At 40.0% G+C, this 72,089-nt stretch overlaps 2 protein-coding genes across 4 annotated transcripts; one reads left to right on the top strand and one right to left on the bottom strand.

Moving 5' to 3' along the window:
* The first annotated feature begins 22,967 nt into the window (after positions 1-22,967).
* ripply3 (ripply transcriptional repressor 3) lies at positions 22,968-28,245 on the top strand. Of its 2 annotated transcripts, XM_043701229.1 has the most exons (5): positions 23,414-23,451; positions 23,828-23,894; positions 26,680-26,844; positions 27,284-27,342; positions 27,550-28,245. In XM_043701229.1, the coding sequence occupies exons 3-5, from the start codon at positions 26,752-26,754 to the stop codon at positions 27,755-27,757; spliced, it is 360 nt and encodes a 119-aa protein (XP_043557164.1). In that variant the 5' UTR covers positions 23,414-23,451; positions 23,828-23,894; positions 26,680-26,751; the 3' UTR covers positions 27,758-28,245. The 2 variants fall into 2 exon arrangements, with proteins under 2 accessions (XP_043557163.1, XP_043557164.1); XM_043701228.1 differs by lacking the exon at positions 26,680-26,844 and having other exon boundaries at positions 22,968-23,451.
* Positions 28,246-52,572: 24,327 nt separating this feature from the next.
* On the bottom strand, positions 52,573-62,201 carry LOC122555336 (phosphatidylinositol glycan anchor biosynthesis, class P). Of its 2 annotated transcripts, none has more exons than XM_043701227.1 (5): positions 61,879-62,201; positions 60,044-60,170; positions 56,371-56,443; positions 55,234-55,352; positions 52,573-52,895 (listed from the first exon to the last, which is right to left on the bottom strand). In XM_043701227.1, exons 2-5 carry the CDS (start codon positions 60,123-60,125, stop codon positions 52,687-52,689), a joined length of 483 nt encoding a protein of 160 aa, XP_043557162.1. In that variant the 5' UTR covers positions 60,126-60,170; positions 61,879-62,201; the 3' UTR covers positions 52,573-52,686. The 2 variants fall into 2 exon arrangements, with proteins under 2 accessions (XP_043557162.1, XP_043557161.1); XM_043701226.1 differs by having other exon boundaries at positions 60,044-60,134; positions 61,879-62,199.
* Positions 62,202-72,089: the final 9,888 nt, after the last annotated feature.

Raw genomic sequence — 72,089 nt, 5'->3', positions numbered from 1 at the left:
AATATCGGATCATTTCATTGGTTTGATCTCATCCAAAATACTAAGATTCAAATTCGATTGGACTTTTGTATCTGGGGCATCACTTAAACTAATTGGCTGAATTTAGAATTAGTTTTTGTATCCTGGCAACACAGACCAAATATGTGTTTCAACCCACATAGATATATATTTTTATATAATGCATATATATCATATATATAAAACATTGGATAACTACAAAACTCATCATAACTTTTATCCGCAATAACACACCTTCGATTACATTCTTACAACCCGCAACATATAAGATTTTTAAATTAAAAGTCTGTAACATAAGACTCCAATGAAATAGTCTCATATTCTTGTCTTTAAAGCATTCTAAGAATGTAAGAGGATTGTGATCCATATACATAATCATCTCTGACACATTGTTCGCCAAAAAATTATTAAAATGCTGCAAGGCCAGTACCAAACTCAATAGCTCTTTTTCGATCTTGGGGTATTTCCCCTAGTGGATGTTGAGTTTCTTCGAAAAGTAACCAACTGGCAGTTCATTCCCATCATCATCTTCCTGTAGCAGTACAGCTCCAATCCTATGTCACTATTATCGATGGCAACTTTAAATGGTTTTGAAAATGTTGATGCAGCTAAAACTGATGCAGTGGTTAGTAATGCTTTCAAATGGTCGAATACCTCCTGGCATTCTTCTGTCCATCGAAACTTTGTGTTCTTCTTCTACACTGCTGAAGTTTGGTAAAATCTTCTGATAGAATTGCTTAGTCCTAAGAATCGAAGCAGTTCTTTCTTCGAGGTTGGTCTTGGAAATTCCTCAGTGACATTTGTCTCTGCGTTCCACGGGGTCACCCTTCCATGACCGATGTTATGTCCCAAAAACATCATCTCTGCTTTTGCGAATTCAGTTTTATTTAAGTTTATTACCGGTTTTGCTTTTCTAAGTCGTTCTAAGAGCTCTATCAACTGTGCCATGTGATCTTTCCTGGACTTACTAAAGATCACTACATCATCCAAGTACACTGCACAGTTTGTTAACCCCATTACAACTCTGTTCCTGAATCTTTGAAATGTGGCAGGTGCATTCTTCATTCCAAAGAACAGCACTTTAAACTGATATAGCTCATTTGGGGTTACAAACGGAGAAATCTCTTTCACTGACTCTGATAAAGGTACCATGCAGTAAGTCCAACTTGGTGATGTAACTGGCATGTCCAACTTTCTCAATACAGTTCTCCAATCTCGAAATTGGATATCAATCCAATTTTCTAATGGCGTTGACCTTCTAATAATCCACACAGAATTGTTGAGTCTCATCCGGTTTGGGAACTAAGACAATCAGCGAACTCCACTCGCTCTGGCTCAGTTCGATGACATCCTAATTGAGCATAGCCTCCACTTCTTTCTGAACCTGTCTGGTTTTGAAAGGATTAAGACGAGAGGGGTATTGTCTTATTGGAGCAGTACTCCATACATCTACTTCATGTATAGTACTATTAGTCCTCCCTATCTGATTCTTACACATGTCCTTATGCTGCAGTAACAAACCTTTCAACTGTGTTCTATGCACGTAAGACAGATAGTTTACTAACCTATCCCACTCCTCAAGGTTTTCATTTTTTAATGTACTTTGAGGCACATCAAAATCCACATCATCTGAATTTGATTCCTCACTGTGGGGTAATAACTGTTTTTTCCAGTTCTTTCTCTCTAGTATAAACTATTCCAACATGTTCACATGACATACCCGATGCAGGTTTTTCCTATCTGGCATCTTTACTAGAGCGTTCACCTTACTCAACTTTCTCTCAATTTGATAGGGACTATTATCAAATTTAAAGGGATCTCCTATCACTAGTAACAGTACTAACATGTCATTCCCTTGGGAAAATGTCCAAGTCTCAAAGCTTTTATCGGCCACCTGCTTCATTCTACACCATGCCCTCTTTAGGTGCAGTTTAGCTAACTTACCTAATTGATTTAATCTCTCCCTCAGCTCTGATACATAATTTAAGTGTGAGATCTCCGACTTTGGTCCTGTCAATTTTTCTTTAATTAATTATAAAGGGCCTCTCACTTCATGCCCGAATATTAACTCGAAGGAAGTGAACTGAATAGATTCATTTGGGGCTCCTCTAATGGCAAACAATACGAATTGGATATCTTTATCCCAATCAGTTGGGTAATCCTGACAGTATGGTCTCAACATGGTCTTCAAGGTCTGATGCCACCTTTCTAAAGCTCCCTGGGACTCAGGATGATATGCACTGGAATTAAAGTGCTGTATACCTAAGCTATCCATAACCTCCTTAAAAAGCCTAGCAGTAAAATTTGACCCTTGGTCTGACTGAATCTCTCTGGGTAGCCCATACCGTGTGAAGAAAGCTACTAACTCCTCTACTAGCCTTTTTGCCTTGATATTCCGTAACGGAATTGTTTCTGGAAATCTGGTAGACACATCCATTATGGGTAACAAGAACTGCATCCCACTTTTAGTTCTCGGGAGGGGATCTACACAATCAATTATAACCCATGAGAAAGGTTCTTCAAATGCAGGAATTGGTAACAAAGGTGTTGGTTTTATTACCACCAGTGGCTTACCTACCATTTGGCATGTACGCCACATATGGCAAACGGTAACCACAACCTTGTGCATTCCAGGCCAATAAAATGTTTTATACCTTAGCCTGAGTCTTTTGCCTTAGTTGACCTCCTACAGGTGCTACCTGTACCAATTCCTGTCTATACATTATGAGCAACACATTCTGGTGCACTTCGGCCCATTTCTCCACTGCACTAACCTGCCTTGGTCTCCATTTCCAAGTAAGGATTCTCTTTCAGATAATAACCCTCAGGAATATTGTCTGCCTCCTTTTTGGAGTACGCATCCACATTTACATCTTTCATTGTCTTGCTGTTGCAAGTCCCTTAGCCTTTCAGGACTAAAGTCTTCTGTCAGACCATCTACCTATTCAGGTTTTTCTTGCACCATTATGTCAAACAGGGTGTCCGCTAACTGAAACTCAACTCCTTCATCTCTCTGTTTAGTTTTTGCTTCATGCTGTGACTGATGATAGTGGGATCTGGTTACTACACAGTCTGGGAAAACACCAGGATATTTCTGTTTTAACTCTTCAGTTACTTAGTCTTCCTCGGGTTTCTCCATAATAAGGGGTGTCACTCCCACCTTGGACCCTACTAAATCATTCCCAAGAACAATCTGAATTTCTGGAATTGACACTCTGTCAATCACTCCCACTATAACTTGCCCAGTCTTGAGCTGGCACTCCAACCTGATCTTACATAGGGGAACGCTAAATTTCTGTCCATCTATCCCACAAATGACCACACTCTTAGGTAACAGATCAGAAAGAAAGAGTGTAAATTTGCTCATGTCTTACTATCAGCAACTGGTTAGATCCTGTATTTTTCAAAATTATAACTTCTTGTCCTTCTCCCCCTGTTCTTTCTGCGTAAACTTTACCCACAGAGGCAAATTCTTTATTGAGATCAAGTACTAACTCCATACCCAGACCCTGCCTAGGCTGTGCCCTCTCCTGCAGCTCCTTGGTTCTTCTTGAGTATTCCTTTACTACCTTCATTAATGCCACTGGCTTAGCTCCTTTTACCACATCTTTTCCAACAGTGCCTTTCTTTAGCAACCAGCACCGTGACTTTATGTGTCCCACTTTACCACAGTGGAAACACTTGAGGCTTTTCACCCTCTTGGGCTTCTTTTTATCCTGTGGTAAATTGTTACCAGTGCTCTCTACTCTTGGTTTCATTCTGTAGGATCTCCATCTCCCAACTTCTATCCCTCACACGATGAAATTCTGGCCGGAAGCTTGTCTTCTGCACCAAAATGTATTCATCCACTAATTTTGCTGCTCTTCTCACTTCCTGAACTTTCTATTCCTCCATGTGAATTCTTACCATTTCTGGAATTGAGTATTCTTCTCCAGTAGAATAATCTCTCTTAGAGCCTCAAAGAACCAATCTATCTTTAAAGCATGCACCCATCTATCAAAATGATAATGATTAATTCTTTCAAACTCAAAATAAATCTAACTTGGTTCCTTCTTTATGTTTCTGAACTGCTGTCAATACGCTTTTAGTACAAATACATTCACACTTAAGATAGCCTTTTGACCTCTTTATAACTTATTGACTCCTCACCTGACAGCGTGGCAAATATCTCAGTAGCTCTGCCTACCAGTTTAGTCTGAACTAGCATTACCCATAAATCTCGGGACCACTTCATCTGCCTCACCAATTTTTCAAATCAATTAAAGAAGGCTTCAGCATTTTTCTAGTGAAAACGTGGTAGAGTTTTGACATTTTATATTATATATACATATATATCTATCACTACCTTCTCTTTTAATCTCCATCCTGTTAACTTGACTTTGCAACTTCAAGTTCAGATTCTCTTTCTTTTTGTTCAGCTAAGAGCCTTCTTTCTCTTTCTTTTTCCTCTTTCTCTCTTTGCTCAGCTAAGAACTTTTTCTCTCTCTCTCTCTCTCTTTTTTCCTCTCTCTCGCTTCCTCTTTCTCTCTCCCTTTGTTTATCTTCTAAATCCATTTTCCTCAACTGCACCTCGACTGCACTTGTCTGTTTCTCTGACACACCTAAGTGTTTGAGTAATTCCTTAAAATTTCAGCTTCACTTTTGTCCTTGGTTAAACACAAATACTTCTAAACTTTCTTGGCAAATTTTAGAATCATCTTCAAATCCCAGAATCTCTTTAGCAATTTTAGAGCTATTTCTCTCACTTTTAATTTAACCAACCACAAGTCACCAAAATCAAAGAAACTATCTCACCTAAATGTATTTAAAGATCTAAGACACTAACCTGCAAGTGTTTAAATCTACTGGGCTTTCTCAGACCCCAAATCTATTCAAATCTGTCTAAATCTGTTCAAATCATGAATCCGAGACCCAAACTGTTCAAATCCTGGTGAGGAGCCCCCAAACTTTATGACATGGGGTAAATCCCTTTGCTAATTTAAACCAGCACTACAGAAAAGATTCACCCTGTGCTGTAATCTGTTAAAATTCAAGAGGCAAAGAACTATCCCAAAAATCACTATTTAAAATAAAAATTAACAACTTTATTCTTTAAATCTAATAGAGAATATTAACTAACAACTACTTACAACTCCTTTCTCTTAAACCTATCTTTTACCTCCCCCTCTACAATACTAGTCTGATAAAAAGTCCCAATTAAGATTTTTTAAAAACTTATTTCAAAACTAGGCAGCATTCGGTTCTTCTGTATTCCTGTCTTCTTTTCTTCTTCTTGGGGAATTCTGCTTCACGGGTCTTTCATAGATAAAGATAGCTTTCAGACAGCAGATCTTTCTGCAAGCAGTCTTGTTGATGCTGGCTACTCTTTGCTGCTCTGGCTAACTGTTCAAAATGTGTGATATTTATATACCAAATATCGGATTATTTCATTAGTTTGATGTCATCCAAAATAATAACATTCAAATTCAACTGGACCTTTGTATCTGGGGCATCATTTAAACTGATTGGCTGAATTTAGAATTTGTTTTTGTGTCCTGGCAACGCAGAACCAGATATGTGTTTCAACCCAAATGTTACATTTTTAAATGTTCAGCACACTTTGTGCTAGCCAGAAATTTCTGTCCCTTCAAGGTACAGTACCCACAACTTCATAACACCAGCACTTAGCTCATATCCCTCTGAACCCTTCCTATTCATAAACCCATTCAGATGCCTTTTAAATGTTGTAATTCTACCAGCCTCCAGCACTTTCTCTGGCAGCTCATTCCATGCAAGCATTATCCTTTGTGTGAAGAAGTTGCCCCATACGTCCATTGTAAATCTTTTCCCTCTCACCCTAAACCTATACCTTCTAGTTCTGGACTCCCCACCCGAGGGAAAAGACCTTGACTATTCACCCTATCTATGCTTCTCATTATTTTATAAACATTTATAAGGTCACCCCTCAGCCTCCAATACTCCAGGGACAACAGCCCCAGCCTATGCAGCCTGTCCAAATGGCTCAAATCCTCCAACACTGGCAACATCCTTGTAAATCTTTTCTGAATCCTTTCAAGTTTCACAACATCTTTCCTATAGGAAGGACTCCAGAACTGTACATAATATGCCAATGTCCTGTACAGCTGCAACATGATCTCCCAACTCCTAAACTCAATGCTCTGACCAATAAAGGAAATTATACTAAACGCCTTCTTCACTATCGTATCTACCTGAGACTCCACTTTCAAAGAACTATGAACCTGCACTCCAATGGTTGATGAACATTAAGAAAACAAGTGATGAACCATAAGTTGCACCTTGTGTGGATATATGAGATCCATGCATTTCTCTGCTTGCAAAAGGAACCATGCAAATTGCATTTGTTCCTGAGCTCCAAAGTAATGTGTTGAAAGGTCTAAAGTGATGCCTGATTGGATCAAGAACAGGCATTTGTGGTAATGCTGGTAGTTTGTCGATGCCAACTTGGAAGAAGTGTCAAGGAGGATGGCACTCATGGCGCATGGAGGGATATTCTTGCAAAGAACCAATTGGATGGTGCGCAGGTCAAACATTCAATGAGTTGCAGCCACCAGTTACCCACCCTGATTTACATACTGGGAATTGTGCCATATAGTTGGCGTATAAATGAAGTGAGTTAGAGCTTTAATGAGGTGCAAACAGGTGGAAATAAGGTAGTCACCACTCACTGGGGAGATTCTGAAGTTGCCATGTAATGCTTGAAGGGAAAAATTTTTTAAAAATTGTCGAGATTTTGTTTTTTTCATTTTCCTTGTAATTTCCTACCTTTCTCACTATTCTTTGCTAAAGCAGGGGAGGGAAAATTCTTCCCCAAATATCAGAAAAAGTATAATGGGATGCAATGGTGCAACAGAAATTATGAAATGGAAATTACAATAGAGCGAATAAAAATTAATAGCAACCTACAGGTATTATCCCAGCCAGCATTTTTGCCTTGTGCACACATTTTAATACAAAACATTTCATATTCACATACAGAAGGCAGGCAAATGTACTTCTCATTTTTTCTGAACAATCACTCAGCAAACAAGGAATTCAATCAATCACAAAGATCAAATGCACACTTATACTTTGTTTTTCATCTTACTATTTGACCAATAATTCCACAAAAGTGTACTGTTAGTCAACTGAGTAAATATCTGTTGAGATCACATGCTTGAAAGTAATTATATACAGCTTTATTCACAAATCAGACCTGAAATTAGCTTCATCTGAATTCCCAATTTTCTACAAATTAAGGGCAGGAGTAGGCAGCTCAGTGTCTTGAATTTGTTCTGCCATTCACCCAGATTATGGCTCATCTGATGGTGGCCTCAACTCTTTTTTTTGCCTCCGCTTCTACATTAGTGTTCCCTTGTCAATCAAGAAACCATCTAACTCAATGTTAAAAATATTCAGTGACCCTATATGTCCCACACTCTTTGTGGAATACTCTTCCATCGGCCAACAATCCAATAACAGAATAAAATTCTCCTCATCTCCAACTTAATTGGAAGCTCCTTACTTTTAAACTGACCCAGTTCCAGTCAATTGCAAAAGGGAAAAATTCTCAGAATATATCTTGGCAGATACCCTTGGAATCTTATACATGCCAATAAAATCTCCTCTCATTCTTGTAAATTCCAAACTGACTCAGCTTGTCCAACCTTTCTTCATAAGATAACCTATTCATCCAAGAAAAGAATCAAATAAATGCTTTGTGTACTGTTTCTAATTCAATTCATCCTTAGTTAAATCAGGCATCCAAAATTGTACACAAGACTCCAAATGTGATCTTGCCAATGTTCTGTACAACTGTAGTAAAACAGCACTACTTTTATATTCTGTTCCCCAGTGATAAATGGTACTATTCCATTTGCCTTCTTAATCACTTGTCGTACTTGCATGTTAACTTTTAGTGACACGTACCAGGACACTGTCGTAAAGTGCAACAGACCCTATTATTCTATCAACTTATTTCATACCTGGGTATTTGGTTTGGAAGAAACCACGTTTAAATGAGCAAGGACACTTTGTTTTGAAATGGCTACAGAAATCACCTGATCTGCAAACTACCCAAACTCTATAGGGATTTGTAAAGTGGATTTCTAAAAAACATTGACAAGAAACTGATTTGCATTAAGATAGTTGAAATGGACAATAAGCAAAGCACCTCTTTCTGCAGGACCTGTAAGAGGGAGAATAGGTCTACCAAATCTCAGTATGCAAAGAGAAGGGCTGATGACCTCCCCTGTCTGTTTCAATGGCATCTTCATAGCTTTGATAATGCAAGATTGAAACTCCTTTCTTAATAAGGTTTGCCTCCATTGTGTCTATAGCCAGCTGTTCACATGACTGAAACCCAACCTAGGAAGAACTAACATTATATACTTCTCTGTAACATCAAGAAGATCTAAATGATGCAATAATATTTCTCAACACTTTTTATCAATCTTGGACCATATTTTCTGTTAACAAAATCACAGAGGCAGAGGATTTAAAAATAATAGAAGCTTTAAATGCTACAGTACTCACTGTGAAAATTACTGATTACAGTTAGAAGAGATTGTTACTAGAAGATCAATCAGTTTGTGTTAGCCACAAAGCCACCAGAACTTCAAGGTCACTTAAAGGAATCTCAGAACCTCAGAACCTTACTACAGGCTTTAACTTAATCCAAACTTAATTCCCTTCCCTCCAACCTGACAGCTTGTTCTGTTTCCTTACATGCCAGTCCGCATATGTCATGAGAGTCAGGATGTGTTTTATCTTTTAAAATTTTTATATTTTTAGATGGAAGAGTTTTATTTCATATTTAACTGTTTTACTTCCTACCTCAAGAGACCTGGCTGCCTTGTTTTGACATAGTTTTACACATTGTCAAGTGTATAATAAATTGAAAAATCACGTAATTTTAAAAATTCAAAATCTGTTCAATGACCTCAGGAGTGAGTACAGGGAAATTTATTCAGCCCTCCAGACGTTGTTGTAATAATACCCAGGACCCCCTGTAGTCCAGATGTACTGCAACTTTCCTCCATTTAAAGAATGTTCTGTTTTCTATTTGTCCTGTCAAAGTAGACTCATGGATTCATACAATCCCGATATGTGGAAGCAGGCCATTCAGCTTATTGATTCCACACGGACCCTCCAAAGAGCATCCCACCCAGACACACCACTCCCTACCCTATCTCTGTAACGCTGCATTTCCCACGGCCAATCCACCTAACCTGCACACCTTTAGACTGTGAGAGGAAACTGGAGCATTCAGGGGAAATCCAAGCAGGCACAGGGAGAATGTGCAACCTCTGCACAGATGGTCAAATCCGGGTTCCACTGAGCCACTGTGCCGCCCATCATTCACATTTCCCCACATTTTCAATCCATCAATTTTTGAAGGTTCCTTAAGAACCCCTGCACAATTTACAAAGCTTTATGTCATCACCTAATCTAGTAACCATACATTTGGTCCCTTTATCCAAGCTATTGATATGGATTGTAAATAGTGGAGGCCCAAGCTCTGATCCCTGTGGCACTGTACTCATTACAGCCTGCCAACTCAAAACAACGTACTCATCCCAACTCCCTGCTTTCTGTTAGCCTCTATCCACACTAATAATGCTAACCCCAAGGGTCGGGCAAACAAATGTTTTGGGGAAGGTAAAGGGCATGGGTGGTATCCCGAACATAGATGGAGAGTTCCTAGACTAAGGGGGACAGGCCAGTGTCAAGGTATGCAGAGATGAGTTCAGCGAGACAGGAGCAGACTGAGACAATGGGTCGACCAGGGAAGTCAGATTTGTGAATCTTCAGTATGACGTAGAATCGGGCGGTGCAGGGTTCACGGACAATGAGGTTGGAGGCTGTGGATGGTAGATCCCAGAGGTGATGAAGTTGTGGATGGTCTGGGGATAGGAGGTGAGGTTTTGATCTAAGTTCAGTTATATGAAGTTCAAGGAAGAGGCTATCCCATTTTCAATACCGAAGCCATAAAACTTAGCTTTATTGATAGAACAGAGAAGGGAACTCTGTGGAAGAATACAGTAAAGAGGTGTTGTTAGCATTAATCAGGTTGTATTTTACTGTGTGTTTCAAAGTCTTTAACTGGTATTAAAAGTAAATAGTTTGTCTATTCTATTTTATCTTCATTTCTTAACTTTTATTGGCCAGGATTAGATAAAGTTGTTTTGCCAAAACACTAACCTTCAATTAAATTTACACTTTTAACTCCGTTATCAGCTTATGATGAACTCTTTAATAGGGTGTTAATATATTTGTGTAGAATTCCTACATAAGACTAGGAATGGGACTCAGTATCTTTTATCAATGTTTCCACAAGATTGCTTGTAGAGCCTTCAGGAAAAATTAGAGAAATTGATAAGCCAAAGCTGAGAATCTATGCTTCCAATTCATATTTTGAGTTTCAGAGAAAAATTGATCAGAGCCTATGCTTTGGCTAAAAACCATTTGAAATGTGTGCTCAACAATGATAACTAGAGCAGATAAAAAGGACAATGTTTGTTAATTTGCTGTTGAAAATGAACCATTGGTGTCACCACCAGGCCTTAAATGAACATTAAAAGCAAGATTCACTGGACGTTATCAAATCATAAAGAAACTCAATGATGTGAATTATTTAGTGTGCACTTCACACAGGAGAAGATCAGAGATTGATTTTTGTTCATTATTTAGACAATGTTTAGAAAGTGAAACTTACAACTCCATGGAATAGTTCCATAAATAGCATAAATGCATCTAAGGAGAGTCTCATTCAGTCTTGGTGCCTTATGCTACCTGCCAATATTGTTTCAAAATCCCTTTTTGTTTCTCATATTTAATTTCAGCTTACTTCTGAACTTCCTGTATCCATCTTGGTTCTCAAATGTATTTACTTTCTGACATCTGGCTCATTCATACATTTTCTTCTTTAGTAGAATTTCTATCTCCTTTGTAATGGAGGTTGCTCTGGATGTGTTTGCTTGAACTTTTCTTTTGAGGGAATAAACTTTGACTGAGCCCAAACCATCTCCTCTTTGAAGGTAGTCTTTCACATTGCAATAGATTTTCCTGCCGATATTGGATTCCAGTCCATCCAGCCCGGACCTGTTCCTGCCCCATTGAAATCTGCTCTCCACCAGTTATTGTTCACTGTCATCCTAAAGCTTGATACAATGATCACTGTTTCCTAAGTGTTCGCCCACTGTCACTTAATCTACTTGACCCATTCATTCCCAAGAATCAGATCTGGCAATGCCTCTTTCTTTTTTGTTGGACTGAACATCCACTGCTGCTCTTACACTGCCAATGTACAGGAAATTAAAGTTCCCCAATGTAACTTCCTTAAGATATTTACTCCTGTAAAATTTCTTTGCACATTTGGTTCTTATATCCACCCTACTCTCCAGTGGTCTTTCGATTAGTAATGTAATTGAACTCTTTTTATTCCTTATCTCCAGCCAAATCAATTCTGTCCTTGATCCTCTAATATATTCTTTTTCTCCAATACTTCAATGCTGTCCTTAACTAAAAACGCCATCCCTTCTCCTTTCCTTCCCATTCCTGTCTTTTCTGATCATCTTGCAACCAGGAATATTTAACATCTCAAATCTACCCTTCCTTAATCCAGTACTCCACTGTTGCTATGACATCATAATCACACAAGGTAATCTATATTGTAATTCCCCAATCTTATTAACTATACTCATATTAGCTATTCATATCCATGAAGTGTAACCCTCATTTACACTTCATTACTTTCGCTTTTGCTCCAACTTGATCTATTAAGTGACTATTGTTTATTTTAGTGCTGTCTGCCTCTCCCAGCATTTCATGAATCCTGGGATTACTTTCTAATATTCTCTCCTGGTCACAGAAAATTCTTCTCTGTTCCCCTAACAATATAATTCCTATCAGTACTGTACTTCATTCTTCTTTCTCCCCTCTTATATGCCTGAGCACCCCTGGCGCTATAGGGTCAATTCTTTCTGCACTCATTCAAGGATCCATCACTCCCACTGATATCAAGACCAGCAAACCAGTTAGTGAGCAGGATTTCTAGGGACCTCCGCACTACCTACTTGTTTCCCTTGGACTACTTAGCAGTTCTCATTCCCATCTGCTTTCTTGCCCTAAGAAATGTGACCAGCTCTCTGAACTTGCTATCCATATAGACCTTTGCCTCATGGATGATCTTCAGTGAGCTTGTGCTCTGAAATCCAGGGCTCCGGTTTGCGCAGATGGAGGCACTTCCTACACATGGGCTACATCTGGGTCATAAGAAGAGTCCATGATTCCCCACATGCCACAAAATTGGCATTCTGCTTGGCTGAGCTGTCCTGCATTCCTTAACCATAATTTTTTAAGTTACTTTCCTTCAACATTAAGTACTTTTACTTACTTTATCCTACTTTAAACTTATTCTGGTACCGTTATAAATGGAAAAATCAGTAGAAAGTAGAAATTCTTTGACCTTACTCTAAAACAGACACCCTCTCCTGTGCCTATAAATTTAAACTTTCCCTGTGCTACTTTAGAAATGTAAGTGTTTCAAACTTACGAGAGTTGAAATACAGTCCCCGACAGCAGCAAGATTTCTTCTCAAACTCAACTAAACAGCCCCAAAACAGCTCCTCTACAGACCTGACTCCTACAACTTGCAAAAAGGTAAACGTTGACCAATCAACATGACTTCTGGTCCTTTTTCCCTCGTGTATATCTAGCTTTTCCTTAAACACATCTGTGCTACACCTCAATTACTCATTATGATCGTGCATTCCACATTTATACTATTATTTCAGTAAACAAAAGTTTTTCCTGAATTTCTTATTGGTTTTTGAAGTGACTATCTTACACATATGGTCCATGGTTTTGGATTCCTGCAGAAGCAGAAACATCATTTTTGCATTTGCCTTATCAAATTCCTTTTGAATTTTAAAGACTTTTATTAGCTTCATTACCTTCAACTTCACCTTTTCCACAGTAAGGAGCAGCAGTTCATTTAGTCTTTACCTGAAGCTTGCATTGTACATGCATTGCAAGTGGTTGATATTTATTTTCTAAGAGAAGACAGTGGTGTTCTGGAAGCATTACCGGGTTAATGATCTAGAAACTCCAGGCTAATGGGGACATGGACTTGAATTTACTGCTGCAGCTGGGGAGCTTAAATTCAGTTTTAAGTCTGGAATTATCTGTGAAACTACCATTGATTGTTGGAAAAACAAACTCATCAGGTTCATTAATGTCCTCGACAGAAAGGAATCTGCTATTGTGGCCTTCTTGTGATTCCAGACCAATAGTATTGTGGTTGTTTCTTAACTAACTAAGCCATTCAGTTGTATGGACTTTAGTAATCAAAAAAGTGGTTCAAATCATCTTCTCAAGAACAAATAGGAATGGGCAACAAATGTTAGCTTTGCAAATGATCCCTTGAAACAATTTAATAAATGAGAGGGTAAGGGGAGATGTTAGAAACTCAGGTGATTTACCTTGTTAGATAGACCATGCCTCAGGACATAACTTTTTGACAAGAAAAATCCATAACGATAGCTTAGTTTGCAGTAAGTTCTCCAGTGTGACTGGAAGGGAAAATATCTCTGAATACTTGTCAAAAGCAGAAACTTTCAGAGCAACACTATCAGCTTTAACTGGATCACAGGAAGATTATGTTATTTTTCCACAGTTGTTATAGTACAGAAGACGACTATTTGGCTCATCATATCTGTGGTGGCTTGACAAAGGTGCAATTCACTTCCTGCATTCTTCCTCTAGCCCTGCACATTCTTCACTCTCAGAATAATAATCCAACTCAGTCTCAATTGCCTCAATTGAACCTGCCTCACCATTGTCTACCTTGGAATCCAGCATCTGCAGTTTATTTTTTGTCTCTCACCATTGTCTTCAGCAATGCATTCTGTTTTAAAGGTTTTTCTTCAAGTCACCATTTCTTTTTTCACCAATATCTTAGATTTGTGCAGTCACTTATCAATCCAATAGGAACAGCTTTCCTCCCTATGCTCTGTCCAAATTCCTTGTAATTTTATATACCACTGTGAATTCACAAGTCAATTTATATTCATGATAAAGGGTGTTATATAAGGGTGTCATAAATACAGGAAATGCTCATATGCAGAATCTTTAAAATCAGACCCTGAATGGAATCACGTTCATAAGTATGAACAATTGTAGATCGGACATTCATAAATCATCTGGAAAGTGGTGGAAACAGGATCATTGAATAATTTTAACCCAGAGGTAGATACACTCTTGGTAATATACATTCTTGGTAATGAGGGAGTCAAAGATTATCAGGGGTAGACAGGATTGTGGGGGTGAGAATGCAATCAGATTAGTCATGACCTTGTTGAATGACCGAGCAGGTTAGAGGGGCCAAATGGCCTACTCCTGTTTCTAATTTGGTGTTCATGTGATTTCCATGGAAAAGTCTGTAGAAAGGACCTCCACTGTTAGAGATGAAAAATGTCTGACTTTTAAACCTGCCCTCTACGAACCAACCTCCAAGGGTCAGGGAACAGAATTATTTTGAACTCCTAAAGGAAGGTCATCTAAACATCCCCAGGTAAGTACTAATTTAAAATACCTCTGTCAAAATGCAATTATTTATTACTGACAGGTCCAGTCATCTATGCTCAGTAAATATGTCCAGAAGTATCTGATTACATAATAACTTGCAACTACAGGGCGTGGGACTCATAAATGAGGGCTGATAAATATCCCAGAGAACTGACAGAACCAGTGGAAGAAAAATTCCGGCATCCATGAGAGGCCACCTTGGGGGGGAAGCAGAGATTTAAACCAGAGTCATATTCATCATAATTAGGATTTTTTTTAAAAGTTTGAAAGACAATTCATCCATGGCAAATTAAGAATTAAAATGGAAATTCAATTAATCATTGAATTTGATTAATTCAATGAAGGCTCCTATTTTTTATTGCAGTATATTTTCTTTTCTTTATTCCTTCTTTAATGACTGGGGTCCAATTCCTCAGTACCCAGTCCTCTTACATTTTGTTGGAGCAATGTTTCTTCACTAGTAAGCTACACGTTGATCCAGCCTTGATACAATGTCCAAATATGCCAGCATTCCAGAGGAGCTATTGGGTATGATTCCCAAGCTGATGTTTCCTCTCTAATCCAATTGTTATCATTACCTAGCTCTGATCGACCACAAATTAAACCAGAGACTCTCTTAGCGAGACTCCCTGCCTCTCCAAACTGAACAAGACTACTATTTTCAAAGTGATTCTCTACCCAAACTACAGCTGTGGCATTTCACCCACCGATAGTGATATTTGTGATAAGCTTACGTTCAGAAGTATGCAAGATTCTTTAGAGAACAGCCCCTGTCACAAATTCTCTGAAAGCATTTCTGTATAGAGAAGTTTATTGGTTTCCACATTTTTTTAATTCCCCAATTCCCTGCCAATAATTACATTCTTGATATTGGTCATCTACTTTGTGAAGAATCCCAGGCCTAAGGTTGCAATCTACCCTTCTATAAGACAATAAGTTAATGCTAACACAGCTCACCAATGTGCTGTCATAAATTTTGCTTTTAATCCCAGTTATGTCAGGTCTTTAAACAAGCACAAACTCACTAGGTTAGGCAGTGATTCCCAAATCCAGACTTTTGTTCTTAACTTCTCTGAGATCTTTGAACAATGATGAATGGTCCAACTCCATGAAAACTGGGGCAGTCGAGGAGATGCTGTCCCTCCCCAATGGAACTGACCAGAGAAGGGGTGCAACAGAGGACTGCTACTGGCACCCTGTGTCCTGCCCAGTATTTGTAACCCCTCCCACTGTAGTGATTGTAATGAAATCAGCCAGATGGACCTCATAGAATAGGAGTTCCCTGAGTGGAGCTGTTAAAATGTCCAATCAGAGAGCCCTGGCTGTCAGATGTAAACAGGATATCAGAGGTTCTGTTTTCTCGGAGAACTGGCTCTGAGAAGCTGGACCAGTGTCAAATACGATGCACATGTAAATACAGGGTGACTTGGTGATGGGATACTGGCCTCTGTGGGGTTATTTCACCCACCTATGCTCTAAAACAATAGGACCCTGTGAAAATCTAGTGTCTTTCCTCAAATTATTTGAGTAATTCTAGTTTTTTCTATTTCCAAATTCCAATTTCCAGTGCCTCCTATATTTTGCTTCTTGCCTACATAAATTACTTTCTCTTTCCTGGGTAAGTTTTATAAGGAGTTTATAGGGATTCTGTCAGGGCTGAAGTTGGAGATGTACAATCACTCCTATATGCATGAACGCCTACCATCATCTTGGAGAGAAGCTAATATTTCCTTAATTCTTAAGAAGGGGAAGGTTCCTGAAGATTGTGCCTCATACAGACCCATCTCTCTGTTAAATTCAGATTTCAAAATTCTGTCCAAGATTCTGGTGCTGAGATTGGAAAGGGTGTTGCCCCATATTATTAAAGAGGACCAGACAGGCTTTATAAGGGGCGTAGGTCCTCTAACAATATTAGAAGGTTGCTGAATATGGTCCACGTTTGTCAGCAACAATCGATTCAGGGGTTGGTGGTTTCCTTAGATGCAGAGAAAGCATTTGACCAGGTGGAATGGCTGTATCTTTTTTATGTCTTAGAACAGTTTGGGTTGGGTGGGGTCTTTGCGAGGTGGGTGGAGGTTTTATATCACCACCCTCTGGCTGCGGTCATCACCAATGGGATGAATTCTGGGAATTTTAGCATTGGTAGGGGTTGTCGGTAAGGCTGCCTCCTCTCACCGTTGTTGTTTAGTTGGTGATAGAGCCGTTGGCAGAGGCCATTCGTCAGAACATCCACATAACCGCTCTGGAAGTGGGATCAAGGGCATACAAGATTACATTGTAATGCAATGATGTCCTTCTGTTTTTAATCGAACCTGATGACCTCCGTACCCCATTTGATACAATGTATCAATTCATTTGAGGCCATTTCAGGATATAAGATTAACTTCGCAAAATTGGAGGCTATGCCTTTGGGGAACCTTAAGAATGCCCGAAGTTCCCTTTTAAGTGGTCACGGGCAGGGGTTCCGGTACCTAGGCATTTTTATTATCCCCAAGTTTGATCTGTTATTTCAGACTAACTTTGCTCAATTGCTCAACAATATTAGGTGAGATCTCCAGAGATGGGAGGCTCTTCCACTTTCATGGCTCGGCCGAATATCTCTTATTAAGATGAATGTTCTTCCTCGTTTGCTTTATCCCATGCGTATGCTCCCTATAATGTTTCCCAGGCCAACGCTGCCGAAGCTTATGGGATGGTTTGGTTCCTTTGTCTGGCATCATGGGCGGCCCCTCAAACTTACTAAATTGCAGTTCCCTCAAGAAGGGGGAGGAGTTAATTTCCCAGCCAGCAGAAGGTATCAATTGAGTTCCCTGCTGTCCTTTGTCTGTGATTGGGTAGGTAACGATCCAAACTCAATATGGCGAGACATTGAGACTTCCCAGGCAAAGTGCCCTCTTAGTAACCTCTTGTTCATGGATAAGATGAGGACAGTTATGGACCACTGCCAGAACCCCATTGTCATTAGTACAGTCAAGGTATGGAAGGCGATGCGTCAGAGTGAGGGTTATTTATCCAAGACTTCGCCACTTACGTCTATAGTTGGCATGCCAGGGTTCCGACCAGGGATGATGGACTCAGGGTTCAAACTATGGGCAGCAAGAGGAGTTTCTAGTTTGGGAGACTTGTTTGAGGGGAGGTTATGATGTCTTTTGAGCAACTGAGCCACAAATACAGGTTGCCCAGCAGAGATCTTTTCCATTTTTGTCAGGGTAGGGATTTCATCCAGAAGAAGACTGCACTTCTCACTAAACCCTATAGGCCCGAAACAGAGAGGTTGTTGCTATGTTCCACAAGCACCCTTTCAGTTAGTGCCCTCCATCACCTGCTGGGTAGCAGGGCCTGGCAGGATATTAACCGGTTATGTGAGGTCTGGGAGCAAGACCTAGGAGTGGAGATCTCTTCTGAAACATGGGAGAACATATGTGAGAATACTCGAAAGATCTCAATCTGTAATAGGACATGTGCTATGCAGTTAAAAGTTCTGCACAGGGCTCATCTGGCACCAGACCGTCCGGCGATGTTTAAAAAAGGGGCATCTTCAGTGTGCCCCAAGTGTAAAATAAGTGTAGGTACTCTTACCCATTGCTTCTGGACATGCCACAGGCTCCATGTTTATTGGAGCACCGTGGCAAGAGAGATAGGGAGGGTATTGAGGACTGAAGTCAAAGTAGAACTGATAACTGTCCTCTTAGGCCTACCGAATTTACCATCTTTAGACGGGCATGGGAATAAACTATTTAATATTCTTGCATACTGTGCACGGAAGAATATTCTGATGAATTGGGTGTCTGAGAACCCGACAGGCTTGCTGGGATGGCAGAAATTAGTTATGGAGCACATTCCTTTGGACTTTTTTACAAACATAGTGCACCACACAACAGACCATTTTTTTAAGGCATGGCAGCCCTACTTGAGTTATTTGGATATAGATTTGTCAGTTATCTTAACTAGGGCATTTGTTTAACCAGGATGGTTAGATTTGTCAAGCCCTGGGCCCTGGAGGGGGTCTCCTGAGTTAATATCAGTATGTATACAATGCTCCCGTATCTTTGTTTGGGAGCTTTGCGCCAAGCATAGCTGTTCTGTATTTTGTGGGGTTTTTTTAGCTTTTCTTTCTTTTTTTTGGTGTTGCTTTGCACCGTTAGGGTTTGTTTTGTATTATAGGGTGGATTAGTAGTTAGATAGTAGTTGTACTGTAACTTGTGTGTTTTTTTCTTTTTATTATACTGATATTTGTTATTGATTGTATTTTTCAATATTTTATATGTTTGTAAAGTTTTAAAAATTTGCTAATAAATATGTTTACAATAAAAAGATTTTCTTTGAGAATAGCAGGTGCAAGTTTAGACATGACATTACAATGGATTTTAATCTACAAATAAACATTGCAATCCTATTATACAAGATTAAGCAGCTACTGGACAGGGGAGGTTCTTATTGGTGACATCTAATACCTCTGAATTTACAAATTAAGAATGTAAAGTACTATTATAATTATGAAATACAAACCTATTCTTTAAAAAGATGAGTAATTTATGAGTAGTTTTTATACTCTTTAGGGCAAGACATGTTTGGATAAGGAAATGGGTATTTTCCCATTTCAGGGATGCAGTGTCAGCATCTTGCAGTTTTAGGTCAGGTCCTACACAGCAGGTAGCTAAAGAGTAAATATATCTTTACTCTGTCCTCACAAAGCATCTAGTTTGATTGCAGACACACGTTCTATATTGCACCAGTAGGATACTTCCCCTAGCCTACACGCTTTTTAAGTGTCATCACCAATTTTGCGCCCAGGGTCCCTTGAAATGAGGCATGAGATTTTGATTTAAAAGCACAAAATGCCAGACATTCTTCTAATGAAAGGTCACCAACCTAACTCTGTTTCTCTCTCCATGGATACTTTCTGACCTGCTGATTGTTTCCAGCATTTCTCTCTCTTTTTGTTCAGATTTCCATCATCTGTGTTGATTTTACATCAGGTTTTGATTGTTTGAAAGAATTTCACAAAGGCTACAGGTAGTAGCGAGAGAGGACATTCATCCTGTCAGTCGGAATTGAGCTTACACTCAAGTCCCAAAGTTGAAAGGGAATATGTATTAAGCTCATAAACCATCAAAGGTCCTGGTATCCTAATTTGTAAAAGGTTTAGAAGACATTGATCTCAGCATATAATATCAATAACTTGCATTTATATAACACCTATAAAGTAGTGAAATGTCAAAATGTGCTTCGTGGAAGAATTACTGGACACGTTACTAGATTACAGGGTAATCACTGGACTTTCTGGCTGAGAAGTAGAGACAATACTACCGTACGCAACCAGAGGATCTAAGTCTAAGTAAGTCATTATTGACATTGGAGATTGATGTATTATTCAAAGTTTACCTAATTTTCGCCTATTCCTCCCCAACCATGCCACCTCCAGAGGGGACAATTTGGAGGAAGTCACGGAGATGCAAGAAACCAGTGAAATAGGGGAAACAGAGTAATTAAAGAGAGATTAGGAAAAGTACAAGGAAGGGGAATTTCAACGAAATTCGGTTCTGGTCAATTCACAAGGAATTGCCTGGGAGAGTGGTGGAGTGATGGAGGCTCCAATGGAGGATTCAAAAGAGAGCTGGATATGTATTTGAAAGTGATTAATTTAGAGGGTTATGGAAGTGGGCCTGGAGAAGAACTGGAATTAGCTGGGTAGCTCTTTTGGGAGGTGGTATAGACACAATGGGATGAATGGCCTCCTTCTGTACTGTTAAATTCTATGATTCTATTAATATATTGGAAAGGTAATCGAAGTGGGGAATAGCAATTGCATGATGTGAAACTTCAGCCTGAATTTTAGTTCCAGGACACAATGCCAACACCAACCTGAGCTTTGACTGGGAATCCAAATGTGTCTATGGCAGGTCCCTCTGGGAGTTTTTCAAGGAGACAGTGACTGGAGCCTGGTCCAGTTCAGGACAATGGCAGAGTCTGTAGCTTTGAGATCCAAAGAAAGTACCGAATGATCTATGCACTTGACAGCCCCTTTTGTGACAGATACAAAATATACATTAGCCAAAGCCATCATTCCAGAAGGGGACCTTGTGTCCTTGAGTATGATCCTTGCAAGTCAATGCAATCACATTGAACTGCTTTGCCAGATGCACCACTACTCACCCAAAACCCCTAGTCAACCTCTAACCCAGTGTTGCACCTCCAAGCTACCACTAAGACATGCGACCGCTAACAAATTCTTTACTAATCGTAACCTTCTGCAATCATTAATACCCTGATATCCTTGATTAGTAAGAAAATCAAGCATTATGGGGAGAAGGCAGGAGAATGAGGTTATAGAGTCATACAATGTGGAAACAGACCTTTCTGTCCAACTCATCAATGCTGACCAGACATCCCAATCTGAACTAGTCCTATTTGCCAGCCTGTGGCCCATATCCCTCTAAACCCCACCTATTCACACACCCATCTAGATGCCTTTTAAATGTTATAATTACATCTGACTCCAACAATTGGGTAACTCCCCGGGATCTTAAGTGATCTAACCTTACTAACCAGTCTACCATGCGGAATCTTGTCAAACGCTTTGCTGAAGTCCATACACACAATGTCTACTACTTTGCTTTCATTAATCTTTATCATTTCTTCAAAAATCTCAATCAAGTTAGTGAGACATGATTTCACACAAAGCCATGTTGATGATCTCTAATCATTCCTTGCCTTTCCAAATGCGTGTAAATGTTAGAATTCCCACCAACAACTTATGCACCACTGACATCAGACTCACTAGTTTATATTCCCTGGCTTTTTCTTACAGCCTTCCTTAAGGAATGCCAGTACATGAGCCAACCTCCAGTCTTTCGGCACCTTACCCGTGGCTGGCGATGGGTTGAGAAATGTATCAGCCATGATCAAATAGCAGAGCAGACTCAATGGGCAGAATCGACTAATTCTACTCCAAATCCTATGATCTTATACCTGCTAATTATAAGCTACCTTTACAGATTAGATTACATTACAGTTTGGAAACAGGCCCTTCGGCCCAACAAGTCCACACCGACCCACCGAAGCGCAACCCACCCATACCCCTACATTTACATTTTACCCCTTACCTAACACTACGGGCAATTTAGTATGGCCAATTCACCTGACCTGCACATCTTTAGACTGTGGGAGGAAACCGGAGCACCCGGAGGAAACCCACGCAGACACGGGGAGAACATGCAAACTCCACACAGTCAGTCGCCTGAGGCGGGAATTGAACCCGGGTCTTTGGCGCTGTGAGGCAGCAGTGCTAACCACTGTGCCACCGTGCCTTCTTGCCTATGCTCCTCCTAACCCTATACTAACCCCTAACCCTGTACTCAACCCTTTGTAACTCTAACCCCTCCCCCGCTAACACCAATCCCTTGCTACCCCTGTGACTTCCCGTGCCATCTGAGACAGCTGCCACCATTCCCCCTCCCTGAGAGGAGGTGGGAAACAGCTGGCAGTGATCCTTTGAGAAATTGTTGACACACACTAAATAGTGTCTGGATGCTGCCTGAACTGCTGTGCTTTTCCAGCACCACTAATCCAGACACTAAATATATCTGTCTAGCATCAATATCAGATGTAGTGCACCAGTCCTTGTCCTCAGGCATATCTCATTCACAAAATACTTGTTTTCATTTTGAACCGATATAACGATAAGATGTTATAGTTAAATGTTGGACCCGAACTGTCCACTTAATAGTGCTCAGATACATGATCAGATGCATGACCATTTTGACTGTACTCGTATTACAAGAATTTAGGGCAGCTCAGTGATTAACACTGCTGCCTCACAGCGCCAGGGACCCTGGGCTCGATTCTCGCCTCGGGCGACTGTCTGCGTGGAGTTTGCATATTCTCCCTGTGTCTGCGTGGGTTTCCTCCCACAATCCAAAGATGTGCAGGTCAGATGAATTGGCTATGCTAAATTGCCCATAGCGTTACATGCATTAGTCAGGGGCAAATAGAGGGTCTGGCTGGGTTACTCTGAGGGTTGGTGTGGACTTGTTCGGCTGGAGGGCCTGTTTCCATACTGTAGGGAATCTAATCTAACTCAGAAAGACTGAGATAGAATAGCTAACACATTTACAGAGACAGAGCTGAACACATTCTGGATGAAGGGCTTATGCCCGAGAGTCTATTCTTCTGCTTCTCGGATGCTGTCTGACTAGCTGTGCTTTTCCAGCACCACACTCTCAACTCTGAACACAGAAGCAGACAATATTTAGTGGGCTGGTGTACCTTGCTGCGGGTGGGGGGGAATGAGCAGAAATCTCCAAATCCAAGTTGAAGACTGGGGGGGGGGGGGGGGGAGGAGTCCAAAAGCAAAACTATTACATTTTGAAGGAGATTCGCTGTACTGGTTATGAATATATCAGGAGTGAACATGATTTTTGAAGACCAATTTGTTGCAAGAAGGTGCTTCCGATTAAATGTGTAGATTTGTCTGTAAAGTTGAAAATGTAGAAAACAAATTTGCCTTAGAAACGCCGGCTTCAGCAAAGAGCCTCAGATATGAACAGCTCCCGGCCAAATTGTCAGCGTTCCTTCAGAGATGCAGCCGTGAGCCAAACGGAAGCACACGCCCTCCTCCCCCTCGACCCCTCGGGGCGGGTGAGTATTTGTCCTGTAGAAGGAGCTCAGAGATAAAGGCCTGTAGGCTGGAGGAGGAGATGTCACTTGTCGCCGGGACTCTGTGGCTGGCTGAAGTCACTCCAGAATGGACAATGCCCTTTACTGTGTCCGGGCCAAAGTGAGATTGGCCTGTCAGTGCTGCAGGGGACGCCAAGCAGAAACACGGAATCCAGAGCAAGCTCACAAGTAAGCGGGCGAGTTGTAACTTCTACTGAAACATTCCCATTTAAACAAGAGTTTAAACCTGTTAGATTAAAGCGAAGCGTTTGAATTCCGGCGTCACAATGTAACGTTTACTAGTTTAAATAAACTGGTCAGTTCCGAAAGATGAAAACAAATTAAAGATTATTTTAGGAGCTTTTAACTTCGAGTACCATGTGGTCGAGTATTGCAATTTTAAGTCGCCTCGGAATCTGTTTTTACAGAATTGTCCCTGTTCAATGTTGCCACATAAAAGTTGCTTGAAATTGTGTTTTCCTTTCCCGGGATGCATTTTTTTTTCTTTAATCAACACCGCCCCGTTAATATTGTCGGTTGTATCGCTTTGCTTATGTGTGTACAGTTCCTCGGCGTGGTGGAGACCCTGGATGATGACAGCTCGAGACGCGGAAAAGCAGAGGCCGAGTTCGGTAAGAAAGAGGTTCTCTTTCCGCACCTGTAATCGCTGTGAAATTGTACCTTAAACCGAGCTGGGATTTCGGATGAAATCAGATTTCACAGGAGGTTCCCACAGCTCATACTGAGATAAAGTCTAGAACAAAATAAAAAAAAATGTTGTTGCAAAACACACCACCTCTGTCATTATCAGAGAAAAGAGCGTTTCGTCATAAACTGCAAAATATATTTTTACACTTTCAAATACCCATTAATCCGTTGTGCATATCCAACATGCTTAAACACGTTTTATATCTTATTGCGTTATATACACCCACAACTTTCCGTTTGCCTATGCGCTACTTATATAGACCATTTTCTGCCTGCATTTCCATTTTATGTATAAGCAACACTTTCTGTTTACACTGCGGCCTTTCAGCGTTTTCGGTTAGTATTTCCACAATCTAACTCCAGTATTCTCTGTATCTCCAGTCTGCATATCAATAATCGTTTGTATTTCTAAACGTATCTAAACTTTTCTATGTTTCAAAGTGATTGAATGTTTTGGGAAGGTTATGCAGTTGTAGGTAGATGGTCAAATAACCCCAGATAAAATGTCTCAGGAAAGGATGCGAAGTAATGTTGAAATTTAGCCGCAGATCTGAGAATAGATAAATAATTAGCTGCATCCGCATATGCAGAGGATAATGGCATTGGGGGTTACAATCAATGAGAGAACGGGGAATAGCATGGGTTCTTTCGAACTTTGCCATTAGTCACCATTATTCAGAAAGATACTAGGGGAATGATTCACAAGTTTGGAATAATATACTGGGGGGGGATTAGGATCGAGACACAGTGAGGGAATTGACCGGCTGGTAGTATATGTCTTTTCAAACAGACAGGCATGGCATTATGTAAGTGAGCAAAGGATATCCCAAGCAGGTTTAGACCATGCAGGATAACATACTGAAGCTGGCTGAGCAATAGAAGAAACTGAGGTTATGGCTCATGAATTATCGCAGACCCATGTCGGGAAACTGTTGCCAAAGATGGAAATAGAGCGCTAGGATGTACTGCCAGGACCATTAGGTTCAAAGTCGGAGTAGCAACCTCCCCTCTCGAGTCCTCTAACGAACGGTATCCAGTTCTGGCCCTTGTGGATGATACCAGAAAATGTTCAGAGGCAATTTGTAGTAAACGTTTAAAAGGACTTTAGTCTTGAGACATACGAAATAGGTGCAGGAATAGACCGTACGACCATTAGAGCCTGCTCCGCTATTCAATAGGATTATCTCTGATCTTCAGTTTCAATTCAATTTACCCACTTGTGACAATATCCCCACTCCCCCCCCCCCCCCCCCCCCAAACACCAACATTATGACTCTTTATAACTTGAAAGGCCAGCGCTTAATCAATTTCAGCCTTAAATAATCACCTCAGCTCCTGAGACTGTGTCTTCTAAATTCTCCAGCCAGGGGCCTGAGGTTTTTTACTTTTGAACAAATATAAACTTGGGAGGGACGGATCAAATTGAAATCTCAATTTGGTCCAGGGATTCGATTCTGTTGTGTGAGGAGTCCTTTTTTAAGCTATGCAGATAGTGGAGGAGTGTCCCGTGTATTTGGTATTAAAGCATAGAGTTAGATTAGATACGTGCAAAGGATTATTTAAAAGTCACTGATCGCTGCAATGGCTCCTCAGTATATGTGGACTGACTGCAGCTATTCGGAAAAGGCTGGTCAAAACTTCAGGCTTTGGAAGGAAATGGGTTGATAAAGATTCCAGTACTAAATCAGTGTGGTCTTCAGGAATTTGTCTGATTGCCTTCGCAGGCTAGGGAGGAATTTCACAACATATTTTCCCCCTGATTTAGCCACGGATGTTTCTTGTCTTTTTTCATTTCCCAGGAGAATACATGGTTTCATTTTTTAGGGAATGTGGTATATAGAGTATGGTGTGTATAGATGGCATCATGTCCAAATGGGAGAGCGGCTTTACTCCTACCCCTTCGCATATTTACAAACTGGAGGTAGCCAATAATTAGATCGATTTCTATTGTGCAGATCCAGCATTTAGTTATTTTCACGTCCTTGTCAATCAAAATAAACGCCTTTATAGGACATAAAAAATACAGCGCAGTACAGGCCCTTTGGCCCTCGATGTTGCGCCGATCCAAACCCACCTAACCTATACTAGCCCACTATCCTCCATATGCCTATCCAATGCCTGTTTAAATGCCCATAATGAGGGAGAGTCCACCACTGCTCCTGGCAGGGCATTCCATGAACTCACGACTCGCTGAGTAAAGAATCTACCCCTAACATTTGTCCTATACCTACCCCCCCCCCCCCCCCCCCTTAATTTAAAGCTATGCCCCCTCGTAATAGCTGACTCCATACGTGGAAAAAGGTTCTCATGGTCAACCCTATCTAAACCCCTTTGATTCGTACAGCACCTCCACGGATAGATTCCTAGAGGGAGACCGCTTGTAACTTAGATCTATGCACTTCTATCCATTATTAGGTGAGGAATAACTCAACCAGTTACAATAGACGCTGGATGTATTTCAGTTCCCTCCCACTCACATTCACAGTCAATGGAGAAAACAAGCTGTCCCCTAGTTTAAGGGGAGCATTTCCTCCAATATTTACGTTTTAATTGTTAAATATCAATTACATTGTTTCAGATTCCGATTCAGTTTAAGGTTTGAGCAGACATTTATAAGGAAAAACGTCGGTACAAAAATGACCATAACCTGTGCATTCAGGGATGCTGTCTGCTGGTTTAAACACATAAATGGATTTGCTTTATTTCAAGGACCATCTCAATGAAACAACTATATTACACCACTAACCGGCTAAAAGGTTTCATGATTCTTCATAAAAAACAATGGGTGAAAGACCGAGACCATTAATAAAGATGAACGAGGGCATGTGCCTGAGTTGGTTTGGGCTGAGATGCGAAATGAGAATTATTTTGAAGGTAAAAGCAGCTTGGTCAAATGAGTCATAACGGTTTGTTAATGGTTTAGAGGTAAGGTTCCACAGTATGAAGTACTGCACATAGCACTGTAGTGACGTGATGCACATTGAACCGAAAAGGAGGCATAAGGTCATAGAGAAAGAAGAAACAAAACACTGACCAATTTGAAACAGTTGTTATCCGTTATTTAGTCAGTCCACATTAGCACGATCCCGGTCTTAAACCGCAGAGCTGGAATTTCGATTGTTTGGAATCACGGTACATTATACAGTACATCAATTAGGCATGCATTTCAGCCACATACAGATTTACCCACGGGCTGGGTCTGGTTTTGCGGAGTGAGTGCTTATGATAACGTGCAATCAGACAGAAGTTCGCGAATACCGATGAGTTCCAAAGCTCATAACCCATAATTTGATTTTTTTTTTACTCTATACAGCGTGGTTGTGAGAGTCCCTCTGAAACCAGGCGACCCTTGGGATTTAAACACCCAGTCAGGTGGGTAAGGACTAGATCATTCTTGTTTCTACTGTCAAGCTCTGCCTGTAATCTTCATTATTTTTTTTTAAAAATCCCTTACTGCAGTTCAAGCCCACCAAGGCATATAGCTGTATTTTATCAGTTCGATGTAAAACGGTGAAGCTTGTTAAAGTCGCTTTAACTGGAAGTCCTGGCCGTATTGTTAACACATGGCTTTCTTTCTAGACTGTACCTACCCAGATCCAAAGCTGAACATTATCTACACCATATGGGCGAGAAGGTTCTAGCCAGCTTCCCTGTGCAGGCAACAATTCATTTCTACAACGACGATTCTGATACAGAGGAAGAAGAGGAGGAGGACGACGAGCTCATGTCCTGTGGCTCAGAATCAGAAAATACCGCGGAAACAGAGCGGTTGTTTTGGAAACAGTGAAAAGAGACAGAGAAGGAGATGAATCAGCTTCAAAGCGGAAAAATCTAGCCTTCAGAAAGGTGATACGACCACAACAAAACTAAAGGCCAACTCCCTGCTTTCATTTGTAACTAACTCAGTTAGGTATTTGTATACCACAGCAATCCAATGACACGTTTGCACTGTGGTGTGTGTGTGTGTGTATGTATCTGAATATATTTTATACGATTTATTTTATTACTTTAAGAACTTTAACATATGAACTTTTCACATAGGGATAGAATTTAATCCAGAGTACCTCGCAAGCAGGGACTTTCTAAATCAAAGTATTATATGACACCAGTCTTAAAATAACTTGTTAGCTGGTACTGTATAACATTATATGTGTATATCAGTGCCTGTAGGTGGTGCAATGACACACACAGTCCTTTTACAGCAAGGGTCTGGGTTTGAATCTTGCACAGACAACAGAATCTCTGGAAATTTACAATAAAATTATAGCATTGGTACAGAGTGTTTTCACTTCACAGATATTGTTTCTACAGCATCTCCAGTTCGAAGTGCACCCTGAATTCAGAACTAAGACACAACCTAAGTCCAAAGTAAAAGTTCTTCTGGAGGGTTCGACCCTTTTTTCTTACTTCTGTTCACACAATAGCACACCAGAAAGGAAGAGAAAACAGATTTTAAAAACAGCTGGAAATATGACTAAAAAAAAGGTAGCATCCATTGATATTAGAGAAAAAAAATACAGAACTTGCTGGAGAAACTCAATAGTTCTAGTAACATTGTGGAAAAGGAAACAGAATTAATGTTTTACATCTGATATGAATTTTTCAGAACTGCTATTAGCATTATTAACCAATTCCATGCAATCCGATATTGTTAAGAAATGAAGTCAAATTCCTCTGCACCCAGTGTGTATCCAAAGTTGCCAAGTAACAGGAATCAAATGCAAAACAGCTCTTTCTTCATTATTCTAGTGCACCTTACAGCCTCTAGCACCTCTGTGATATTTCTATAATTTATAGGATCTGTCAGTGTGACATCTCGCATGATACAAGGTACTTATGTGGAGTTTATGAAATTTGCAAAGCAACCTTGTAGATCTGTCAGCTTATTTTAAAGCCAGACAAAATACAACTGATTTGTCCCTAGAATTCAAATCTAGATAGAGTCAGAGTGATAGAGATGTACAGCATGGAAACAGACCCTTCAGTCCAACCTGTCCATGCTGACCAGATATCCCAACTCAATCTATTCCCACCCGCCTGCACCCGGCCCATATCCCTCAAAACCCTTCCTATTCATATATCCATCCAGATGCCTTTTAAATGTTGCAATTGCACTAGCCTCCACCACTTCCTCTGGCAGCTCATTCCATACACGTACCACCCTCTGCGTGAAAAAGTTGCCCCTTAGGTCTCTTTTATATCTTTTCTCTCTAGTTCTGGATTCCCCCATCCCAGGGAAAAGATTTTGTCTATTTATCCTATCCATGCCCCTTCTGATTTTGTAAGCCTCTATAAGGTCACCCCTCAGCCCCCGATGCTCCAGGGAAAACAGCCCCAGCCTATTCAGCCTCTCCCTGTAGCTCAGATCCTCCAACCCTGGCAACATAGAACATAGAACAATACAGCACAGAACAGGCCCTTCGGCCCACGATGTTGTGCCGAACATTTGTCCTAGCTTAAGCACCCATCCATGTACCTATCCAATTGCCGCTTAAAGGTCACCAAAGATTCTGATTCTACCCAGAGAGTGGTGGGGGCATGGAATGCGCTGCCTGTGGGAGTGGTAAAGAACCCACCCCTGACGTCTCCCTTATACCTTCCACCCTTCACCTTAAATTTATGTCCCCTTGTAACACTCTGTTGCACCCGGGGAAAAAGTTTCTGACAATCTACTCTATCTATTCCTCTGATCATCTTATAAACCTCTATCAAGTCACCCCTCATCCTTCGCCGTTCCAACGAGAAAAGGCCTAGCACTCTCAACCTATCCTCGTACGACCTGTTCTCCGTTCCAGGCAACATCCTGGTAAATCTTCTCTGCACCCTCTCCAAAGCTTCCATATCTTTCCTAAAGTGAGGCAACCAGAACTGCACACAGTACTCCAAATGTGGCCTAACCAAAGTCCTGTACAGTTGCAACATCACTTTACGACTCTTGAATTCAATCCCGCTGCTAATGAACGCTAAAACACCATAGGCCTTCTTACAAGCTCTACCCACCTGAGTGGCAACTTTCAAAGACCTATGAACATAGACCCCAAGATCCCTCTGCTCCTCCACCTCACTAAGAACCCTACCGTTAACCCTGTATTCCACATTCTTATTTGTCTTTCCAAAATGGACAACCTCACACTTGGCAAGGTTGAACTCCATCTGCCACTCCTCAGCCCAGCTCTGCATCATATCTAAGGCTGCTCTGTCACCTCACTAATGACAGAGCAGCCTGTGGTCCTCTGGGACAAAAACGGAAAATGCTGGAAAATCTTAACAGGTCTGGCAGCATCTGTGGAGAGAAATCATATTTAACACTTTGGCTCCAGTGACCCTTCCTCAGAAAAGGTCTTCTGGGCAGTGTTTTTCCAGATACTCATAAATCCTATCCCTCAGTACCCTTTCCATTACTTTGCCTACCACCGAAGTAAGACTAACTGGCCTGTAATTCCCGGGGTTATCCCTATTCCCTTTTTTGAACAGGGGCACAACATTCGCCACTCTCCAGTCCCCTGGTACCACATCTTTGTAAATCTTTTCTGAACCCTTTCAAGTTTCACAACATCTTTCCAATAGGAAGGAGACCAGATTTGCATGCAATATTCCAACAGTTCCCTGGCTAGTCCTTACCACCTTTCTCAAATAGTGGCACCATGTTAGCCAACCTCCAGTCTTCCGGCACTATCAATGATATAAATATTTCAGTGAGAGGCCCAGCAATCACTTCCCTAGCTTCCCACTGAGTTACCAGAGATGAAAACAGTGTGCTAACTAGCCATGGTACCATTCCCTGAAGCTTTGTGCCAAACTCAGCTTAAAATACTTATAGTAAGTAATTATGGACTTTTTTAAAAATTCCTTCATGGGATGTGGGAATTACTGGCTATTGCCCATCCCTAATTTTTCATCAGGTGATTTACACTGAACTGCTATGGGTCTGAAGCCACATGGAGGCCAAACCAGGATAAGGTGGCAGATTTCCTTCTCTGAAGGACATCAGTGAACCAGATGGAGTTTTACAACAATCAAAAGTGGTTACATGGTTGTCAGATATTTTTGTTGGTTTCAAATTTTACTATTCATTATAGCTGGATTCAAACCCATGTCTGTAGAACTTATTACCAGTTGTGACATTACCACAATGCTTCTACCTCCCCCTTCACAGAGAACTAAACTTAAACCAAAAAGATTGTGCAACTATACAAATATCTAAGTTAATGATTTATTTTCTGTCTGCTCTCCTGAAGGTTTCAATTCCACAGGTGCATTTAGCACCTAAATACTTCATCTACTGAATATGGTAGTTTTGCAAGCATTGGTCTATACAGTAACAAAAGTAAGGCACCTGACTATGCAGAGAATCTCAATCGGGCCTTTGCTATCCTCAATGCACCCACCTCCACACTGCCGCTCCAGACACAAACTTTCCAGAAAGAGTACTTGTTGGGGAAAAAGGAGACAGAACCATTGTTCCTGAAAGAATATTCTACTTTTAGATGCATTTAAACTGACCCCTACTTTCTGAAGAGTTCTGAGCATCATATGGTCCAGATTATCAGTGCTGAGGTAAGAATGCTAACTGAAAGAAAAAGCAAATAAAAATGATTGAAACCTCATGACTTTACTTTGAGTCAAACTGCCTTAAATATTGATATAAATTTTAATATAATCATAGAATACCTAAAATGTGGACCCATCAAGTCCACATCAACCCTCTGAAGAGCATCCTACCCAGACCTACCCTCCCCCACCCCATCCCTGTAACCCTGCATTCCTCATGGCTAATTCACCTAATCTGCACATCCCTAGACACTATGGGCAAATTACCATGGCCAAATCCACCTAACCTGCACAGCTTTGGACTGTGGGAGGAAATCCATGTCTATACAGGGGGAATGTGTAGATTTGCTCGCTGAGCTGTAGGTTTGATATCCAGACGTTTCATTACCTGGCTAGGTAATATCATCAGTGGCGACCTCCAAGTGAAGCGAAGCTGTTGTCTCCTGCTTTCTAATTATATGTTTGTCCTGATGTCATTTCCTGTTTGTTAGTTCCTGAACAGGAAATGACATCAGGACAAACATACAAATAGAAAGCAGGAGACAACAGCTTCGCTTCACTTGGAGGTTGCCACTGATGATGTTACCTTGCCAGGTAATGAAACGTCTGGATAGCAAACTTACAGCTCAGCGAGCAAACCTACACCCTAAACCACAAACATTGCAGGGAGAATGTCTGTGTAGAGTTTGTACAGTCACCCACAGGGGGAATGAAATCCGAGTCCCCGAAGCTAAGAGGCAGCACGATAACGACTGAGCCACCAGGCTGTTATGGTGGATGGAATATAATGTTGGGAAATATTAATTAGGAGAACAATAGTTTTTAGATGGTGGCAGACTAGGAAATATTAGTAGTCGGAGTGATCAGGATGATGTTGTATACACTAACAAATAAAATTAACACAGGAAGTATAGCAAGCAGTTAAGAAAACAAATAGATCATAGAACATTACAGCGCAGTACAGGCCCTTTGGCCTTGATGTTGCACCAACCCCTGTGGAACCAATCTGAAGTCCATCTATCCTATACTATTCCATTTTCATCCATATGTTTATGCATAAAATGCTAAATAGTGTGCTATAATAAATAATATACTCCCTTTGCAATTTAGGTGAGTGTAAGAAGAATGAAGATTTATTGCAAATGTTTTTTTGTTGCTGAGACCACACTTACATCATGTGCATATTTTGGCTTCAAAATCTATCTGCTTTCTTTGAAGGAGTGCAACAAGTATTGATTAGACTGATTCTTGGAATGAAGAGAAACTGAGTAGATTTGGCTGTCTTCCCTAGATGTCAGAAGAATGGGAATGTGATCTTATCGAAACAAATAAAATTCTTAAAGTGCTTGGCAAAGTGGACTCTAGGAGACTGTTTCCCCAGAGTTAGTTATATTTTTGATTGACAGGGCAGTCAAGGATTTAGTTAGGAATAATGAGGAGGTGCAATATAAACTATAAGGTTCAATTCTAAATGGAATGCAGGAGCAGAGAAACCGGGGGGTATACATACATAAACCCACACATAAAAGTGAAATTAAGGCCACACCAGGTCAACCATGATCTTATTTATCAGGAGAGCAGGCTCAACGGACTCAGTGGCCCGCTGCTTCAATCTTTTATGTTTCTATCAGAGGAATCTAAAACCAGGAGTCACAGTTTTAGGATAAGGAGTTGGCCATTTAGGAAGTTTTGTATTCAAAGGGTTGTCCTTGGAAATCTCTAATGAGAACAGTTGAACACATTCAAATTAGAGACTGACTTTTTTGTGTACTAACAGTATCAAAGGATATTGATATAGCACAAGAACATGTTGCAGAGTTGTAAGTCCACTTGCTTTGAATGGTAGAGCAGTTAGAGGGGCCAAATACCTACTTCCACTCCTACTGCTTTGGTTCTTACATGATTGCTGGCTGTAATGGATGGTGGGCATTTAGGCTTAATAAAAAAAGTTTCTCAGAAGTTGATTTTTAATTTTTTTTGGGGGGGGTGAGTAAAGGAGTGAAGTCATGTATTTCATAATAACTTCTTTTGAAAATGTCAAGCTACATATCACATATAATTATTGTGAAATTTGAGGAGATAGTGATAAATTTCAAGAGAATATAGGCATGTAGTCGGGTAGAGGAGTGCCTATATTATGGATGAAATGTGAAGTGATATAGTTTGTTAGGAATAATGGAGAGATACAATATAACCTAAAAGAGACAATCTAAGGGATTGCCAGTGCAGAGGAACATTGGCTTATATGCACAAAAGTCATTACAGGTACTAGGAAATGGTTAAAAGGACATTTAGCTTCTGTTTTGAGCTTTATTCCATTATCTGCTCTGTTATTGCTATCACATGCAATATTACTTATTTCAAGCATACTTATACTGGGTTACCATGAAGGTCTCACCTTCTCAACCTTTCTCCTTGCCTGAGGTATAGTGACCCTTAGGTTAAACCACTATCAGTCACCTCTCTCTAATAAGCGAGCAGCCCTGTGGTCCTTTGGGAGTAGGACTTTAACTTTAGACTTAATTTGTGTTTTTACATTTCGATGTCACAAATGTTTGAATCAACCAACTTTCACACATATTTCAGATTACTTTTATTTGCTTTCAGAACCTATGCTTATTAATCTTGAGAGATCCTTACTAGTATTGATACAGAACTTTACCCAGGGCTGATGGACACTCCCTACATATGATTGTAAGAGCATCGCAGAAGGTGTAGTGTATCTTTTGGTGTAGATTTTCTTCCTGTCCTCAAGTTACAGACATGAGGAAGTTATGATGCAATGGGTATAGCTGCCTTTCTGAGCATGATAAATGACTTCAAGGTTCATGAAATGCCACTGACATCTAACTATTGATGTATGCTAAAGGAACCTGGCCAGAGGTCTAAGTCACATTATCAGTGAGCATTCACAATCCTTTGTCTAAATAAACAAAGACATATTCTTAACATAAATGAGCCAGTACACTATAGTAAGAGTTTATTGTTATGTTCCATACATCCAGTAAATGAAATGCTATGACAATGTGAAATCTCCCACCTTCATGACATGAAAATTTTTTATACAAGTTGGAAATATCAAAATTATGTAGGTGCAACATGAGAGAGATATAGTTTTCTGTGCAGTGCAGCCTTTAGTGGCATTGTGACATATTCTTCCTAACTATCAACAACATAAAACAACACCCTGAGGCACTTGGCTGTAGATGAATCAAATATAAATAGACAAAGGGCCAAAGAAGAGGATATTAGCAATGTTAACTAATAGTTCAGATGAGTGATAGCTTTGTTAAATAGCGGTGTTAGTCAGCAACACTCCTGCCTATGAATCAAAGTTATGCATTTAGGTCTCACTCCAAACATTGGAACACAAAATTCAGACTAATACTTCAGTGCATTACTGAGCAAGTGCTACATGGTTAGAAGAGACATTAAACACGGCCTCCAACTGCCTAATTGGATGTTTGTAAAAGGCCTGATAATGAAGAAAAAAGTTCTCTAATGATATATCCCTCAATAAATATCTTTTTAAGAAAAAAGGTTGATTGGAGGTTCTCTTTGATTTGCCACTGGGTTTTCCTACAACACAACAGTAACTGCTTTATAAGCTAATAAACACACATGCTATAAAAATACAAGTCTTTCTTTTCTTTTGATGAAAGATATAGATTTTAAAAATAGTCTTGGCAGGAAGAGGATTGGAGTCAGAAATCCAGAGTAAAGGGCCTAGATGGATGGTCACCAAGATGATGTAAAGAGACTGGTGAAAACATAAAAGGGCAGAAGATAATTAGAATATCACATGGATTGAATCAAACTGGCTGAATATTGTGAGGTCACGGACCTCTGAGGGAGGTCAAGATGAATTATCCTCTCAACGTTTTTGGCTGAAGGTGGTTACAAATGTTTCATCCTTGCCTTTTGTATTTATGTGCTAGATTATCCAACCATTGGAGATAGGAATGTTTCTGGAGTCTCCTTACCTGCTTAGTTGATTAATTGTCCACTGCTGGTCATGACAACATTAAAGCACTGCAGAACTCTGATTTGATTCATTGTTTTAGAGATCACTTTGACCTTCCATCACATGCTGCTTCAATCAAATTCTACTTCTTCATGCAATGCAGATGTATGGTTTTGGACTTTATTCTTCACCTTTTCATCTGCACATCCTTGCCAAATTTAACCTTTTTGTTTACTGTAGGGCTTCCTGAAGAGGGATTCAATATGAGAAGTAGTATTTTAGATCCTACACATGGAGAATATGTCCTTCCCTTTTCTTTGTTGGACCATTTATACCATTTGCTGCCAAGACTCTGATGCTAGGCAAACCTATGCCTCCTCACCATTGTCTTCCTACTCTCCTGACATATAAATGATGACCCTTTCAACAAAATATTCAGATGTGCAATGAAAAGAATGCAAGGTTCCATAACTTCAGACAATGCATAATCTAAAATAATCTTTTTTCAAATTGAAAGTAATGGATATATTAGGGAGTATCTTTGGAAAACCAAGCTTCTATGATATCAGTACAAGTGGAAATTCTACATAATATACAATGTACTGTCGATTACACAGCATAATGGGGGGGGGGGGGGGGGGTGGCATCTGGTGGCAGGGGATGCAGATTATTGCACAGTGGTAATATTACTGCACTAGTAATCTAGACACTCCAGCTCCAAAGCTCCAAGGTGGAATGTAATTGCACTTAACAAAATCTGAAAGCAAACATTAGTCTCAGTAACGATGACCATACATTGTCTTAAAAACCCATCTCCTTCACTAATGCCCTTTAAGTAAGAAAACTATTGGTTCCCAAACCTTCATCTATCTTAACCTGCTCTGGCCTACATGTGACACAGAATTAATTGACATGTCATAACCCCCCCACCCCTCCCCCACCGAAGTAGTCTCGTAAAACTATTCAGTTCAAAGGTGATTGGGGCTGGGCAGCAAATGCTGATCTTACCGGAGACATGTGAATCCTAAGATAAAATATTTTTGTTAACAAATTATGAATACATATTGTTACCTTTAGTTGTTAGATTTATGCAGTCGATCAGTGGGTGGCACGGTGGCACAGTGGTTAGCACTGCTGCCTCACAGCGCCAGAGACCCGGGTTCAATTCCCGACTCAGGCGACTGACTGTGTGGAGTTTGCACATTCTCCCCGTGTCTGCGTGGATTTCCTCCCACAGTCCAAAGATGTGCAGGTCAGGTGAATTGGCTATGCTAAATTGCCCGTAGTGTTAGGTAAGGGGTAGATGTGTAGGGGTATGGGTGGGTTGCGCTTCGGCGGGGCAGTGTGGACTTGTTGGGCCGAAGGGCCTGTTTCCACACTGTAAGTAATCTAATCTTAAAAAACACAAATTGAATGAAAAGAGCCCAGCCGGTTTCTTCCACAGCCTGAACCTTTCTTTCCAACTCAGATCTGGATATTTTTGAAGGAAACTGTTCAACCATGTCATTACACACTTCTGGAGCAGGTGGGGCACAAGCTCTGACCTGAATCACAGGAGTTCAATCAAAATCAGCTGGTCATCTAATTTAAAGCAATAAAATAGCATTGGAAAACTCAACCTGTATGAATTCTGTTTTCCAATAAGTGGAAAAGTTGGTCAGTTCATTCTTTCAGCCACAGGCAGCTTCTTTTTATGTCACATTAAAAAAGTATTTACATTGCACCTTCAAAATGTTTGAGAGCTAATGAATTATTTTGAAAGTGAGGTCACTGTTGTCATATATCTTAATTCTTTCCTGTTTTGTGTTTTTGTTATGAGTTGCTTGTATACATGTCTGTTTGCTGAATCCACTTTTTAATATTGGATGCTTTGTTTATCCTTTGGTCTTATATTATCCCTGACATTTCATCATCCTCAGTCTGCAGATGCAGATTAATTTATTTTTGGACTCAATCATTTCCTGCTTTATATTAATTAATAGTTTAACTACAACATAAAGTCGCTGCTGTCCAATGTGGGCTCTATCATATTTGGTCTTATAGACTGCTTTTCAATATTTACGGACAGCAAAAGCTAAACTATCCAATTAACAAATTTGAGAAGGATTAATTTCCTGTTTAAGTTGCATGATTCCATTGAACATTATATGATAGGCCTCAAATTAAATTAAATTAAATACAGCTGCTGCAAAGGTAGGGTGGAGAAAGGTCACAATGTATAGCCCTTCAGCAATTGTACACCCAGGGGTAGAAAACTGAAAAATGCTTTGATGTGTATGTTCAGCATCTAACAAGTATGTTAAAGGTCATTTTAAATGACATTCAGACCATGAAAAATAGGAGCAGAATTATACCATTCTGCTCAATGAAGCTACTCCACCATCCGGACATGGCTGATGTGCTTCTTATCCTCGTTCTCCTGCCTTACAGAGTCACAGAGGCATACAGCATGGAAACAGTCCCTTCAGCCCAACTTGTCATGCTGATAAGGTTTCCTAAACTGAATTAGTCTCATTTGCCTCCATTTGGCCCATATCCCTCTAAATCTTTCTTATTCAAATACCAATCCAAAAGTCTTTTAAATACTGTAATTATACTCTACCACTACTTCTACCACTTCCTCTGGCAGCTCATTCAAGATATGCACCATGTGTGTGAAAGAGTTGCCCCTCAGGTCCCTTTTAAATCCTTCCTCTCTCTCGTCTTAAACCTATGCCATCCAGTTTTTGGACACTTCTTCCTGTAACCCTTGATTCACTTACTAATCAAGAACCTATCTATCTCTGTCTTAAATAAAAAACTGAATAATTTGGCCTCCTCAGCCTTCTGTGACAATGGGTTCCACAGATTCACCACCTTCTGGCTGACGGAATCCTCATCTCAGTTCTGAAGGGATTTTCCTTCACTCTGATGCTTTGCCCCTGGATTGTAGTCTCTCCTACTAGAGGAAACATCTTCTCCATGTCCACTTTGTCCAGGCCTCCCAGTATTCTGTAAGTCTCAATGAGATCCCTCTTCATCCTTATGAACTCCATCAAGTACAGACCCAGACTCCTCAATCACTTCATATATGACAAGTCCTTCATTCCCATAATCATTCTTGTAAACTTCCTCTGGACTGCTCCCCCGATCCCCACCTCCAATGCAGTGAGTAACTTACTGTATAGCAAAAATTGATTTAGTCTGTGCTTTATCTAATTTTAACATTGAATGGTCATGTATTGCATACTTTTAAATATTTATATATAAAGTATATTTTTAGAGGAAAAAAACAGAAAATAACACATGCTAATATTAATAAAAACAAAATGCTGGAGAAACTCAACAGATCTGGCAACATCTTAGAGAGAGAAGCAGAGTTAGAAGCAGAATTAACGTTTTGAGTCTGATATGATTCATCTTTGTCATATCAGACTGAAAACATTAACTCTTTCTCTCTCCACAGATGCTGCTGCACCTGCTCAGTTTCTCTAGAACCTTCTATTTTTAATTCAATTGCCAGCATCAGCATTATTTTGCTTTTACCTGCTAATATTGATTGGTTCCAAACAAATTGACAAAACTGTCTTAACACAGCACCAATGTAAACTTGTATTTTTCACAGTTATTTCTACCAAAACACTGTCACAGATCATTAGACTGTTGAATTCGTAGTCTGATTAACAAAGAAACGTAGGCTGTAACTGTTGCAGCACTCAGCTAATAACAAGGGGCAAATTTAATGCCATGCTTTTTGATGCAAGTGTTCAAGTACATTTCTCAATGAACCATCTAAACCTAGGAGCCCACCTAAAATTAAGGCAAGCAAGTTGCTTTAATTATGTTTTGACAAGGTCAGAAGTGAACAACACCAAGTTATAGTCCAACAAGTTTATTTGAAATCACAAGCTTTTGTGTTCCATCACTTCACTTGATGAAGAGACAATGCTCCAAAAGCTTGTGATTTCAAAGAAACCTGTTAGACTATAACCTGGTGTCTTCTGGTTTCTGACCTTGTCCACCCCAGTCCAACACCGGCACCTCCACATCATATTATGTTTTGAGACAGACTAATGCTCACCTGATATCCACACACCTATACCAGCATTTGCCCATTATGCTATTCACCATTTGTTCTATTTAATTCCTTCTTTAAAGCATATTTTGTGCTCTGGTGACTCAGCCATGTCAAAATTATCAAAGCTATTTGATCTTTGTTATATCAGACTGAAAACATTAACCTTCTCTCTCCACAGATGCTGCTGGACCTGCTGAGTTTCTCTAGAATCTTCTGTTTTTAATTCAGATTGCCAGCATCAGCATTATTTTGCTGGCCAGCACCGCTGCCTCACAGCGCCAGGGTGACTGCCTGTGTGGTATTTGCACGTTCTCCCAGTGTTTGTGTGGGTTTCTTCTGTGTACTCTGGTTTCCTCCCATAATCCAAAGATGTGCAGGTCAGGTGAATTGGCCATGCTAAATTGTCCATTGTGCTCGGTGTATTTGTCAGAGGGAAATGAGTCCGGGTGGGTTACTCTTCAGAGGGTCGTTGTGAACTGGTTGGGCCAAAGGACCTGTTTCAGCACTGTAGGTAATCTAACCTTGATACTTATTGGAACTCAGGCATAAGAAAACGGTCAGGTTATTAACTCAAGCATGATTCTTGGCAAAATATACATCCAAAATTTTATGAATATGTGAGTAAACAATTTTGTTATTATAATTTATCTTAGCAGCACATGAGGAAGATAAAGTTTAGCATTGGTCACACTTTTTCAGGGCCTCAGCATATTGCAAATACACAACAGTTAAGTCAATACTTTTTAAAACTGTTGTCATTGCTGCAATGGAAAAAAAACACAACACCAATGTGGGCACAGCAAAATCCCTCAAATAGAAATCGGTTAAAGACCAGATTTTTATTCTGTATTTTGGATGTAGGGCCCGTAGTGACTGTAATGAGGTCAGCCAACTGGACTTCATTGAATAGGAGTTCCCTGATGGGGGCTGTTAATCTGGTCCAATCAGGGATCACTGTCTGACATGAAAAGGTTGTGTGTCAGTGATACTGGCACCCTGGTGCCTGACTCTCTATGAGGCAGTATTGAAGTCAAGGACTGTTCATGCATAAATAAGGGTGACTTTGCAACAGGATACTGACCTCTACTGAGTCATTTCAGGGACCAATACTGGCCATGCCATCAGGGACAGCTCTTCTTTTATGTTCACCTGTGAGGATAGATTGTACCTCAGTTTAATATCTCACAAAGAAAAGGCACCTCCAGCAATATAGCACTCTTGCAGTACCACACTGAAATATCAGTGTTTTGTGTTCAATATGGAACTTCAATGTACAGCTTTCTCAATCAAAGGAGGTGAATTGCTAAAATGTGATACTGGAATTGTTTTCTGAATCTTGTACTGTTTAAACAGGTATTATAAAAAGCCACAGACTATTCACATCTACTTTTGGAAGATTGATCTTGCCTATTTTAGCATTCAATAATTATTATGCTTCCAGTGATGGATTATTACAGTTAAAGTCATGTTTTTTGGAAGATTTACAGAGATGCATGTACATATACAAAGATGGATAATCCAATTTAGATTTTATGCTCCCCAAAGCATCAAGGCGGATTGAACTATTCTGAATTCATTTTGATGGTTTAGTGCCAGAGGTGATTATCAGACTGGTCATTCTCAAACTTTTGTTCCTCAAGTCTCTCCGGTTTTTCTGTCCACAGACAGTGCTAGGTCTGAGTTTCTCAATCATTTCCTTTTTAAAATCCCAAGCTTATCATTGTTAATCAATCCCACTACTTTATCTAACCTTATGCAAGATTAGTGTATCTTCCACCACCTGGAAATGTTTTTGAGAAATGGACACAACAGATGTTGTCTAAAGTTCTATTAACAAATCATTATTCTCATTACTAATGATTACCAGTGGTTTACAAATCTCAACATTATCTGCGCGAGTACTACAAGTGCAATTCATCTTGTGGGATTCATTTGTTTTTGAGTCCTTTAGACCTGATAGATTTCTATATGTCATGTCACAGACATTAATTCTATAGGATTATGACTATTCAGGAACATGTACATGTTTACCTGAATAAACATTTGGAAGAAATCATCATTTGATCAAAGTATCTGAGGATAAATTTAAACATGAATTGTAGTGTTGATGTGAAGAGAGTTTGGCTTGCACCAGTACTACAACTATAATGTAAGTCGTGTGAACCTAGTGTCAAAATCCGGCTTGATATGGTAGAAAGTGGAGTAAATCTCCCTGAATTATATTCAGGTCCTCACACTATATTGATATACCAAATTGCAGTCTTATACTGATAGTGACTTTTGGCATGTGAGTGTACAAGGTAATTAACAGATTGACGTGTGAAACTATTGACCTGCACATTCTTATTATCTGCTTAACACTGCACCATGAAAATCTCATGCTGGGAATTGTTGAGAAAGGGACCTGTGCCAGGATAGTTATACCACTTACATTCTAACATTGCTTCATGAGGCATTAGACAGTTTGTAAAAAAAAAGATTGTGCAGTGCAAACACGTATTGGTGATAACCTACCTATGAACAAAGATTGCAAAGGGGTGAGATTGAGGGCAAGTTTAGGTCCATAAAACCTCCTGCCCCCACCAGACCAATGCTTAAAAACTTTGGATATATGATCTGATTCCATTTACTTTAAGCTGCTGAGTAAATCATTACACTGGGGACACTGCCCAGTGATGGAAGTCTTGTTTGTTTGACTGCCTTATCTAACGACAGCGATGACAGTTCAAAGCCACAATTGTCTGAGCTCTGTGTAAACTACGATAGGCCTAGGCTTAGGTGAAATTCTGCTGCTCTGTCAGAGTACACTGATTGAAAAGCCATGGTGAAAAACACGTTGATAAAGATCTGCCACCTATTTCACTTGCACCCCTAAGATTAGGGGTCATGGACTGTAAGCCATCAATTTACAGTTTGGCTGCTTCTGTGCAGTGAGTGATCACAAGGTACCATACTCTGGAGTGCAAAGCCACAAAAATATCCAAGATCTAGTTTGGAAAACTACAAACTAATGCCTTTTAAATTATCCTCTCAAACAGTTTACAACTAGAAATTATTCGGCAATATTTACATTATAACTTATTGTATAATTGAAAAGTCTTCCACACTGACTTCTGGTATGGCAGGATTGTTGTCTAAGGAGAGTCTGGGTCGATTGGGTCTGTATTCACTGGAGCGTTGAAGAGTAAGAGAGTATCTCATTGAAATGTATAAAATTCTGACAGAGCTATGTCATTTCAGACTGGGAGGAGGAAAAAAGCATGATGCACAGCCTGTTGGTGTGTCTGTGCAAACCGAAACTTTTTCACTCAGGTTGGTGAAATTGTGGAATTCTCTAGCACAGAAGGTTTAGATTAGATTAGATTACTTACAGTGTGGAAACAGGCCCTTCGGCCAAACAAGGTCCACACCAACCCGCCGAAGCGCAACTCACCCATTCCCTACATTTACCCCTTTACCTAACACTACGGGCAATTTAGCATGGCCAATTCACCTGACCTGCACATCTTTGGACTGTGGGAGGAAACCGGAGCACCCGGAGGAAACCCACGCAGACACGGGGAGAATGTGCAAACTCCACACAGTCAGTCGTTTGAGGCGGGAATTGAACCCGGGTCTCTGACACTGAGGCAGCAGTGCTGACCACTGTGCCACCGTGCCGCCCACAAATTGCCCGTAGTGTTAGGTAAGTGGTAAATGTAGGGGTATGGGTGGGTTGCGCTTCGGCGGGTCGGTGTGGACTTGTTGGGCTGAAGGGCCTGTTTCCACACTGTAATGTAATCTAATTTTTAAAAAAAATCTAAAAAAAAAAGGTTGTGGAGGCTAAGTTTCTGATTACATTTAAGAAAGAAATGGTTAGACTTCTGGAATCTAAACATGTCAGGGGGAATGTGGAGAAAGTGAAAGCATGGCATTGAGATTGAGGACAAGCCATAACTGTGCTAAATGGCAGATTGGGCCAAATGGGGTCAATGGCCGACTCCTGTTCCTGTTTTCTATGTTTCTATACCAAGCTCTGAAAGTTCGATGTCCACATACCATAGAACTGACAAAACCCACTCATAAATGTCACTCAGAGTTTACTTCACAAGTGGTACAGATTCCAAATATTTATTTAACACTCAGGGTAGTGCAATGGGTTTAGATGGGGGAATATCTGAATAGTGTTGATGCTCTTAAAACGGCGGGCCAAGCCTTATAGGAGCCTGAGTGACATGGGGAGAAATATGGCAGAGTCTTGAAAAGTCCTGTGATGCATATACCGACGTCAAGGCAACTCACTGCATTTTTTCAGTTAAGTTCTAGACCACAAGCAAACTAGACATTGAGGTGGACGAGAACATAAAGAAAGAAAGCCTCTTCTTTACTAATCATGACAGAGTTCATAACTGTCAGACAATACAACCAGACAGGACCTGATACCGGATTCTAAAAAGGGAAAGCCAGGTACACCAGACAACCATGCAACATAAAATATTTGTTGGCACTTACAGCAACATTTGATGTGCAGCCTCTATTCATTTTGTTTGTGTTCAATTTTGCTGTCTGTTAAATAAAAGCTGATCTTTCAAATTGTCTGAAAGCTTCCCTGTATGTGATGGACACTGACAAGATGTGGTTCTTTGGGCAGAGTAGTGACAATTTAGAGAGGACATTCAGGCAGGATGTAGTCAAGCTGTTGGGCCTGGTTAAACAGTGACTTGGGTGAGGGAATGGGGCTGTATGTACGAAATAATATCAGCCAGGTTTCAACTAGACTTTGTGACTGCTGTGCTATTATGTTGCTAGTGAGGGCAATACAGGATTGCCAATGCTGCCCAGGTGCACAACAACCTTTCAAAGATGGCACTGAATGCGGCTCCATTCACAAATATCCAGTGAGTGGAGATTTATTCAGGGAACAGCCCCAAAGGTAAAATCCTAATTCTCCGGTTGACTTAATGCTGTCAGAGTATAGTACAGCACAGAAATAGACCTTTTGCTGAATATTCAGCATGGACTGGTTGTACCAAAAGGTCTATTTCCCACTGCCTGTGGACGTAATTTAAAACTGTTCTGTCAGGTGCACATAGGCTCTTCCATGACATTTTTCAAGCAAGGCTAGTGGAGTTCACTGGGTGTTCTGGCCAACAGTTAACCCTCAATTAACAGATTAAAAATTCTGCTTTGTGGAATGCCTCCATTTAGTCCACAAGTGCATTCTGAGCCTTCAGTCGCTTGTTAGTCCAATCGTCCTCCCATGTTCGCTCTGACCTCTTAACCTTCAGACTCCTACATCATTCCGCTGAACTTCAATACAAGCTCAATGAACAGCAACTCATCTGCCTAGTAGTCACTTCACAATCCTAAGGACTCAATATCACAAATTCAATGATAACACAGAAAATGCTGGAAATACATACATTTTTTGTGGAATACCTGAAATGTTAACTGTGTTTCTTTCTCCATTGATGCTGATAGACTTGCTGAATATTTCAGATTTCCAGCATGGACAGTATTTCCCACATATCTTAAATTCAATAATTTCAAATGCATATTTCTTTCCTATTTCTTGCTTTTTTGATGGCAGTTGTTTGTTGGGGATCTGCTTTTTTTCATTTTCACAGCGTCTTAATATTTTGTTTCTTCATTTATCCCATTGCCATTTCAAACCACCTTGCACTACAAACCCTTTTGTCTTTTAATTTCTCGCATCTTCCAAACCATCACATAATTTGTCTTTCGTTCTTTTGAGTCCACCCAACTACCTTTTCTTTCTGACTCTATTTATTTAAAACATGCTGCATCCCTTTTTCCACTTAGAATCATAGAGATGTACAGTATGGAAACAGACCCTCCAGTCCAACTCGTCCATGGCAACCAAATATCCTAAATTAATCTAATCCCATTTGCCAGCACTTGGCCCATATCCCTCAAAAACCTTCCTATTCATATAGCCATCCAGATGCCTTTTAAATGTTGCAATTGTACCAGCCTCCACCACTTCCATCGGCAGCTCATTCCATACACGCAACCACCCTCTGCAGGAAAAAGTTACCCTTTAGGTCTTTTTAAAAATCTTTCTCCTCTCACCCTAATCTTATGCTCTCTAGTTCTAGACTCCCCCACCCCAGGGAAAATGCCTTATCTATTTACCCTAATCATCTATAAGGTCACCCCCTCAGCCTCCAATGCTCCAGGGAAAACAGACACAGCCTATTCAGTCTCTCCCTATAGATCACACCCTCCAACCTTGGCAACATACTTGTAAATCTTTTCTAAACCCTTTCAAGTTTCACAACATCCTTCCGATAAGAGAGAGACCAGAATCACACACAGAATTCCAATAGTCGCTTAACTTCTGATGAATGACATCTATTTGATGCATTAATTCTATTTCTCTCAAAACAGATCTTGCCTGACCTGCTGAGTATTTCAACACTGTTTTTACTTTCATTGCAGATTTCCAGCATCCATGATATTTTACTTTTTAAGCACGAAATTTAAATACTCCAATAATTTATCCCATTGTTTGTGTGATATTACTGTTTTCAGATTAGCTGTCATGCTTCCCCAGATTACAACCCTAACCATTTCTAAAGATTCAAAAAGTGTGGCACTGGAACAGCACAGCAGGCCAGGCAGCATCCGAGGAGCAGGAGAGTCAATGTTCCGGGCATAAGTCCTTCATCAGGAATGTGATGATCCTTGGCTACTGCCTGACCTGCTGTGCTTTTCTAGCACCACACGTTTTGACTCTGACCGTCCAGCATTTGCAGTCCTCACTTTCTCCATTTCTAAAGATTATCTGGAAAGTGCCGTGGGATATCAGTAAAGAAACAATATAATGCGATTAACATTTTTAATCTTCAAAAAGCCAGCTTCATACTAGTAATGGTGTAGAAGCCATGCTAGCCAGCCATCCTCTCAACTAGAGGTCAAATTTTAGAACTAAACAGGCAAATAGAAACTTACAGATTTGAAGTGAATCCTCAGATACTGAAGTAGTCCAAGTCCATATGCAGCATGAGCTGGACAACATTCAGGCATGGGTTAAGTGGCAAGTAACATTATTTGTGCCAATGACCAACCTGATTTGAACCTATATACTATTGTTTCAGTGGCACGGTGTGAAAATCCTGGAACTCCTTTTCCAACAGCACTGTAGATGTACCTATACAATATGGACACAGCTGCTCAAAAAGCAGTCCCCTACATCTTCATGGTCATTAGGGTTGAATAAATGCTGGCCTCACTAGGAACTCCCACATCCCACGACAGAATCACTTTTTTTATTTACCAAGTTGAGACAAGGGGAGAGTGAAGTACCCCACAATACCATATCAAAACTTTTTGTTAACTATTGCATTGTGCCTCCTACCAATCACTGTATCAATTATTCTGTGGCTTTTTGTTTTGAATTTTGTAGTTTTGAAAATATACAAGTATAACTGTTTAAAAGAATTATATTTGAATCAACAGTTGTATTATCCACCTTTGTAAAAATTATACTTTATTCTATGGAAAGGATATAGCATCATTGGATAACTAAGGAAGTTAAAGTTAATATTAAACTGAAATAAAAGCCACATAATTCTGCAAAGAGTGGCAGCTCAGAAGTTTGGACAGAATAGGAAAAAAACTAAAGAATGACTAAAAGATTAATAAAGAAAGAGTAATTAAACTACAAGTGAAAACTAGCAACAAAAAAAAATTAATTGTAAGAGTTTCTACAGACAGAGTTCCCTCTAATTTCCTTTCCAGCTGCCTGGGCCTCTTAGGTCGGTGTTGAGCAATAACTTCCAGACCACAAGTTAATGCCATGATCAGTGTGCCAATGCCAAATGCTCTGCATGGAACCTTGTAGTATTTGTGAGCATAGCCATGTAGCTAAGCTAAGAAGGAATGTTGTCTATTGATTCTTATAAAGAGTGTTGGTCCTCTAGAAAGAGAAACTAGAAAAATGGTAAATAAATTGCAAAGATATTTTGTGTCTATCTCCATTAGAGGGTAAAACTAACATCCCAGAAATAATTATGAACCAGAATATTAGAGAGAAACATAAAACAATTACAATCATTAGGAAATCAATGGTACACGAATCACAAAATGTTCATATGTAAGTACACTAAGCAATTAGGAAAGCAAATAGAATGTTGTCATTTATTGCAACAGGAGTGGAAAATAAAGTAGAAAAATTCAGTCACAATCGTTTAGAACATCAGTGAGATCACATCTTGATTACTAAGTACAGTTTTGATCTGTCATTTCAGAAAGGATGGAAATACTTAGTAATCCATTCAAAGAAGTTTCACTTGACTAATTCCTAAGTTGATGTGTTTTACTTAAGAGGAAATATTGCAAAGGACCAGCCTTGCATCCATTGGAGCTGAGAAAAATGATGGGGGAATCTTATTGAAATAAATAAGATCGAGGGGATTTGACAAGGTAGATGTTGAAAGAATGCTCGCTCTTGAGAGAGGGGACATAATTTAAAAATACTGTGTCTCCCATTTAAGGAGGAAATCAGATTTTTTTCTCTCACATGTTCACGAGTTCTTGGAATGTTCTTCCCCCGAGAGCAATGGGGGTGGGATCACATTTAAATTAGGAGGTAGATAAGATCCTTGACCAATAAAGGAAGAAATGGCTACTGTGGGTATATGAGAACTTGGAGTTGAGGTCACGGTCAGATTAGCTGAGATCTGAATGGTATTATTGAATGGTAAATCAGATTGGAGAAGCTGAAACAGAAACAAAAATTGCTAGACATGCTCAGCAGGTCTGACTGCATCTGCGAAAAGAAATCAGAGCTAACGTTTTGGGTCCGGTGTCCCTTCCTCAGAACTCCGAAGCTGAATGGGAATTCCAACCTTTGTACGCTCATATGTTGTATTGACCCCTAGATTTAGATTCTTGCATATTCATTCTGTTCAATTTGTGCATTATTTTAAAGAATTCCATCAGCTCCTCTTTAAAATCAGGACAGAAAAGTGAACCTTTGTTTTGATTGCAGAATGATGCTCACAATGTAACTGTCATTCTGACTGTTACTGAAAAGGTTGGCAATGTGAACAAGTAAATAATCTCCCTGGACATATGGCTCCAGCTTGTCTCTTCCAAACCAACTATATTAGCTTTTCCCATCATTGTAAAATTTCACAAACAAAATGACAGAGTCTGCCTACAGAAACAATGATAAAATCTTGAAATGGTATTTACAGTTCTCAGTTGCCTCTCTCCCAAAACCTCAGGTAACATCATATCACCAGCCACCTTCTGGACTATGGGTTTGAGGTAAAGCTGAAGAATATGCAATCATGGGTTTTTTTTTTATTATGTACTGTTCATGAGTTTTCTTTTTGATTTGAAACACAAATTGCCATTTTCTTCAATCTCTCGACTCCAAGGTAGGCAGTGTTTTATCTGTTTCTACACACATTATCCCTAAACACAAACTAACTTTAAGTCTGCAGCTTTTAGGATCTATTACAAATTTCACTCATCAACTCCTGTGACAAAGCTTAAGGTCTGCATTTGAAGTTTATGGAGATCAACAAAATGATGGAAACTCAAACATGAACTGTTGACTGCCCAGCCAGAAAACTCTTATCGGGAGATAAGCTGATGTCCATCAACATTAAAATTTCTTGGTGAGGCTGCAGGTTTAAGTATATAAACTGAAATCTATAGAAATATCTCAAGGAGAAGCAGAAGCCCAGTGATAATGTCAGTAGCCTAGTAATCCAGTATCTCAGGTTTACATTCCAGGGATAAGTTTGAATCGCAGCATGGCAGATGGGGAAATTTGAATTCAATATAAAAATCTAGAAGCATTTCAATGGCCTTCTTGTGGTGCAGGGGTAGTGACCCTCCCCTGGCCCAGGAGGCCTGTGTGGTCAGGCGACCTATAATCTCCAGGATTATTACAGAAATATTGACATTTATTCCATAAACTTGGATTAAAAACTCAAAATGTGCAAGCCAAGTATAAACCTCGCTGGACTTTGCAATTTGCAAACTGCAGACTTGGAAGAGATAGCATTCAGACAGTCAGGCCTTGAACAATCAACTTCCCAATGAAACCACACAAGTCTGGAATTGTCTGGCCAGGGACTTACAGCCAAATTGTTTCCAAATGAACTGTTGTTTACTCCTTAGAAACTATTTTAAGAAATACTTGACAGTCAATTATTTGTGGCATGGGAATGTATGTATACCTGTTGTACAATTCTCCATTTTTAGTAAAAACATGAAATTGACCACTTCACTGCAACTTCAGGTCAAATGCCATAATTGAAAAAGATTTTGTAAAGGCATTGATTCCCTGGTTATACGAGTGGGCACCTTGAGTCTACAGTTCCTTCCAAACGTGCCTGCCAAATCTCAAAATTTATTGTATATCTTGAACTGCTCTCACCACCTCTTTGCCACCATCTCCCCATCCAGATAACTATGATTGCATAACTGCTGTTACTGAGACACGTGTTAGACTTCAGCTGCAGTATTGTGTGCAGTTTGGGACACCACACTTTGGGAAGGTTATAAACGTCTTGGAGAGAACACAGATGTCCAAATAAAAGGCTCCAGGTATGAGAAATTTCAGTTACAAGGGTAGATTGGAGAAGTTGAATGTGTTGTCCTTGGAAAGAAGTCAGTAAAGAAGATAGCTGATAGAAGTTTTCAACAAGGAGTGGGGTAGATAGAGCAGATAAGGACAAACTGCTCCTGTGCAAATGAGCTTCAAGTATGACAGGTCTCAGAGTTAAAATGTTTCTCAAAAGGAAGAAAATGTGATGAGAAACATTTTTCACACAAATGGTTCAGGTCTGGAATACATAACCTGGAACTGTGATGGAGGCAAAGGGAATTATTTCTCTAGTCAAATAGTCGTCGAATATGCAAAGTCACAGATAAAAGGTAGGACAATAACACTAAGTCAAAATGCTCATTTGGAAAACTGGCCAAATACCTACCTTTTGCAATATAACACTTCTGTAGTCTGTGATTCTTTGCCGAGAATTAGTCACAAGATTAGGGATAGCCACCAGCTCTGGCCATCCTTCCCTCAAGCCTTAACAAGTCAATCCTATTTGAATTTATCTATTTTTTTGATTTGTCCTGCTAGAAGTTTATAGGTCCAGAGAAAAAAGATTTAATGGTGGCGCGGTGACTCAGTGGTTAGCACTGCTTCCTCACAGCACCAGGGACCCCGGTTTAGTTCCAGCCTTGAGTGACTGTCTGCGTGGAGTTTGCACATTCTCCTTTTCTCTGCGTGGTTCTCATCCTGTTTCCTCCCACAATGCAAAGGATGTGCAGGCTAGGTGAATTGGCTATGCTAAATTGCTAGGTTAGGTGCATTAGTCAGGGATAAATATTGCATAGGGGAATGGGTCAGTGTGAACTTGTTGGGCTATAGGGCCTGTTTCCATACTGTAGGGATTCTAATCTAATCATTGTGACAAGGTTGTCCACTATTGTCCATATTATGAACTTTGTTGAGCGATCAAACTGCATGAAAGTAATGGTTCAAAGTATTCACAGCAGGCATTGCTGAACAATTCAGACGGTGCTTTTCCATTACATATTAACTATGTTAAACATGGGATATTGCGATGGGTTTCCACAAATGTTCCATTTATATGGCTCATGGGAAAATGTCAAAATTGCTGACTGTACAATAAACAGACCAGTTCATGTGGTTCATATCAATGCTTGGAAAGTGGTGAATCCAACTTCAACCAGGGCTTAAATTTGGAGAAATAAGGATGCTTTGATCTTTTTCCAATGACACCAAATCTCCAATGGATTAACCTTGTGACATATAGCATTTTCAGGAGTAGCCTTCTTTCATAACTGAACTTCCAGGCATCCAATTCAAGTAATCCCAAGTTCAAGATCCAGGATTACGCTAAAGATAAACCTTAAGCAAGAAAGGAGAGGAATGTGGGTTCCAGGTCCCCCTATCCATCAAAAGTATCCTCGAAGGAGAGAGAACACCCAAGGACAAACATGGCATTTTCTTTTTAAAAAAAGCCCTCACAAAAACCTGGGTTGTGCTATAAATGAATAGGCCTTGGACAAAGCAACCACTCTGCTTTTTATCCTGGCAGCATGCAAAATGGAGATTTCTCTAATACAGCTACTACATAAACTCAAATTTGGAACAATAGTATCTCACAAGAACAAAAAAATGCATACATACCGATATATGCATGCCTAGATTTTGCTAATTTCTGGGTTACAGACAAGCAAAAAAATTGCTGACATTCTGTCCCTTCAATTATTAGAACCATTACTCGATGGGGTGTGGTGAGACTATGGTGTAACCAGGCAATGCTCTTGAATTTTCAAGTGATTTGTACTGTTCACCATATTACTTGTCAGGGCCTTCTGGTACCTGCAATGGCTCAAACCCATACTCTTCATTTGTCTAATCGTAAATCAATGAGCAGGGTCTCAATCAGTCTCAATCATGATGTGCCTGGCAATGAAAGTTCAGAACAAAGTAGCAAACTTGGAAATGAATTACCTAAAAGAGGTAGGTCTGCATTACTTGACCAATGTCTGATCAAACAGTCTAGTTCACCAACAAAATCTGTAGAGAGAAATCAGTCACTAGAACTCAGGATCCTTCCCACTCAATTCGAAATAAACCAGAAGCCAATCTTCTAATGTTCAGAAAGTTCTTGCCGGACAAGATGTGTCAAATTAACCACCACAGAAAACACATAAGCTGCACGGGTTTTAGTTAAAATCCAGGAATACCCACGCACACACGATATCCGCAAGCCTTCACACCGCTAGATTGCACCCAAGCACGTAGAATGTGAAATTTTGTGTCTGGAAGATCCAAATGAGGTGATGAGTTTATTTTTCGAGCTTCATAAATCCCAATCTTCCTATCCTAGCTCAAATGATGTTGTTGCCAATTGGAGACTCCTTACTCTCAGTTAATTCAACACAAATATGAGCTTAGTCTTAGGTCTTCGTGATTTGTATGGTCCAATTTCATATAGTATAGTATAAAATGTGTTTGGAAGCAAAAGTATGATGTTCTAGAATTATGAAAATTTTAATTCACAGAACTATAAATGAGCAAAGAATCAGAACATATCTTGAACAGTATTCTTGGATAAGACGAAGCATTATAAATACACATTAATTAGTGGTCAGAAGTGTCACTACAGTTCTCAGTAAATGAATCTATGTTCCTAGCAGCACATGTACGCCATACGTGTGGATGGTCACCCGCTGACTCGTGAGATGAGGAAAGGAAGAACATTCGATTCACTTCACTGATGGAAACATCTTGAAGGCCTGGGATTGCTCCTTCAACGTACGGTTTGCTCTCTTGGCTTTTTGCATAACTGTCTGGAAAAGAAAAATCAAAATAAGAACTGCAAAACTAATTAACATATTGTGTTAAGTAATAGATGTATTGGACAGTGACATTAAATGTTTTACACTTTACAAATTTATCACTGTCCCATATATGAGTACAGAAATTAATGTAGTTTCAGATACACCAAAGCTAGCAGAAATCAGACAATTTATTCTAATCGCATCTTTGTTTTTCTAGTGTCTCTCCTATTTCCATTTGTGTCTTCTAAGCTCATCTTATCCAGAAGACCCTCTTCCTGTTCCTCAACCTTATTCCCACTAAACTGCTGAGCACCCAACTTTGCACTTGGTCCCTGTGTTAGTTGATATGTCAATGGTTCTCTTTCTTTAAGTGTTATCTCTCCCTTTAAATTTGAATCATCCCTACCAGTCAGTAACCAAATCTCAGCTCCACTATCCCAGCAAAGTACTGGCCTGTTTCTAACTTCCTCTTCCTCTCCAACATCCTTAAATGTGTTATTGCTTCCCAAGGCCATTTATAGTTTTCTGCAAATCCATGTGTGAATCCCTTCATTGGTATGACAGAGATAGAAACAAAGTCACAAACAATATCCGATAACAAAGGTAAACTTACCCTCCTCATCATTCTGAAACTGTCAGCATCCTTGACAATGCCATCTTCCTCAAATCCCTCTCTGCTGTTGTCCAGCTAGATGGAACTGCTCTAATCTGGTCCCATATAACTTCTGCCAGAGTATGAATCGCAATGGATTTTCTTCCTACTTCTGCCCCACTATTTCTAGTGGTATCAAAGAATTTATCTTTGGCCTCCTCCTGTTTCTCTTCTACATGCTGCTCCTCAGCAACATCATCAAGAAGGACAGCATGAGCTTTCAAATGCAGAACCAACTCTATCTCACTAATCTTTACTCCTGTTACTAAATCATCAAACTTATCTCACATGTAGTAATGGATGAGCAGAAACTTTATTTGATTAAATGTTGAAAAGACTGAAATCATCATTTTCAATTTAATAGTTGCCAAAACCCTTATTTATGCTTTCAGTATCTCTGGATTTGACTAATCCAACATACTTCTGGCTGGTTTTCCGTTTTCAGCCTTAACTTGCATCATATCCACTCCATCTATTACCCTTCTGGGTTCAAATCCCATCTACTCCAGAGGTGTTCAATTACACTTCTGAACAGGATCATTGAAAAATATCAAACGTAGATAGGGGCAAACTGCTTCTACTGGTAGGAGAGTCAATAATTAGTCATAGCTATGAAATCATTTGCACAAGAATGAATGGGGAGTCAACAATAAAAAAATTTGTACAGCAAGTTAAAATACAGAATATACTGCATGGTAGAGGTCAACTCATAAAAACATAAGAAATAGGAGGGGTAGGCAATTCATTCCACTGAGCTGCTCTGCAATTCAATAAGATCATGGGTGGTCAGATTGTGACCTTAATGCAACTTAGCTGCCTACTCACAATAACGCCTGACTCCATGGTTGATCAAAAATCTGTCCGATTCATTATAGATTCAATGTCCACTGCTCGCTTTGGAAAATAATTCCAAAGGCCAATCTCAAAGAAGAAATTCCTCATCTCCATCTTAAATGAGAGATCCTTTGTCTTTAAATAGTCTCCCCAGGAGATTACCTCACAATGGCAAACTTCCTCTCTGCATCTACCCTGTCAAGCCCCTTCAGAATATTTCAATTCAACGGTAAACTTTTAAAGAATTTTGAATAAATACTTTATAAAGATAAAATGTAGTTCTTTAGTATGACGAAGTATAATTAATCAGATAGATTAATTTCAAACAGCCATGACATACATTGGACCAAATGGCCCCCTTCTGTGCTATAAGGTTCTGTGAAGTCATGGTATAATGACTTCATTTATTTCATTTATAGATGTAAAGGAGATGCTTATTTCAAATGAGTTAAGGTCTAAACTGTCCTAATTCTGCACTATGAGAACAAAAGTGAAAATATCATATCAGTAAAAAGGGGGATACCATGAGGCCAGGATGGAGGACTGCACTAAAGATATTGTACTTTGAACTTTACTTTCTATGTTATATTCTTTTGGCAACGTAGGTCACTGCAACCAAAGACTGGGCACACAAAACCAAAGAGTACTTTCAAACTTGGAATTACCTGATTCTTGTCAGAAAATCAAACATTCAGCATAAATTTTCATTTTACAAAAAATGGTTGATTTAAAATTAAATGAATCATTCCCAATAGAAGAAACAAATTAACAAGTTGTTCAATGATCATATCATTCCATGACCATTTCTAGTACTGGTTTGATTTAAATAGTTATTCCCCCTGTTGTGATGTTCAGACTCACCTGTCACAGTATCTACTGAATCCAGTGGAGCCGTGCTCATCATGTTAATTCCACAGAGTAAAATGTATGCAATCACTATCACAACCAGGACATAAATGGGTAGGGCCACAGCCCAGTACCTGTGAAAAATGTTAGTAATGTATTAAATATTTGTGGTGGTGTTATAACCAGCTAAATACACAGAAAATTTACATTAGATTAGATTAGATTCTCTACAGTATGGAAACAGGCCCTTCAGCCCAGCAAGTCCACACTGACCCATTCCTCTACATTTACCCCTGACTAATGCACCTAAACTATGGGCAATTTAGCATGGCTAATTCACCCGACCTGCACATTTTTGGACTGTGTGAGGATGCCGGAGCACCTTCAGGAAACCCACGCAGACACGTGGAAAAATGTGCAAACTCCACACAGACAGTAGCCCGAGGCGGGAAATGAACCTGGGTCCCTGGTGCTGTGAGGAAACAGTGCTAACCACTGAGCCACCATGTCGCCCTAAATTTCTTATATCTTTCCTTTAAAAATAAAACTGTAAATGTCAGGAAGATAACGTGAACAGTTAACTCTTTTACTGATTCCTTTTTTTTCCATTTCTACATTTACACTTCTTGACATATTTTCAGAAAACATACTTCAGGCAAAATAATGACAGAAGCTAAGGCATTATAAAATTACTGAGTCACGTCAGAGAGTGAAAACGTTGGTACATTACTATAACTAAAGTAAATAACTTGCACTTACACAATTTGTTTTAGTCCTCATGATGTCACAACATGTAACGTTAGCCAATTAATTACCATTGAAGTATTAGTTTTGTTTGTACAGAGCAATGTCCCAAACAGAAATGCGTTAAGTCCTCCCACCCACACCAACTAATTCTGTGTAAAAATGTTGGTCAATGGAACAATGCTAAATGGAAGCAACATATTTTGATGCAAGATATTTCTGTGGCAATGTTAAAATCTCTATACTGGGAATTTTTTTTAAAAAGGAAGGAAACCCTTATGGAAACATGTCTTTAATACTATTTGAACCTGGGATCTTTCTGGGAACTGAGACAACCATAGTATTAAGTGAGATACACTAATGTGGAGCCTCAGTTGTCATTAAAATATAATTTTCACTGATACTTACTTCTGCGGCCAGTAAGTGAGACCCACTGAATGTAGCCAAGGTTCTGGAACGTAAGCCCATACTAAATACAGAACTGTTAAACAGAAAAAAAACCATTGCAAAAAAAAGAGAATATGTATCATGATAATGACCCATTTCATCAACTTCCACTTACACACAGGTTTAAGCAAATTTCATCCTGCCTTGTTAAATATTTTCGGTATAACTATAACTGACTACTAGACTTAACCAATATGATTCCTGTTATCACTAACACTGCTTACTCATAACTTCCCCCTGTCACGGCATAGCGAAGGCTTATCTCATCCTTACCATGCTGGATATTGCAATGTGCAATGAAATGTTGGTCTTCAGCAACAAAACAAAAGGCTTGTTGTAAAAGATTGTTTTGGAAGATTAATGATGTGGATCAGCCAGTTGTAACCTCAGCTGTGAAGTCCCTAATGCCAAATGGCCTATTATTGTTATGAACGTTTATTTTTGCAGGGAGAATAGTAGGCAAATCTAAAGCAACAAATGTAACAAACAAGGAGTTAAGCACTTGGAAAAAGGGGAGAAAACTAGCAGAGAAATTGATGAGAATAAGAATGATATCAACTCTCTCCTCTCCCTTAGACCCCACTGACATTAGTCATAGAAGCCACAGGTTTGTCATGTATTATGGAACCAGTTCATGCCAGATCAAGTATCTTGCAGAACAAATAATTAGAACAAAGAAAATTTATAGCCCAGGAACAGGCCCTTCAGCCCTCCAAACCTGAGCCGATTCAAATTCACTGTCTAAACCTGTCGCCCAACTCCAAAGCATCTGTATCCCTCTGCTCCCCACCTACTCGTGCATCTGTCCAGACGCATCTTAAATGAATCTGCCGTGCCTGCCTCTATCACCTCTGCTGGCAATGTGTTCCAAACGCCCACCACCCTCTGTGTAAAGTACTTGCCGGGTGTATCCCCCTTAAGCTTTTCACCTCTCACCTTGAAAGCGTGACATCTCGTTATTGAATCCTTCACCATGGGAAAACGCTCATCTCTATCTACCCTGTCTATACCCTTCATGATTTTGTGGACCTCAATCAGGACCCCCTCAGCCTCCATTTTTCTAATGAAAATAATCCTAACCTACTCAACTTCTCTTCATAACTAGCACCTTCCATACCAAGCAACATCCTCGTAAACTTTCTCTGCACCCTCTCCAAAGCGTCCACATTCTTTTGGTAATGTAGTGATCAGAACTGTACACAGTATTCTAAATGCGGCCAAACCAATGTCTTGTACAAATTTAGCATGACCTGCCAGCTCTTGTACTCGATACCCCGTCCGATGAAGGCAAGCATGTCATATGCCTACTTGACCACCCTATTCACCTGTGCAACAACTTTCAGGGTACAATGGACCTACACTCTCGGATCTCTCTGCTCATCAACTTTTCCCAAGGCTCTTCCGATAACAGTACAATTCACTCTAGAATTACACTTCTCAAAATGCATCACCTCACATTTGTCTGGATTGAACTCCATCTGCCATTTTTCCACCCAACTCTCCAGTCTATCTATATTCTCTTGTATTCTTTTGACAGTCCCCTCTGCTTTCTGCTACTCCACAATCTTCGTGTCATCTGCAAACTTGATCATACCAACAATGCCCTCTTCCAGATCATTTATGTATATCACGAACAACAGTGACCCCAGCATTGATCCCTGTGGAACTCCACTGGTCACCTTTCTCCATTTCGAGAAACTCCCTTCAACTATTACTCTGTCTCCTGTTGCTCAAACAGTTCTTCATCCACCGAGCTAGAACACCCTGCACACCGTGTGACTTCACTTTCTCCATTAGTTTACTATGGGGAACCTTATCAAATGCTTTACTAAAGTCTATGTATACGACATCTACAGCCCTTCCTTCATCTATCAACTTGGTCACTTCCTCAAAAGAACTCTATTAAGTTGGTAATGCACGATCTCCCCTACACAAAACCATGTTGCCTATTCTTGTCCAAATATAGATAGATTTTATCCCTCAGTACCTTCTCTAGCAACTTCCCTACTACTGATGTCAGGCTCACTGGTCTGTAGTTACCTGGAATATCCCTACTACCCTTCTTGTACAGGGGGACAACGTGAGCAACCCTCCAATCCTCCGGCACTTCACCTGTATTTAAGAATGCTACAAAGATATCTGTCAGGGCCCCAGCTATTTCCTCTCTCGCCTCCCTCAGCAACCTGGGATAGATCCCATCCTGTCCTGGGTATTTGACCACCTTAATAACCTCTAGCCTACCCAACATATCTTCCCTACTTATGTCAACGTGATCCAGAGTAATCAAACTTCTATCTCTAATCTCAACATTCCCCTCTCCTCAATGAACACTGATGAAAAGTGATCATTCAGAATCTCACTCATTTTCTCAGGTTCGACACACAGCCTTCCTTCCTTATCCTCTAGTGGATCAACCCTTTCTCTAGTTACCCACTTACGTCTTATATAAGAATAAAAGGCTTTGGGATTCTCCTTAATTCTGCTCACTAAAGCTATTTCATGACCCCCTTTTAGCCTGCTTGATTCCTTGTTTAAGACTGGCCCTACTCTCCCGATATTCCTCCAGAGCCATTCTGTTCTTAGCTGCCTGGACCTTATGTATGCTTCCCTTTTCCTCTTGGCTAGTCGTACAATTTCTCCTGTCATCCACAGTTCACAAATCTTGCCTTTCCTATCATTTGCTTTCAATCAGACATGCCTATCCTTCACTATCTTTAACCTATATTTGAAAGCCTCCCACATATCAAACGTAGACTTCCTTTCAAATACCTGTGTCCAATCCACATTTCCCAGCTCCTGCCTAATTTTGATGTAATTGGCCTTGGCCCAGTTTAGTACTGTTCCCTTAGGACCACTCTCTTCTTTGTCTATGAGTATTCTAAAACTTACAGAATTGTGGTCACTGTTTGCAAAGAAATCGCCCACCGCAACTTCTACCACCTGGCCTGGCTTATTCCCCAACACCAGGTCCAATATGGCCCCTTCCCTCGTTGGACTATTGACATACTGCTCTAGAAAACTCTCCTGGACGCTTCTTACAAATTCTGCCCCATTCTGACACTAAGTGCATCCCAGTCAATGTTAGGAAAATTAAAATCTCCTGTCACTACTACCCTGTTGCTTCTACACCTTTCCATAATCTAGTTACCTATTTGTTCCTCTACCTCATGCTCACTGTTGGGAGGCCTGTAGTATAGCCCCAACAATGTAACTGCACCCTTCTTATTTCTCAGCTCCGCCCATAATTCCTCACTACTCAAGCCCTCCATAGTGTCCTCCTTTAGCACAGCAGTGATATCATCCCTGACCAGCAATGCAACTCCTTCCCCCTTTTACTTCCCTCCCTGTCCTGTCTGAAGCGTCTACATCCTGGAACATTTAGTTGCCAATCACGCCCTTTCTTCAACTAAGTCTCTGTGATTGCAATTCCCAAGCATTCTCGAATTATAACTTTTCTGCAAGCTTCAAATTGTTTTTTCAAGTTTATTTAGATAGGACCATCTCTCAGGACTTGTATAATCAACAACAAGCTAATCTTTTACAATAGGGACAAAAATAAAGACTATTCACAGCCAACCACATTTGTGGCACTAAACCAAATGCATGTAAATCTAGTGCACTTAATGTTACTTACTGAATGCAAACTTTGAGGCGAGGAACAAGACAAATCCATAAATTGCCCTTTCAGGTAATGGTGAAGGGGAGTTTACCACCATTGTTCATTTCTGATAAAGAAGAGTTTGTTTTCACTGAAAAATATCCTTGGGAGAGACCTTGTAACATCACATAACTGAACAGCTACAGTCCAAATGAATTCACACATTACAGAGAAATTCTTCACTTAACATGGTAGCTTTATTCCTGAGGAGTAAGACTTACAATGAAACAACATTACACAAAGCAAATTTTCCCATAAAAATTAATGTATAAACTGGAGTTAGATTCTTTTGGATAATTTGATACATTACCAAGTATTTATTGCTGACATATGTGTAATAATACAGAAATACAGCCACAATCTAATTATGGAATCATAATTACAACCCATTTATAAAACAAAGAACTGGAGATGGTGGAAATCTGAAGCAAAAATAGGAAGTGCTGGAGAAACTCAGCAGATCTAGCAGCATTAATGGAGAGGAAAAGGGCTAATATTTCAAGTCCAATGATAAACAGTTACAGAACTCAAAATGTTAACACTGTTTTTCTTTCCATAGATACTGCTAGACCAGCTGAGTTTTTCCAGCACTTTGTTTTTGTTACATTAAACACTCATGATTTGTGAACTAACTTATTGCTGCTACAGAAAACAACACATTATACCATCTTACAAACCCACTGAAGTCTCTCTATAACCAACCCTCAAAAGCTCACTGCCAGGTTTTAAAGTTTATTGCTTCCACTTGTAATTGACATTTATATTCAATCTCAGATTTTAACTCTCATTGTTATAATCCACATATATATTGCACAATTGTTTTCCTTTTAGGAGTTAAATAAAATAGAGCTACAATTGAAACTCCCTTTCCCATGAGCCTCAGCCCCAAACTGTACATGATTATCCCCTTCCACACTAATACGTTTCATGTTTCAGACTGAACATCCTAAAGGCCATTTAGAAACTTAGAAAATAGCTGCAAGAGTAGGCTATTCTGCTCTTTAAGCCTGCATCATCATTCAATATGATCATGGCTAATCATGCAATTTCAGTATTCCATTCCCATTTTTTCTCCATATTCTTTGATGCCTTGAATTGCAAGAGCCACATCCAACTCCCTCCTGAATATATTTAATGAACTGGCCCCAACAGCTTCATGTGGGAGAGAATTCCACAGGTTCACAACTCTTGAGTGAAGAAATTCTTCCTCATCTCAGTCCTGAATGGTTTACCCCAGTCTTATACTGTGACCCATTTACTTAAAGGTCAGAAACTGACAGTTTTATTTAACTATCAGACTGGGTTCAAACCAAACTAAAGTCACTGAGGTGCAAATATATTTTAATTTCCATGGCATTTTAAAATTTTATTTAAATGTGTAAAGCCGTTCAGTTTTTTTTAAAAAGAAAAATGCGTTTTTGCTCTGTACTATTATGAGGCAAAGGCTGTAGCATGCTCACCCCGAAAGAATAACAGCAAACTTAGTTCAGGGTTCAGTCCAATTAGCAAGTGGACAATTTCACTGAAGCTGAGCCCATGGTCAAGGGGAAATGTTAATAAATCATGTCAACAGCAGGCTGGCTGGACAAGTGCATTGACAACTAGACTGCTCAGCTCTCGGTAATCTTTATCTGTAAAGATCCAAACTGCCACTGACTCTACTCCACCCCTGGCCTTTACCCAAGCACTTAACAAAATACCAATTATAAATCTCCCTCACTCTTATCTTTCACTTTCAATTGAATCCTGTACCGACGAGAGTCCCAGAGGGAGCGCGGCCAATTCCCACATCTCCCATTCTTTTCTCTTACCTACAAACACTCCTGTTTAGTGCCGTAAAAGGCCAGGCCGCGAGTTTGTAATTGGAAGAAATCTCAAATTTTTAAGAAAAAATAAAACCTCTGCCATCAGCATCCGCCCCGCACCAACATGGCGGCACTTCCTGTGCATGGCGCATGCGTCAGGTTCTGTTCCTGTTGTTTAGTGAGACACAGGGTAATCTGAAATATTATAAGAGCACTGCAGATGTTCTGGGCACGATGCAGTGATATATAAGGACTGCAGATATTGCACTGAGCGTCATACAGTCATATAAAAAACACTGCAGATATTGCACTGGACATCATTCCGTTATATAAAACAATGCAGAAATTGTGCTGGACATTATGCAGTAATATACAAACACTGCGTATATTCCACATGCATCATGCAATAATATACACCACTGAGCATCTTCAACACATTGCACAATATAAAGCAATCGACAAAGACTGCAGATATTGCACAATGCAAATCAGACAAGCTGACCACTGTAGAGCTATAAATTGCAGATATTGAACTCAGGACCATAGAGGTTATCTTGCGCAGCAGCTGTGTAACATTGGCTTAAGTGCAATGTGTGGTTTCTTTTCATTTATCCATGGGAAACTAATGTTGTTTGTTCGGCCAACATTGATTACCCATCTCCAATTACCTTGGTAAAGGTGGAGCAGTTGCCTTGTTGAGCTGCTACAGTCTTTGAGTTACAGGGATATCCACAGTGTTGTTGTGTTTGGAGTGCTAGGATTCTGCTCCAGCTATAATGAGTGAGATATTTCTAGGTAGGGAAAAAGTATGATTTGACAAGGAATTTGCAGATGTTGGTGTTCCCATGCATCTGCAGCCCTTGATGGTCCAGGTAGGAGAGGTTGATAGGTGGTGGACAGTATGTGAATCATTTTAAATACTGCAAAAATAATGTATGTTTCAGCCATGTATAGAGGACTCTGTTCATTAGGGCAAAGTGGACAAAAGCATGATATTGTTGATATCAGGATACAGCAGCAGTAGCAATATATTGGTATTTACTTTAATTAAAATTCACAATATCTGTGACACTGGCATTTTCTGCAACACCAGACTGATTCCTGGGATGGCAGGACTGACATTTGAGAAGTGACTGGATCTATTAGGACTGGACTCACTTACAAAAATAAGGGGACATTTCATAGAAACTTAATAATTCCAACAGGACTTGACAGGATAAACGCAGCAAGGATGATCCCAATGACCACGGAGTCCACAACCAGGGGTCACTGTCCAAGAATACAAGGTCAGCCATTTAGCACTGAGGTGAGGAGAAATTTCTTCACCCAGAGTGTGTTGAGCTTGTGGCATTCTCTGCCAAAGAAAAAGCAGTTGAAATCAAAAATTGAATGTTTTCAAGAGGAGGTAGATATAGTTCTTGGAGCTAAAAGGATCAAGGATATGGGGAAAAAGTGGGAACAAGGTATGGATTTAGACTATCAGCTATGATCATAGTGAATGGTGGAGCAGGCTTAAGGGGCCCAATGACTTACTCCTGCTCTGACTTACCACATTTCAATGTTTCTATTCTCCAGCTAAGAGGCACATGCCACAGAGGATCAGGTATAAGTACATTTCACCATTCCCCAGCAAGCTGTCAGGAACCAATGGAAATGCCACAATGAACATTATCAATCTTTTTATATTCTTTCTGAAACTGCATTTGTGCTCATCATTTTGTTGTGACTAGAAGAACAGTAAATGCCTAAAATCTGTACTTTGCTCTCCTGTTATCAGGTGCCTTGCTTCAATCCCAGACCTGTGGTGCTTGCTGATCCCAGTATTGCAGTTTTGTCTTCGGTGCTCACAAGCCAGTGTAATAAATCAAACAGGGTTCCCACTCCAGTGATCCTGGCAGGCATAAACACCATATAAAGATCTGTTCATATTCATGTGTGATGCATACGATGGTTGAATAATCTGCTAACATTTACTGCCTGGACTTGCACAGAAATAAAATTCGCAAGTGTGTGGTTTAAGCAATTAATGAATCCAAAGGAAGAATTGCTTAATTAGAGAAGGAAGCTTCAGGAAGAGGAATTTGATTTGGCAAAATATGTGTGTATTTCAATTTAGAGAAGACCTTAAATATGAACGTTCCCACTTTCCCCAGCTATCACTAACATCGTTATTCAAATTTCTACACTTACTACTGCAAGTGAATATCTGTTATTGCTGCAATTACTCAGCACTTACCTTTTAATGGAATTTTGGTCCATTACAGCAGAAGTAATCAATAATGGAGTCTGTGCTGTGTAAACAGAAAGTGTTAAATACTTTCAACCCAGCCAGTGAAGATTTGTCCAATAGTCACCCTCGTCTAAGTATACAAAAACTTAATAGCATATCTGGTTCCCCTGCAGTGCTCCATTACTGAGGCACAAAACGTGATGACACATATTGCACTGATCTGTGATAAGCAGGGGGTCTGAGACCAACAAGAAAACTAAAGTCAGCAAAAGTTCATCATTGCAGTTGACCTTTGTATGCCCTGTGGACCATCCTGGTCAATGGAATGTCAGAGGGTCACTGACTGGTCAGTGCAACAGAGAAAGCAGAGGTCCCAGCCAGGAAAAGACAGAGGATTCTTCAACTTTAATAATGACTATATTAAGCTGCAATGGTGAATGGAGGACTGAAACAGCAGCTGATCTGCTAGTTTAACAGTAAATCATGCTCTCACACAAACAAGTTCAAATTCCACCCTTTCAACACGTTGGAGGTTGAGATTATGTTTTCGTTTTAATTACCATTGAAACCAGATCAGACATGGCAACAATATATGTGCCACTGTACACATATTTTCACATATTTGGAGGCATTTTCAGTGAAATACTCAGCTATTATGATTGCTCTGGTGGAAATTAAGAAGCATTCTACCACTCCAAGCCATAATAAACAATTAGTTCCACTCAAACTGTACAGTGAAAATTCTTACTAATCCCACATAACAGAAGAAGTGGCCATATACTGAGTGAGGTCATTACAATACTTAGGATATTGGAGTTTCTTTCTGCGTGACAGATCCAAGTTAGTTGCAGACTGAAAGCTCAGCTTGGGTGAAACTCAGAACAGCACGAAACAGAGCTGCACTAAACAACTAGACAGAGAGAAGACCTATGTGGTATGCAGGTGTACAGGGGACAAGTTGCAGAGATCTTCTATAGAGTTCCAAGGAGTTTTATTTAGCGGTGCACACTTGAAGGGTCAAAGGGCCTGTTCTGTACTGTATGACTCTGTGACACTGTCACGGATGCCAATCTCCAACCAATTAGATTCCCACTACTTGATATCAAAAAATGGCTTAAGAACTGGATACTTCAAAAGGCTATGTGGCCTAACACCATGCTGGCTATACTGACTTGTAGTACTGACATGCCACACCTGTATGAAGGTGGATAAATCGCCTTGTCCTGACCAGATTTATCCAAGAACATTGCAGGAGACTAGAGAAGAAATTCTGGGGGCTCTGGATAATATTTTTGCATCATCTGTTAACCACGGGTGAGGTCCCAGAAGAGTGGAAGGTAGCAAATGTTGTGCTATTATTCAAGGGCTACAAAGAAAAGCCTGGGAACAACAGACCAGTAAGCCTAACATCTGTGGTAGGTAAGTTACTTGAGAAGATTCTGAGAGATAAGACATACATGCATTTGGAAAGACAGGGTTTGATTAGGAGCAGTCAGCACAGTTTTGTGTGTGGGTGATCAGAGTCAAAATGTGAGGTTCTGGAAAAGCACAGCAGGTCAGGCAGTATCCAAGAAGCAAGAGAGTCAACATTTCAGGCATAAGCACTTCATCAGGAAGGTAGGGAGGGGGAAGGGGGCTGAGAGATAAATAGGAGGGTAGGGGTGGGGATAAGAAAATTTATTAGAGTTCCTTGATGAAGTGACCAGGAAGGTTGATGAGGACAGGGCAATAGATGTAGCCTATATGGATTTCAGTAAGGACTTTGATAAGGTTCCACATGGTAGGCTGCTCTGGAAGGTTAGATTGCATGGAATCCAGGGGGGAGCTGGGAAATTGGATACAAAATTGGCTTGATAGTAGGAAGCAAAGGGTAATAATGGAAGGATGCTTGTTGGACTGGAGGTCTGTGACTAGTGGAGTGCCTCAGGGGTCAGTGCTGGGCCCATTGCTGTTTGTTACCTATATCAATGATTTGGATGAAAATATACAAGGCGTGATTAGTAAATTTGCACATGACACTAAAATAGGAGGTATCATGAATAGCGAAGATGATTATCGGAAATTACAGCAAGACCTTCATCAGCAGGGGAAATGGGCCGAGAAATGGCAAATGGAGCTTAACATAGATAAATGGGAGGTCTTCTATTTTGGGGGTCAAATCAAGGTAGGAATTTCATGGTGAATGATCGGGCCTTAAGGAGTGTAGTAGAACAGAGGGACCTTGGAGTTCAGGTGTACAGTTCTTTGAAAGTGGAATCACAGGCAGACAGGAGTGAAGAAAAGTTTTGGCACACTGACCTTCTTCAGTCAGGGCATTGAGTATAGAAGTTGGGAAGTTATGTTGCAGCTGTACAGGATGTTGGTGAGATCGCAGTTGGAGTATTGTGTTCAGTTTTGGTCACCTTGTCATAGGAAAGATGTTATTAAACTGCAAAGAGTGCAGAAGAAATTTACAAGGATGTTGCCAGGACTCAATGATCTGAGTTATAGGGAGAAATTGGACAAGCTAGAACTTTTTTCTTTAGAGCATAGGAAGCTAAGGGGAGATCTTATAGAAGTGTATAAAATCATGAGAGGCATGGATAGGGTGAACTCACATAGTCTTTTTCCCAGGGTTGGGGAATCAAGGACAAGAGGGCATCAGTTTATGGTTAGAGAGGAAAGAATAAGAGAGAACCGGAGAGGCAACTTTTTTTTTAAAACATAGAGGGTGGTAGGCATATGGAATAAGCTGCCAGTGTAAGTGGTTGAGGATTAACAACAGTTAAAAGGCATTTGGACAAATACATGGAAAGGAAAGGTTTAGAAGGATTTGGGCTAAGGCAGGGAAATAGAGTTAGGGTTGATGGACATTTTGGTCGGCATAGACCAGTTTGGGCCAAAAGGGCCTGTCTCAGTATTGTAGGACTCTATGACTCCATGGCCCTGAGCCAAGCTGTTCCAATACAATGACAACACTAGCATTCACCCAACAATGTAGAAAACTGTCCAGTATGACATGTACACAAAATTAGAATAAATCCCAGAGGGCCAATCACTGCAATATGTTCTATTCCACTCATGATCATCAGCAAAGTGATGGAAGATGTCTTCAACAGTGCTATTATGCAGTACCCTGATCATTGATTGGGTTCAGTTAGGGCCACTCAACTCCTGCTGTCATTACAGCCTTGGTTCAAATATGGACCAAAGAGCTGAAGTGCAGAGGTAACAGTGACAGCAAAGCTTCCATTATCCAAGTGTGGAATCAAGGGCCTTCACATAACTGGATTCAATGGGAATCGGGGGAAGCTCTGCTACTTGGAGTCATTTCTAGCACACGGGAAGATAGTAATGGCATTGTTGGAGGTCACTGAGCTTCAGGACATCTCTGCAAGAGTCCTAGGCCCAAGAATCTTCAGCTGCTTCATCAACAACTTTCCCACCATCAAACAATCAGAAGTGGGGATGTTCACCAATAAATACACATGTTCAGCACCATTTGCAACTCCTCAGATACTGAAGCAGTCTACACCCAAATGCAGCAAGACATGGATAAAATCCAGGTTGTCTGATAATGTGGTAAGTATCATTTGTGTCAAACAATTACCAGGCAGTGACCATCTCTGATAAAAGAGAACTTAATTATTGCTGCTTGACATTCAATGGCATTACCATCACTGGATCCTACATTGTCAACATTAACGAGTAACTGAACTGGATTAGTGCAAATACTGAGCAGGTCAGAGGCTGGGAATCTTGCAGCAAGTAACTCACCTGCCCACCATCTACAAGGCACAAGCCAGGTGTGTGAAGGATTACTCCATACTTGGCTGGATGAGTACAGTTCCAACAACACTCAAGATGCTTGGTACCATCCAGGACATAATAGCTTGTTTGGTACCACATTCCTCAAACAGTTAACCTCACTTGCATGGATTCTCAGTAGTGGCATTGTGTACCATCTACTAGATGCACTGCAGAAATTCACCAGGGTTCCTTCGACAGCACCTGCCAAACTCTTGAACACTATCATCTAAAAGGACAAGGGCAGCAGATACATGGGAACACAACCAACTGGAAGTTCTCCTCCAAATCACTCACCATCCTCACTTCGACAAATCACGGAAATGTCACTTCTACAGAGAAGTGCAGAAGAAGGCTGTTCAAATGAGCATCATTACTTACTGCAATCTCCTGCATTTTCCCCATTCCTTTGCACATTACTTCTATCCAGATGATCAAACAATGCCTCACCTACGTTCACCATACTTTCCAGGCAGTATTTTCCATATATAACAATTTAAATTTTTTTTTTCCTAACATCATATTTCCCTCTTTTGAAAATCACTTTAATCTGTGGCCTCTGGTTCTTGATTCTTTTACAAGTGCAGAAGTATCACCCTTCCTTCAGTGTCATGGAATCAAAATCCTGGAACTCTCTGCTTAACAGCACTGCTGGCATACCAACACCTCACAGACTGTAGCGACTCAAGAAGGCAGCTCACAACCACCTTCTCAAGGATAACTAGAGACAAATAATAAATGTTAGCCCAGCCAGTGACAAACTTATTCCATTAAAGAATTGCAAATAAGTTCCCTTCCAATCTCATCAAATTCAAATCTGAATTAACCTGAGTATTCTGATCAATTACAACAACTTTGTTTTTATATTTTCAGGCTATGGGTAATACTGCAATTTGCATTTAATATTATTCAATAGCAGTTTTGCAAATGTAGTAGGAATTTTACTACAACTGGGAGGCTTGCTAAGTCAGAAAGTATATTGAGGGTCAAATAGGTGGTGAAAGCAGGAGATTCAGGTGGGTTAAAACAACAGTCTTCAGTTGGATTTTTACAATAGTGATCATACTTTCTTGTACCAGTCAACAAGCCATCAAATTTATCAAACACAACCCTCTGAATTGCTTAGACAGTGACCTAACTACCGTTATCATATATTTTTCCAGTGCAAAAAATGCGACCATGATTGTGCCTGTGACGTCATGCCAGCATAACAATAAATTTTAAATCAGCTGTAAGATGCAACAAAACACAGCAAGAATAATAATTAGTCATTGTGGACTGGTTACTTGTTTCCTGCTTGGAATGAACTTAGATACAGCAGACATGATCGTTTTCGTACCCTCACTCAGGTGCAACTCTCACCTTTTGTGCTCATGGACTGCAATGCTCCACCTAGTGGTCATGATGTGGAGGAGACGATGTTGGATTGGAGTGTACAAAGTTAAAAATCACAACACCAGACTATAGTCCAACAGGTTTATTTGGAAGCACCAGCTTTCAAAGCACTGCTCCTTCATCAGGTAGTTATGGAACAGGACCATAAGACACAGAATTTATAGCAAAGGTGACAGTGTCATGCAACTGAAATGATATATTGAACAAACCTAGATTGTTAAGTCACACACACACACATTCTTACATACCCTCACACACATGCAGACCCTCTCTCATATTCACACTCTCTCATACACACACATAAATCCCCCCTCCCCCCCAACACTCATGCATACACCCTCTCACAGGCTGTACCCATATACCCATCACACTCACAAACTTTACCAAGCTTGCACACATGCAAGCACACTCTCATGTGCAATCACACTCACATACATACGTCTCTGGGATGAATTTGTATTTGCAGAATTATATTTGCTCAAAAAGCACACAATCTGCAGGCAGTCAATCCATGTAATATTTTGTAAATTCCACTTTGGAAATAGAACCAGCCTGACTCAAGACTGGGATACACACAGACTCTCACCTCATCACTTTAGTGCATTGCTCGAGCTGAAATGTCACTTTTTAAAATATAAAACTTTAAGTTATCTTGAGAATGTGACTTAAAAGTTCTGGGATTTACATATTAATGAACCAAGAGCTGCAACCCATTCTAAAGATGAAAGACTTAACAACAATCTAGTTTTGTTCAATATATCATTTCAGTTGCATGACACTAATCTTGTGTTATAAATTCTGTTTCTTATGGTCCTGCTTCATAATTACCTGATGAAGGAGCAGTGCTCCGAAAGCCAGTACTACCAAATAAACCTGTTGGACTATAACCAGGTGTTGTGTGATTTTTAATTTTGTCCATCTAGTGGTGGTGTTGCCCGCAACTACCAGAGCATTAAATATGGCAAAAGTTAGTAATTTGTTCCGTAAAGAAATTCTGGTTTTATGATTCATGGGACTATCAAAACCTTTTGATTCCCTGTGTATTTTATTTTCACTTTCCAAATGCTATTCGCACTATAATAGCACCTTTCACACTATTAGAAAGTCCTTTATCAATTAATCATTTAGAGAATGCGATTGTAGTATTACTTTGACAAAAACAGAAACAATTCTGTTCTATTCCACAAACAGCAGCCAATTTAATGGGGCATTGGTGACAAGTCATGAAAGAAATATTACCTTGTCAGTGAAAGTAAGCAAAGTCACCAGAGTCCCAGAAGATGATAGGACTGCTCTCTCATTAGAAAGAAATGACTAGTAGTGGGATTTACCCAAGGGTCACCACACCTCAGGCAAGGGGTGAGGTTGAGAAGATGGGGCCTTCATAATAACCTCAGCGGTGGGAATTGAACCTGTGCTATTGGTGTCATTCGGCATTGCAAATTAGCTGCCCATCCAACTGAGTTAACCAACCCCCACTGCCTCATGCAATTGCATAGTTCCCTGCTTTTTGTTTTTTTGACTTTTATGTTAAAGGGAATGGAGTATAAAAAGATGGAAACATTGCTAAAGCTATATAAGGCACTTGTTAGATCACAGCTAGGAATGATGCAAACAGTTTGGGGCCCCTTAACTTAGGAAAGATACTTTGCTATTGAAGGCCATTTAAGGTTCACTAGGTTGATTCCAGGTGTGGACAGTTTTTAATCTGAGGAGAGGTTGAGCCTGTATTCATTGGTATGTAGAAGAATGAGAGGCAATCTTATTGAAACATGTAAGGTTCTTAGAAGATTTGACAGTGTAGATGTGGAGTGGTTGTTTCCCCTTGTGGGAGCGTTTAGGACTAGAGGGTATAATTTCAGAGTAAAAGGTCACTCATTTATGACGGAGATGAGGAGGAATGTTTTCTCTCAGTGAGTAATAAGTCGATGGAATTCTTTACCACAGAGGTGTGTCAAGGCTGAATTATTAAGTCTGTTTAAGGTTGATATAGACAGATTTTTAATCTGTAAGGGAATCAAGAATGAGGATAAGGCAGAAAAGTGGAGTTGAGAATTATTAAGTCAATCATGATCTCATTGAATGGCACAGTAGATTCAACAGGCCGAATGGCCTAATTCTGCTCCTCCACGTTATCTCTTGAATAATTGATGTGCTCTGCATCGGATAGCACTTCTGAAAGTTCAGTGTTCATTAACTACTGAAATTCTAACCCAGATTGGGAGCTAAAGTCACTTTTTATTATGTTATTTATGCTATACAAATACAGCTGTTGTTGTGTGCTTCAAAATAATAAACCTTTGAGCTAGAGGATTACCACACTGAACCATCCTCACATTGCCTGCTTTTTTTGTCCTATCCTTTGGCACTTGGGAATTGGCAACACTCCAAAATTTCAACCAATTCACGACCTTGGATATTGAGCATTAATGTGCTATTTGGTTATGGGGTCATCACAGATCAATTCAAGTGTACATTTGTCACATTAATTTACAAAAAGACTATTGATTTGTAAATTCTATCATCCAATTTCATACTTTGATGGACTGATTTCTTTTAAAAAGGATCAAAAGCACAGACTTCAAATAGCTACAGGTGTTACCTGATTACTCAAGTGACCAAGTTTCATCATGGATTAGACAATAAACAGCCAAACTGAAATTAATATTTCATCTAAAGAAGACAAAACCAGCTAGCAAGCCTGACTGGGGAGGTACAAAAAGACCATCATTTCTGATATTGATTTATATTTCTACGAGAAGGTGCACATTTTGGAGATAGACCTTGTCTACAATTTTTTTTTTTG

The sequence above is a fragment of the Chiloscyllium plagiosum genome, chromosome 12, assembly GCF_004010195.1.
Source record: "Chiloscyllium plagiosum isolate BGI_BamShark_2017 chromosome 12, ASM401019v2, whole genome shotgun sequence".
In the NCBI taxonomy this organism is placed as follows: Eukaryota; Metazoa; Chordata; class Chondrichthyes; order Orectolobiformes; family Hemiscylliidae; genus Chiloscyllium; species Chiloscyllium plagiosum.
This window is presented reverse-complemented; position numbering and strand designations above follow the sequence as displayed.

What these genes read in the sequence shown, in the direction of transcription:
- ripply3 (XM_043701228.1), top strand. Translation starts at nt 23,351, where the DNA reads ATGGACAATGCCCTTTACTGTGTCCGGGCCAAAGTGAGATTGGCCTGT. An exon ending in AATCCAGAGCAAGCTCACAA is followed by an intron (nt 23,452 to 23,827) that starts GTAAGCGGGCGA and finishes ATGTGTGTACAG; the next exon opens with TTCCTCGGCGTGGTGGAGAC. An exon ending in GGATTTAAACACCCAGTCAG is followed by an intron (nt 27,343 to 27,549) that starts GTGGGTAAGGAC and finishes CTTTCTTTCTAG; the next exon opens with ACTGTACCTACCCAGATCCA.
- LOC122555336 (XM_043701227.1), bottom strand. Translation starts at nt 60,125, where the DNA reads ATGGTGGTAAACTCCCCTTCACCATTACCTGAAAGGGCAATTTATGGA. An exon ending in CGCCTCAAAGTTTGCATTCA is followed by an intron (nt 56,444 to 60,043) that starts GTAAGTAACATT and finishes TCTGTTTAACAG; the next exon opens with TTCTGTATTTAGTATGGGCT. An exon ending in CTCACTTACTGGCCGCAGAA is followed by an intron (nt 55,353 to 56,370) that starts GTAAGTATCAGT and finishes CATTTTTCACAG; the next exon opens with GTACTGGGCTGTGGCCCTAC.